This window comes from Myotis daubentonii, chromosome 2 (genome assembly GCF_963259705.1).
Source record: "Myotis daubentonii chromosome 2, mMyoDau2.1, whole genome shotgun sequence".
NCBI classification, from domain to species: domain Eukaryota; kingdom Metazoa; phylum Chordata; class Mammalia; order Chiroptera; family Vespertilionidae; genus Myotis; species Myotis daubentonii.
The window spans coordinates 50,632,262-50,703,940 of NC_081841.1; the positions used below are offsets into that span (position 1 = coordinate 50,632,262).

The 71,679-nt window shown below is 46.4% G+C and overlaps 2 protein-coding genes across 10 annotated transcripts in view; one reads left to right on the forward strand and one right to left on the reverse strand.

The window, feature by feature from the left end:
• Positions 1-8,572: 8,572 nt before the first annotated feature.
• Positions 8,573-40,651, reverse strand: RACGAP1 (Rac GTPase activating protein 1). 9 transcript variants are annotated; one of them, XM_059682818.1, is made up of 17 exons: positions 40,519-40,651; positions 32,056-32,144; positions 23,797-23,999; positions 22,444-22,580; positions 21,428-21,497; positions 18,274-18,327; positions 17,291-17,371; positions 16,787-16,904; positions 15,425-15,555; positions 14,493-14,657; positions 13,172-13,267; positions 12,887-13,085; positions 11,576-11,681; positions 11,279-11,411; positions 11,035-11,170; positions 10,245-10,353; positions 8,573-9,716 (listed from the first exon to the last, which is right to left on the reverse strand). In XM_059682818.1, exons 2-17 carry the CDS (start codon positions 32,138-32,140, stop codon positions 9,641-9,643), a joined length of 1,899 nt encoding a protein of 632 aa, XP_059538801.1. In that variant the 5' UTR covers positions 32,141-32,144; positions 40,519-40,651; the 3' UTR covers positions 8,573-9,640. The 9 variants fall into 9 exon arrangements, with proteins under 9 accessions (XP_059538801.1, XP_059538805.1, XP_059538802.1 ...); XM_059682822.1 differs by having other exon boundaries at positions 32,056-32,140; positions 40,519-40,629; XM_059682819.1 differs by having other exon boundaries at positions 40,493-40,620.
• A 25,012-nt stretch (positions 40,652-65,663) lies between these two features.
• The window catches only part of ASIC1 (acid sensing ion channel subunit 1), a 25,420-nt gene continuing 19,404 nt past the window's right edge, over positions 65,664-71,679 (forward strand). Inside the window, exons 1-3 of the mRNA XM_059682829.1 lie at positions 65,664-66,165; positions 67,019-67,396; positions 68,026-68,221. Of these exons, the coding sequence (XP_059538812.1) occupies positions 67,035-67,396; positions 68,026-68,221 (558 nt within the window). The 5' untranslated portion in view covers positions 65,664-66,165; positions 67,019-67,034. The remainder of the gene's footprint in view (positions 66,166-67,018; positions 67,397-68,025; positions 68,222-71,679) is intronic.

The window sequence follows — 71,679 nt, forward strand, 5'->3', positions numbered from 1 at the left end:
GTGGAGCTCCTGCAGCAGGCCCTTAGGCTCCTAGACAAATTATCTCCACATCCCCAGAGCCCAGCACCCACGGGTGCTCAATAAAAGTCTGATGAATGAATGACTGAGGCTGGGCAGCTGGGAGGGAGAGGAGGAGAATTCAGGAGTCACAGCTCCACATGAGCCAAGATGACAGCAGCCGGGAGCCTGCACTGCCGGCAGGGGTAGCTGGAAGAGGGTGCAGTCACACTTCAGTCCCACCCTCACTCCAGAGCCAACTGTGTAACCTCTGTCCCAGGAACTCTGGCCCAAAAGGGTAAGCAAGGGTGATTGCCGGCGGAGAACGCTGGGGGCTGCTTTCACAAACAGCTCTGTGCGGCTCCGCTAGAGCACGGAGACCAGCTTCCTGAGAAGTGAAGAACTAGGTTACAACCTGAAGAGCATCCCAAGTTAGACAGGAGTGAGTAACAAAGGTGAGCCTCTCCTTCTCAGCAGCCCTTTAATAGGACAGCCGGCCATCTGTTTGGCCGCGGGAAGGGCTGGCCTTCGGGGAGCCAAATCTCAGCGGGTCCAGCCAGGGGGAGTGGGCTCCACGGCCACAGCCCCCGGCCTCGGGTGGGAGTGGGGAGCACAGAGAGGACAGAGACCCAGCCAAGCAGACCCTTGGCGCACACTCCCTTCCTCCTGTTTGTCAGGGGAAGTTTTTAATTAATGGTGTGTAATCTGATCTGGCCCTTCTCCCTGCTGAGCACTGCTTTCAATCAGCAGAGCCATCTGCAATTGCAATTCATAATTCTCCCCAAAGGGAGGGGGACTCCGGACGGGTGCCTTGGTGATTAATACAATTAGCCTTTTATGTTGATGATTGTCTTAGCAGGAGCAGATGATGCCGGCACAGAGCCTAGGCTGTCGCTTCCCCATTGGTTGGCAGGAAGCCCCTATCCGCTTCCCACCCCACTGCTCCCTCGGGTGTAAAGAGGACAGGTCTCATCTGGAGCCACGCTGTGGACAGGGGAGGGCCCACTGAGGGGCCAGGTTCTGGGGCACATGTGGGCCCCTTGGACTGAGGGGAGAGGAGGAGCAAGGTGATGATTCAGAGACGTACTTTCCAAGGAAAATAATTTTGACCTAAGGGATTCTGTACCCCAAGGTTAAAAGAAAAGAACTACTTAAGGTGAACTATAGGTTGAAAGGGCCGAGTTTAAGTACAGGCTCAGGCACTGAGAGCTGTGTGCACGTGAGCACGTTACTTAAGGATCCTGAGCCTCACTTTCCTCGCCTGGAAAATGGAGTTTGCTCCTGAGGGGGCTGGAAGAACTACATGGGGTATGCGTGTCCCACACCGTGCCTGGTGCAATCAGTGGTAGCGGGCTTTACCCATCACAGTAGACAGCCATTCCCTCTGCCAATGAGTCTGGCTGCTTCTCCTCTGGTTTCTAACGCAGCCCAGCTATCAGTCAAGAAGGGATCCTTCCTCCCCATAATCCAGGCTTAGCCTGAGCAAAGGAGAGAGTCTGTAAGTATGAGTGTCAGGGGAGAAGGATCCAGAGGAAAGAGGAGTCAAGAATCAAACCCGAGAAAGAAACAGGACTCCTTGGAACAGAAACGTGGAGCACTGCAGTGATGGCAGCTGGGAGCTGGTTTGGGGGAGATGCAGGGAATGGGGGTAAGGAGGCGGGGGGGGGGGGGTAGAAAGGGGTGAAAAGAAGCAGAGCTTGGAGCATCTGGGATTTCATATGGCAGCTAAGTAAACAAAAAAGAAACAGTCACGAGAGCTGAGGGTTTAAGAGGCAGCACAGATCAAAATCTGTGATCTCTGATCTACAATGAGGTCAAGTGATCTGGAACAAGCTGACTGGGGTTTTTGTTTATGTTTTTTTTTTTTTTTTTTTAAAGAATAGTTTATTAATTTTTAGAGAGAAAAAGATCGATGTGAGAGCATATGGACTGGCTGCCTCCTGCACATCCCCTGCCAGGGATCAAGCAAGCAACCCAGGCATGTGCCTGACCAAGAATTGAACTGGCAACCTTTCAGCGCACAGGACAACGCCCAACCAATTGAGCCACACTGGCCAGGGCCTGACTGGGGTTTTGAAGGGAGACTCTGCTGGGTCAGGAGAGGGGATCACCCCAGTGTCCCTGAGCCCCAGCGCTGTTCTCCAAGATCTGAAGCAGCTGAGAAGAGTGCTGCTTATCACACAAGAGATTAACCTACAGCCAGTATCAGGCCCGGCAATGTCATGGAGAAGACAGAGGGAAGGAGGGAGGGGTGACCTGAGGGCTAATCAAGATGAAGCATCAGGCCAAGTTGTGGCCACTCTGGCAGCTGGGGCAGGGGGTCCACACAGCCAAGATCTGTAATCATGTCTCAGGGAGGGGCAGCTTGGTTCGTGAAGGGCAATTGAGGGTGGGGAGCTGAACAGCACTAATTAATAGGCAGCAGTCGATGGGCAGAAAAGGGGGAAATGAAAAACTGTTTCAGAGCTCCGATGAAGTCAGATAAAGGGGCAGTTGTTTCGAGAGCCAATGGAGGAGGCCAGAGAGGCAGGGACCAACAACTCCACCCGTCCTGTGTGGACAGATCAAACAAGGCCCACTCAGGCGGGCCAGAGTTGGGGAGGCCGGTTATAGAACACCGGGTTGGAGGGCCTTCCTTGGCCTGGAATATGCTCCAGGCCCTCTAGCTGCCTGTTCATCCTGAGATCCAGCTTTAACGCATGGCGTTTCAGGCTCTCAAGGCTCCAGCTCTCCCCTCCCTCTGGGCCCCCACAGCACTCGGCACCCACCTCCATCCTCGCACCAACATGTTACTTCCGTTATCTGAACACTTCTCCCTACCAACCAGGAAGACCTTCTTAAACAAAATTGTATTTTTAGTCTGCTTCTCCTCTCAGGGCAACAGTTTCCTTAACTCCTGTCCTTTTCTTGTCTTGGTCTCCAAACCATGGCCTTCCAGTGTCAAAGGAGAAAAAGCCCTCCTCTGGCGCTGTGGACGGGGAGCAAACTGGACAGAGGGTTGCAATACTCTCCCGGCTCCCTGCCCCGAGTACCTGACGCCTCTCCCCTCCTTTGTGTTGAAGCCGCTGAATAGCTCCATCCCACACTGTGATTCCAGAACGCCACCAAAATGTTCTGTTATTGTGGTCTTGGCCTCGCTGATTCATAACAGCTTTTGCCCCTTCCCTGACTCAGGGGTCACAGGGAATGGCTCTGGGGGTCATGACTGGAACAAATGTTGATCCTACCCTACACAGGCTTCGTGCCAGATGTCCTGGAGCAGAGCCTTGCTTTTCCTATACCTCAGGTTCCCTCAGAGCTGAAGGAACTCCCTGTTTTAATCTCTCCACAGCTAAGTAGCAGGTTCCTAACACATCTGGTCTAGCTAACAGCATATCTCCCACAAACAGCTAACACTTCCAACCCAAATGACATGGATAATAAGATGCACTACCACTTTATGAGCCAGTAAGAAAGAAAAACCACTGCATTATGTCTGTAAGATGCCACTGATTATAAGATAGCTCAATTCTCAGACACTAAAATATATATTTTAAGTGCACCTTATGACCAAGGAATGATCATTTCTCTCTCAAATCTTGGCTCTTTAAGTTAGATTTTAAAGAAAAGGGGAACGGAAGGCCAAATGGGAACCACACGGGGGGGGGGCGGGGGGGGGCGGCGGTCTCGAGTCTCTTTCCTCCAAGGCAGTGGTTCTCAACCTTCCTAATGCCTCGACCCTTTAATACAGTTCCTCATGTTGTCGTGACCCCCAACCATAAAATTATTTTCATTGCTACTTCATAACTGTAATTTTGCTACTGTTACGAATCGTAATGTAAATATCTGATATGCAGGATGTATTTTCATTGTTACAAATTGAACATAATTAAAGCATAGTGATTAATCACAAAAACAATATGTAATTATATGTGTGTTTTCCGATGGTCTTAGGCGACCCCTGTGAAAGGGTTGTTCGACCCCCAGGTTGAGAACCGCTGCTCTAAGGGGATGGATACCATTGCCCTTAGATGCTCTCAGCTCATCTGCTTGACTGTTGCTAGTCCAGCTTTTAAAGACACAGGCCACCCTCGCTGTGAACATCTCTCCATCAGTACCAGGGAATCGCTAAAGAGAACCCCACTTTTCTCATGGAGACAAAATGAAGCACAAGCCAGGACCACCATTTTTGAGATCATCGCCTACCACTCCACCATTTATCCAACCACTTCCCATCCTACCAGGTTATCTGCCCCAGAGCCTCCAGGCCATGCCATGAGAAGATGGCCAGATTAGTCATTTCCTCCTAATCGGGCTAAAACAGCTCTGTTAAACTGCAGGCAGTTCCCGTTAAAGCAGAGCAGCTGGAAAGGGGCTTAGCCCTTTAATGCCAGCAGCTGTACCTCCACAGTGTGGCTGCTCTGCTGAGGGGCTGGACTCTGTCCAGAAGCATCAAGCGTTTAGCCCCAGTCAATGTGCATTAACCTAGGAGGGGAGAGCAGCCAGCTCCCTGAGAGGAAGGGAGGTGGTTCATTTAAGAACCTCCACCCCCAGGCTTTGATTTCCAATGAGGAAGAAAAATTCCAGCCCCTTCATCTCCCTCGCTCTACTAAAATCTGGACAAACTGCATCATCTCGAAGGCAGGAGGAGCTTTCTCTGTGGTAGGAACAATCCCATTTCAAAAACTCACCTAGGACAGATTCACTTGTTAGTTTTGACAGCATAAAGACTTTAGGCCATTAACCATACTGACTCACTCGCCTTTAAGCTGATTTTTTCCCTCTGAGGCCTTAAATATTCTTTTGATCTCAGGTATGCACACATGTGGACACAACAGACTGATAACCTCTTCTTGGAGAGCACTGGGCCCTGGGGTTGATGAGGGAGAAAGCTGAACAGCCCTCAGAAAGCCCTGGCACAGAGCAGGCTGCTGAAGAGAGATCACTCAAAGACTTCTCACTCAAAGCCAGATGGTGAACACGAGACGGGGTGAGAGCTAATGCCACTCAGGGGAAAAGCCAGTAAGCTAATCCGCTGACACGTTTCTAGAAGCAGGCTGATGGCTTTGGTTCAGAGACTTGCCTGTTCTTGGCTCTGAGCTTCAGAGCATACAAGATGCACAGGCACTCCCACCAGGAGCAACCTCACACATCCACACCAGCTCTTCCTCCTCCTTCCACATAGAATGCAGCCCTGGATCACCAAGCACAGGTCTTCCGTTCTATCAGACAACAACCCTAACCATGAAGACATTCCCAGCCCTAATGCTTTCCCTGGGGTCTGGGCCTCCCTGCTCTTCCTGAGTCATCTGTTGAGAGTACGTGAGCAGGTCCACATACAGAGCTGAGTGAAATCATTCATGTACCTAACTAGAGGCCTAGTGCACAAATTCATGCACAGGTGGGATTCCCTCAGGGTGGCCTGCGGGGATTGGGCTGAAACTGGCTGTCCAACACTGCCTGCTACTCCTGCCTGCTTCTCCTGCTCATCCTGGCCCCGCTGGGCCTGCCACGGGCTCATGCCCAGTCAGTCCTGATCAGGAGAGGCTCATGCTGCCACAGCAGTGCTCACCAGCAGAACCCACAGGGATCAGGCCTAAACCGGCAGTCGGACATCCCCCAAGGGGTCCCAGATTGGGAGGGTGCAGGGACACCCCCCTCCTCCGTGCACGAATCTCGTGCACTGGGCTTCTAGTATATAGAGAATAACAAATCCACGATGTTAAAGAATCTGAAGTAGCAAGCACCAGAGTTGACCTCCAGAGTGGGGGCTGCAATCCTCAGGGTCTAATCCCAGCCAAGCTATAGACTTGTGGGAATTTGAGCCATCACCTCTCTGAATTTGTCAATTGGGATGATATCACCAATCCTGCCCACCATACGTGGGTGTGGAGACCAAGTAGATGATAAATGAAAGCACTTTGCACACTCTAAACCAGGGGTCCTCAAACTATGGCCCGCGGGCCACACGCAAATACAAATATTGTATTTGTTCCCGTTTTTTTTTTTTTACTTCAAAATAAGGTATGTGCAGTGTGCATAGGAATTTGTTCATAGTTTTTTTTTAAACTATAGTCCAGCCCTCCAAAGGTCTGAGGGACAGTGAACTGGCCCCCTGTTTAAAAAGTTTGAGGACCCCTGCTCTAAACCATCACATTACTTTCCCTAGAGGCTCTGTGGGGAATCAGTTCCCAAGCCCATCTTCACTGATGACCAGAGAAGGTATGAACTGGCAAGTGCTTGATTAGAAGTCTTAACTCTCCATTTACATGTGTCTGAGCCTAGCACACAGATGGTATCCAACTGTGTGAGATGTGAGAGTAATGCTATATAAAAATGATGCAACTAAATGCAGCCCGGCAAGAGTTATAGAGAAGGTAGACAAAAGGGAAAATTCTGCTTCCAACTCCGAGTCCCGGAAAAGTGGCCTCCTTTCCCAGCCCACATGACTGCAGAGGAGACGGCTCCCACACACGACAAGGTTATTCCTGGTGATGTCAAGCTGTCTTCCGCCTGACTTCGTGAATAAAAACCATCAACAAATACAGACTCAGAACCTGAGTCCAATAAATCATACTAGGACCTCCTGGACTAGGGCCTTCACTTATTTACAAAATATACCAACTACAGGGAGATTTTTAAAAATTATTAAATTCTTAGGTTAAGTGGCCATTCTCCAAACCCTGTTTATACTAGAAGCATGACGACAAACATGCCCCAAACCTGCATGCTTAAAAAGCTTTTTGCATCAGTGGCTTCAACTTCAGAGTCATGACCAAGACTATCACCGATGCGCATTGATCAAGAACCTACTGTGTGAGCTATAGCAACTTGAACACTGAACTCTGCCACCTTCACTTCTCAGATCTGGACTGCACAATGGCTCTCTCCCTGCTCATGATGAGAGTGAGAAAAGGTGATGCATGATTATGCAAACTGCTTGGTGTACTGGGCACAGCAGTGGGTCTCCCACATGCTTTCCCAATAGGAAATCACATACTGTATGCATATGCATATGTACGTGCCGGTCTATCTGAAGCTCGAGGTGGGTAGGGAGGCTCTACTGTAACAAAACACACACACAGAAAGCCTCGTAGCTGTGCTCCTTGCAATCACTCAGCACTACTTGTCATTTTGTGCTATCCAATAATTTAACCATGACTACAAGAATTCAAGACCCCTTTCAATGCCACAGGGTCAGTTTATAGCCCCCCAAATTACTATTTTTACCACATTAAATCACCTGAACACCTTATAGCCCCCTAATCAAAACCAGATGCCTTCTTGCCTTCTATTTCTGCAAGCAATGAATTCAATACCTTCTTAAGGAAGAAGTCATTAAACATCCAGTAAAAATGCAAATTGTTGCTGCTGAACCAAACTGTGTAATGCCTGACCAGTTAAATAAATATCAAACTCAGGAGACTTACACAGATTGATAACAGAACAAATTTAAAGATTCTGGTTATTAGCAAGTGGGACAGTCAAGTTCAACTGCATTAAAGAAGGAGCAACAGAGAGCAGAAAGGGTTGGGAGCAGGAGACAGAGGTGACGGCCACTCCAAAGCACTGAACCCTTTCCACAGATCTCACACAGGAAGAATAATTTAATTAAGAAAGCCCTTGAAAGTGGAAAGTCAAGCTGTTCCACATGAAGTGCTGTTAAAGAAGTTGAAGGTGGGTACCTATTTCCCTTTGCTAATATCAGAATTATTTTCATGGTTAAGGTCTTGTGGCCTAGCCCAAAACTGAGCAACTGGCTGCCAGCATCTGACACACAGGACCATTTTCTTTTTCGTTAATGGGCCAGAAGTTCCTGCATAGGGAAGCCTTGCCTTACTAACATTCTACAATCCATTTACTTCCTCTGCATTAGTGACTTAAAATGCACCTTGGGGAGATACTACAGAACAGCAAATATGGAGCCAGGCCAACACTAGGCTTGCAGAGACATAAGAAAAATTTAAAAAAACAAAACCTAACAGGCATGTGTGTGCAAAGGCAAGGAAGGGGAGAAGGGACCCATCCTCTGTCAATTTGCTGAGGCAGATGGGTCCTGCTGTGAGAGCTGCCACCTCCTGGGAAAAAAGCCAGTAGGTTGCCTCCTCTCTCCGCAGTTACATATTAAGCCTGCAACTGTTTACGTTCAATCTCAGATACATTCTGTTCACCAGCTTCAGAGTTCCCAGTGCAGGTGCCCTCAGTTAATCATCCCAGCTCACTCCAGAGTCACTTCCAGCAGTGAAGGATGTTCCTCCCAGGCAGCCTGCCAGCCAGCCAGCCAGAGTTGTGGTTTTTAAAAATCTGCACCATTATGGTCCCTAAAGACTTGTTTAAAGTTTGTTTGTTTTTTGTTTAAAGTAGTTTCTTCAAATTAGAGGGTAACAGTCAAAGGGATAAATCCAGGACTTCAATTTGGACAACAAAAGAGACAATGAGAAACAAAGAAACAAACTCCTGCTGGTGGTAAAGTTTGTGTGGAAAAGGGAATGGAGATGAACAGACTCAAAACACTTAGAGGAAAAAGTATTTTCTTAAAAAAGGTGTTAAAGGTTACCTTCCAGGACAAGACAACCAAACTCATATTCACTTTGAAAAAAAAAACGATTTACTTTTTTCCAAATATTATTTCAAATATGTATTGTACAGACAAGGGTCAATATGTGTCATAAACATTCTATAGAAGAACGCATTTTTATAGACATTGAAAATAATTTTAATAAAAGAAAACTCATATTTATCTAGATGTAGCTATGTTACATAGGAAGATTTCAGCATCCAAAGTGCAAAGACAAAATGTGGCTTTTCTTGCCACACAAAATATTGACAATCTCCCCTGTAGCCTACTCTTAATTGTTAGTGGGATGCCAAATAGACAGCATACTGACCTCTACGGCTCCAACAGACAGGCAGGGCTCAAGAATCAGAATGAATTCACTTATAAACAAACTGGCCTCGATTCCCACCAAAGCCAAAGTCCAGCCAGAGGCCCATTAGAGATAAATACAAAAAGTGTCACTTTTACAAGGTTGTGCCACTTAATACTATTAAACCTAACCAATTCAACTTAAAGCTAAGTATACACCCATCACTAGTTCTGTCCTCACCCTATCCCATTTTTCTGAAGGCTCCATGTTATAGCTCCAGTTCATCATGGAGAAAGAGGAACATCCAAGTTCTCAGGAGCCATCCTAAATCCTCTGTCCAAATCTGTTTTCACCCTGCCCTCCCACCTCCCACTCTGAGAACAAGTTAATTTTACTAAAGATGTAGGGCTTCTGTCATTGCCTCGTGGAAATAAGTTCTAAATAACACCACAGAAAGGTCATTCCACGAGCAGCATTTAGCTTTTAGCCAAAGGGATGAGGCCCTCCCCACCACAGCCCCTCCCAATCACAATGAATTTCATAATGCCCTCTACCCCTATAAAGAGCTCCCATCTAAAAGCTCCCAACGACAGCACAAGGTGTTGATGTTACATTACTTGGAGAGAAAGAGAGGAAGATATATATAGTTTTGATAAAACCCCCATGCACAATTATACTTGATTAAAAGCCTGGAGAATGCTAAAAGTAGTAACAAGTACAGGAGGCTGCGAGCAGAGAGTACAGGTGCGCCCTTCCTTTGCAGTCAGTAAATGCTGGAAGTAACAGGAGACGTGACTTCACTTGAGCATTGGCGAGGCAAAGAAGTTGCCTTGACGTCCTAGGTTTGTGGCAGACTTGCTTTTGCTTCCAAATCTGAAGAAAAAGAGAATAAGCTGGAAAAAGTATTCTATAATAAACAGTAAATGAACAACTATAACATGATGATGTAATCAACTAAAAGTAGAAACTCCTCAAAAACTACTCTGTAGCCCTTACCGGTTTGGCTCAGTGGATAGAGCGTCGGCCTGGGGACTGAAAGGTCCCAGGTTCGATTCCGGTCAAGGGCATGTACCTTGGTTGCGGGCACATCCCCAGTAGAAGGTGTGCAGGAGGCAGCTGATCGATGTTTCTCTCTCATCGATGTTTCTAACTCTTTATCCCTCTCCCTTCCTCTCTGTAAAAAATCAATAAAATATATTTTTTTAAAAAACTACTCTGTAAGCTACTCAGGCATCTGAGATGAGGGGGAAAACAGTAAAGACCTTTAGACCCTTTTAAAGAGGGATCCTTATGGCTCCAGGTTTCCCTTTAAAGTCTAGTCGCTAGCTAAGATCTAATTCAATCCTTCTTTCAATTAGCTTCAGTATGTGGGAGAGAGATCTAAGCAGGCAATCCCCATACCTGGGCGTGTTCCTGGTGAGCGTGGAGCGGACTCGCTGCGACAGGGAGCTGGAGGAAGGCGTCTTGAGAAGCTGATGCTCAGGAGTGGTCACAGGTCCCAGTAAACTCACTTCAATCACAGTTAAGCATATTTTTAAAGGGGGAGGGGGTGGAGGGAAGAGGAAAGCACCCATGGAAGTGGCCAGTTTTAAGCTGAAATCCCTGTGAAGTACTTAAGAACTAAGGCTAGAGACCGAGCAAAGCCCCAGAGATCATGTCTGTCATCGTGTAACACACCAGTGTATCTTCTGAACTATGCAGGCAACTGCTCAATGAATTGCTGACATTCACTTCCTGATTTAGGCCATCCTCAAACTCCAAACTTCACAAATCTAACATATGACCACTTGATTCTTACCTATATTACAAGAAATAATATGCTCCCTTATAATGAAAGAACATGTGAGGTTGCCAGTGCCACTGCGGCTGGAATGAAACCAGCCTCCTACAAACTGGTAAAGCTTTTAAGAAATCAAATGGTAAAACATATCAAGAAACATAAGGATAAATTATATATAAATTATTATTATATCTATATATTTTTTTACTTTCCATATGGGTAAAGAAGAACATAAAAAAGGTGAGGAAAATCAGGATAGATCTGTATAAATTCTCCTTCAATGTTAGAATTCTCAAAATGATTTTAATTTTTATTGGAGAATATGAATTTCAAATAACTCTAGCAAAGGCAGGGAGAGAGCCCATGACCAAAACTGGAGAGGTCTTTTAAAAAGCACAACTTGGGCCTTACCTTTAACATCTGGTGTCTGTGGTGTTGAAAAGGCATTTGAGTTTTCAATGACATGCATGGGGTCAATGTTCTCTTGTTCCACCATCATGAACTGACTCCAGTATTCCAGGGGCAGTGAGAGCAAGCGTTCTACCACCTAAAAGCCACCAAATACATTAGCAAGCTTCAAAATCTCAGGGCTTATCTCTCACAGTCTCTCATATTTTCATGTCACACAAGTTCATATATAAATATGATTGCCTACCTTGGGTTGACGCTTGATGTCCTGTACCATTGTCATTGGATCTGGATTGGGCACAGCGTGGGCAACTATTGTAGGGCCAAAGACTTTAGCCAGATTGGCAATATCCATTTTAGTGTTTGGGCTCTGAGCCACTCTAAGCAAAAGAACAGTAAATTAGAAGACTTGCTCCTCCACTTAAACATGGACCAAAATATACAAGTTCTACAAGAAAACAATTCACCTCCCTAACACACAAGCCACATTGTCTTCCCTTGGAAAATTCCCTAACTCCCAGAAACAACTTTCTGCTGTACTTACCTCTGCAAGTGAATCATGAGGAAAGCTAATGTGTCTCTGTTGGCCTGGGGCAGCTCACCAACAGCCTGGTACATGGCAGCTATGCTGTTGTCCTCATCTGTGATTTCTGTAAATGAAAAGAAAGTACCAAGAGGCCTAAGACTGCTTTCCCTTGACAGCAGGCGTCCAAGTTATCGACCACAAAGTCTCATCTATACAGTAAGCTTCTGAAGCTTCTGATTAGGTTCATGACTACATCAGACTCTAGGTTCATTAACAAGCAGGATACTGACCAACAGTTCAATATTAGAACTCAGAACTTTTAAAAAACCAGCTCTTGCAGTCAGGGAAAGCATGTGCAGAAAGGCAGACATACAACTGCTATGACTACAATTATCAAGAAGGTATTTGTTCATAAAACATGTTTATGGGCCTACTATGTGCCAGGTACTATTGGAGGAGTTAAAAAAGTAAATATCTACTAGGTAGTAACACATGTAATAAAATAAGAAAGGCAAGAAGCTAGAAAGTAACAGGAGCTATTATTTTAGAAATGCTGGTCAGGAAAGGGGTTTCTGAGGACAAGACATTCAAAAAGAAACCTAAAAGAAATAAAGAAGCGAACCATGCACATATTATTTCTGCAACTACTGTGAAGGCCAGGAGGGTTGGTATGTTCTAAGAACTGCAAGAACTCCATTGTAACTGGAGAGGGATAAAAGAAGGGAAGGGCATAAAAGGAAATGATATTAGATACAAAACCAGGAGCCAAATCATGTAGGGTCTTTGGGACATGCTAAGGACTGGATTTTATCCTGTGAATGAAGGGAAGCCATTGGAAGACACTGCAGACAGAAAGGACATAATGTAATTTAAAGAAGCACTCTAGCTACTTTACCACAGAGGGTTAAGAGTAGAAACAGGAAAAACAGGAGGTGCTTACATCACTCCAGAGTGAGAGATGTTCAGAGTGGTAGTAGGACTGAAAATTTTCAAATGTAGCCTATAATTTACAAGAACTTCGCAGACAAGATTTGCCAGCTAATGGATTAAATGTGAAATGTGAGGAAAAGGAATTAAAGATGGTTCTAAGTTCAAAAGGCCAACCTAAAACTTGACCAAACAAAAACAAAAACCTGTTAGAGCCCTATACTGTTTAGACAGGAAGAGAACAGGCATGGGCAACATGACATAGTTATTTATCCATCAAAGTATTTGAATATCTGCTGTTTCAGGCACTTTACTAGATGGGGATAAAACTGCAAACAAAGAAAATGCAAACATTCCTGCCCCTTGTGGGACTCACACTCAAGTATTAAGATCTGCTCTTACCTGCTGCTCCCATAAAGGTCTTGTTCAGCCGAAAGGTCAGAAGGGGTTCTTTAAGGTTTCGAAGGAAGTCTTTCAGGAAGCTACAGATAGCATGGATGTCATCCACTTTGCTGAGGAGGGGTACAGTTTTCACTCTGAGAAATTTCTCTTTTAGTTCTTTTACTGTCCGGTCACAGCCTGAGACCCGATATAGGCCTGTCTATTATGGAGATGACACTCTCAGTTAAGAAGCTCCTGAGTGTTAACACAAGTAACAAACTCACCCTCCCCCAGGTTCATGCTTACCTCAGTCAGCCCCCTCTGTTCAATCTCATTTACGCAGTGGACAATAATGGAGGGGATCATTGGAGAAGTCTGAGACACATAATCTGCCAGTATTCCCTGAAATGGGAATGTTTTAAGTTATCATTTTTACCACTTAGACCAGCAGTTCTAGACCAGTGTGCAGAACCATCTCCCAACTAGTACTCAGGCTGGGACATCATGTCTCCTTTCAATTCCTATTCCTAACACATATATTAGAACAGAGACACTCAATTATTTTTCCTACCTCCACACCAGGACTGATTTATGGTCAGAGATACCACACTCTTCATGAACAAGTAATAAAACCACTAGATACAACTGCGTCCTTGTTTTTCTTCTACACAAGGGCATCAGAAAACAAGCAATAATGAGATTACAGGTAAGGCCTTTAATATAAACTAATTTGTTGCTTTTAAAAAAGAAAACCTTTTAAATTATTCTTAGTAAGGAAAATAAACACAACTCAATTGCTTGTGATACAACCCTACCTTTAAGGGAGAACTCCATGGTACAGAATACAGAAAATTTGTTAGAAAAAAAAAACCTTTGCACAGATAAGAATTCTTAAAATTAGGAAAATAACATTTGATTTGCTGGGGGCTGGGTAGTAGCTTAGTCATTTTGCTTTGTTTCTTGCTAATGTTGCTTGTACAATAAATACTTTCTTAATGGATTGAATCAATTTTTAGAAATAAGCAACCTAATCTTAATAGCCTTGTATGGAATATCTCTAACGTAAGAAAGAGAAAAGATATTCACAGATGAATTTATATGTTGTCTGGGATTTGATTCAAAATAATTCATTGGACAGGGCCAGGAGGGAGAGATAGGAATATTGATAAAGCAAGATTGGACATGAATTAGTAATTGTGGAAGTTGAGTGATAAAAACCAGGAATTAGTTATATTAATCTCTCTACTTTTGTATGTTTCAAATTTTACAAAATAGGATAGGATGGGGAAGGGGGGGTAAGGAAGAGGAAAGAAGATGAGAAAAGAAAGGGTAGGAAGGAAAGGAGAGAATGGAAACAAGGAAGAGAGGGAGGAAGTGTGAGGAGAGAAAAAGGGAAGGAGAAAGGGGAAGGGAGGGCGAGTGGGAGGGCAGGTAAGGGAAGGAGTTTTGGTCTAGAAAGGTTATAAAACAGACTAAACCATACAGGATCGACTACAAGTTAACGTTTTATAATTTGTATTCATTACTCGTGGAAAACATACTTGGCATCATTAATTATAGAACAAAACTGACATTCAGCTGTGGAAAAGCTAAGAAGCCCTAACACAATGCTTCCCATAGGCCGTACCTCTCCAATCTTAACAGGTGTCCCTATTAGGGTAGGAATGCAGGGAAGGGGACAGCGGTCCCGACATTCTGGATGAGAGACGACACGACAGTCTCGACACTTAAGAGACAGCTTGCCAAATTTTATCCGCTTTCCACATGGAACACAAGATTCGGGTTTAATAACCTGAGGAGGATGAAATGGGGCAGAAGGAACAGAGTGGTACGAATTAGGAAATTATCAACATCATCAACCACTTTAAGCACTTAGCCTGTGCTGAACAGCTTTCTAGTCCTTTTATACACTTATCTGTTTGTGTAATTCTCACAATAATCCTATAAAATAGGTTGTGTTTTTGTTTAAGGAAACAGATGCAAAAAGAGGCTAAGTAACTTGCATAAAGTCATCCCACTGGAAGGGAACAGTGAGTGTACAACAGTGGAAAGAATCTGTTTACAAGGAGTCAGAAAACCTCCATGTTAACTATGCCACTTACTGTCATGTAGCTCAAACAAGTCAGTTAACTCCTCTGAGCCTGTCAGTTTGCTTGGGTTTTTTTTTTATGAGGAAATCATATGGGACAAAGTTAAATTGTGCTATTATTTAAAAGCATAAAACATAAATATATATCACTAAGAAGCACAAAATGCTTCTGAAAAGTTGCTTTCTTTGAATTTTGTGTTCCTCCCAGAATGGAAAGCTACACACCTTTTGTAATTCAGCAGTGACCCCTGCATAGAGGGACTGGAAGGAGGAAGGAAATTCATCATTTAACTTTATAATGTTAGAGCAGCAGTCACCAACCAGTGGTCCACGGGCCACTGGTGGTTCATGAGGTCTGAAAGGTTGGCGACCACTGTGTTAGAGTACTGAAATTTGTTCCTGGTATATATTACTCTCACAATTAAAAAATTAAGAGTGCCCCCAAAACGGAGGAGCAATCAGAGATTTACCGTCTTAGAGACAAAGTCGTGCAGACGCATCCCCCCGTTACTCTGCGGAGTGCTGGAACCGTCTGTCTCAGTTCTCGGCTCTAGCGGCCTGCTGCTCAAGGTAGAGTCACTATTCCAAGGCTGTAAAGTACCTAGAAAGCAAGCAGCTTTAACCTTAAGTATTTTGTTACTTCTGAATTTTAACCCCAATTTCAATATAATCTATAATAATAAAAGGGTAATATGCTAATTAGACCGGATGTCTTCCAGACATCATTCCGGACGTCCTTCCTGACAAAGCCGGGGCTGGATGGAAGCCAGCCTGGGTCCCGAGTGCCTGCGGGTGGCCTGAGGGAAGCCAGCCGGGGTCCCTGGTGCCTACAGGCGGCCGGAGGAGGGAAGCCAACCCGGTCCTGGGTACCAGCCGGAGGCCTGAGGAGGGAAGCAGGTGCTGGCAGTCGGGAGAAGGAAGGCCTACTCTTGCACGAATTTTCATGCATTGGGCCTCTAGTTGATAGATAACCAGTAATCTGTAACCATAATCAGAAGTGAATAGCCTTTTATTTCATTGCTGGCTGGTGTGGCTCAGCTGATTGGAGCGACATCCCATACACCAGCGGTTCTCAACCTGTGAATCGCGACCCCTTTGGCGGTCGAACAACCCTTTCACAGGGGTCACCTAAGACCATCCTGCATATCAGATATTTACATTACGATTCATAACAGTAGCAACATTACAGTTATAAAGTAGCAATGAAATTAATTTTATGGTTGGGTCACAACATGAGGAACTGTATTTAAAGGGTCAGAAGGTTGAGAACCACTGCCATACACCAAAAGATTGTGGGTTTGATTCCCAGCAGGAGACATACCTAGGTTGCAGGTTCAATTCCCCAGTCGGGAGGCAACCTAGTGATATTTCTCTCTCACATCAATGTTTCTTTTTCTTCTTCCTCTCTCTCTCTCTCTCTCCCAACTTCCTCTCTCTAAAAAAAAAAAAAAGAAAGAAAGAAAAAAAAAAGTGAGCCCTGGCTGGTGTGCTCAGTGGTTAGAGTGCTGGCCCACGAACTGAAGTACCCGGGTTGCAGGTTCCCCCATCCAGTTGGGGCACAAGCAGGAGGCAACCAATTGATGTGTCTCTCACATCAATGTTTCTCTCTCTCTCCTCTTTTCCCCTCCCAGTTGGTCCCTTTCACACTCTCTAAAAATCAATGGGAAAAATAACCTCCAGTGAGGATTAACACACAAAAAAAGAAGTGAATATAACGGCCACACACACACTATCAAGAATTAACAAGTTATGCACTAATGGCATAGGCCAGGCTAGCAATCTAAGGTAGAGCTTGATACAGTGCTCTGGCCATCACCCACAACCCAGAGGACCTGTTTTCCTTCGACTTTTTGTCCAATATGGAACAGTTTCAATAGTGGATGTAGCTTCAATGGGCCCGCCATCACTGGGAACAGTCACTGTAGTTTTTGCAACTATGGATTCATTCCCCTGAAACGAAATTGTAATGAGGGAAGGACGAACATTTAAATTTAATTTCCCCTCCACTATAGGGTTTTGGAATGCTTGAAAAATTCCTGAGTCTTTGTCAGGACTTAAGGCCCAAATCACTATTAAGTCAAAATCTCATCCTTTAGGACAGAAATATAGGCCACGAGGGTATACATACAAGCAACTAAGAATCAAGCATAAAACTGACAGCTGTTTATTTAATCAGACTGATTCCATTCATATGGATAAGGATCCTATTACATAAAAATACCCTCATCAACATCTCAAAATAACACTTGCAATGTTGACTCAGAATTTTTAATGTTTGGGGCTACTAATCTTTGATGTGTTCAAGACCACAATTGTCTTGGCCTGACTATTCTTACCTGGTCTGCTGTAGAGCCAATGGAACGAGTTTTCTTTATAGGTCCCGGGGGGCCATCAACGAACTGTCGGCTATTGGAGCGCTAGAGAGGGGGCAAACACTATTAACTTTAGTGCCAAGCAGATCTGAAGCACAGAAGATAAACTTATTCCATTAGACAACTTGGATCCAAGTCCTAGGATCCAAGGCTATGGTAAATAACAAACAATGTGCTTTCTCTCACTGCCTATTTCCACATGAAGCTTAAGTTGTACCAACACAAAAATGTCTTCCCTTGAAGAAACAAGCAAGCTTTGGAAAAATTTAGATGACAGCACCAGACAAAGTAGAGCTGTAATCCTATCTAAGGACACGAAGTCTTTGGAAACCTATTAAGCACCCTAAATAAGCACGCACAGACAGATCTCTGCTTATCCCATTATACACACATTTCATCTGAAGCTTTTATTAGAGTACAAAAGTCCTGCATAAAAAGTCATATGACAACTCAAAACAAACTTAAGCATATCCTTTACCACATGATGAATGAAGTGAGAGCAGTCCAGAATAGTAACATGGGACAGGATTCTATCCTGAGTTATATACAACCCCCAGCAAGGATTAGAAGGTGTTTAACAATGGCTAGAGCAACATATCAGAAATGCAGTTATGTGACAGAACTTCCAAGGAAATTCTTTTATTGTTACTTTATTTAAAAAAGAAAAAAAAAAACAAAAAAAAAGAAAGAAAGATAAGGATCAAAAGAAACTGACAAACAAAACAGATCCAGTGACATGGAAGCATGCAACAGACTGAGGACTCTCAGAGGGAAAGGGCTGGGGGAGGGAAGAGATCAACCAAAGAACGTATTTGCATGTATGCATAACCCATGGACACAGACAATAGTGGGGTGAAGGCCTGGGGAGGGGTCAATAGGGAAAAAAGGGGGACATCTGTAATACTTTCAACAATAAAGATAAATTTTTTAAAAAAGAAAAAACATACCCTCTTTTCTCTCTTCTTCAGTTTGAAAGTCTTTATTACAGAAGAATCCCAATCCTGTTGACAATTACACTGTATTAATTTCTTTCTTTGGTTAGGCCTCCCCTAAACCCTGTACAAATAAATTTACAGTGAACTTTAAAGGCTTCTTGAGTCAGACTCCCTTAATTTACAATTTGAGGAAATTGGGGGGAGAACTCAAGTATTGTAGTTACAGAGCCGTAGTAAGTTAACATGTTTTCTTTCCAAAATTGAAGCTATTACAATAGAATCAGGAATCAATACCACAGAGGCAAGAAAAGGTTAAAGAATCAACTTCTGTTGTGATCATCTCCAGTGCCTGGTCCTTTGTTTCTGATTCTGTTTGTAATTGGTTTTAGAACTTAGAGAATGTTAGGCACTACACACTGATTGTGTTAGATCTGATTCTTCCTCTTAAGGGACTGCTATTGTCTAATCATATGTTCTGTACAATACAGTCACTTAAAAAGTTCTAGTTTAGGTTTTACTTCTCTCAATCATCTCTCTTTCCTGGGCCCTAAAAGATATTCGCCACTGAAGATTTATTTGTCTTTTACTGTGGTCTAGCTTTCCTTTACTTATTTTAACCATATGTATTTTTAGTAGCTACCTGTGACTTCCTTACTCCTGATAATCCCTGAAAACACAAAATCCAGAAACAGTTGTATACAGCAAATTGTAGCTTAGCTACATAAATTTAATCTTTCCAATTCATGGTCAAATAATTTAGCTACTGCTTGTTTGATTTAGCTTCAGTTACAACAGATAACATAGCAGAGGTCTAGCTTCAAAGTCAGCAAATAGTATGTTTTAGTTTTATTATATATCCCAGACCTATTCTATATCATTCCTTATTCCAAAAAGGTAATACCAAATATTGATATCTATAAAGTGGCAATTATTTCCCTAGTCCATTCGTTGGCAAACTCATTAATCAACAGAGCCAAATATCAACAGTACGACGACTGAAATTTCTTTTGAGAGCCAAATTTTTTAAACTTAAACTATATAGGTAGGTACAGTGTTATTAACTTAATTAGGGTACTCCTAAGGTTTAGAAAGAGCCACACTCAAGGGGCCAAAGAGCCACATGTGGCTCGCGAGCCACAGTTTGCCGACCACGGCCCTAGTCAAACACTGAATTTGGACAGAAAACTCATAGCCCATGTAACAAGTACTTGTCACTTGTTTGGCTATCATCCGAAAACAAATCTCCAATAACCTCCTGATTTATTGTTTTGTTTGTTAAGCTTTCAGTCAGTAGAACAGGTTCCGGTTTTTGAACATCAAAGATTGAAATATCAGGAGATGACCTTTCATGCAGAAACACCATCAGAAGTTAAGAGAAGGGTGCTGCCCTACAAAAGCAGGGTAACAAAGTGTTTAGACATGCTAACCATTGTTGATCAAAGCATTATATAGTACCTGGAAACTCTCCAGTCTTCTAGCTGAAGTTCCAGAGCACTGGTTTTCCCTCTAATTGTGAAGTAAAACTAAGTTTCCCTTTAGAACCAAACTAATTCAGAAATAAGGCACAAATCTATTCTCCCTAAGAGCAACAAATAAGCCCTGACCAAACAGCTTTGCTAAAAAAAATTTTTATTGCTAGGTAAGGTTTTAATAAGTCAAGATATAATCAATTAATACATGCAGCTCACAAATCCATTAAACAAATTTAACCTCATGTCAAATCCTGAATTCTATATTCCCACTTCCAGCAACAAAAAATATGTAAGCAAGTCTCTTATAGTTTGTGTGGATTTATATTTTTAAATGCTACCTCAGTATCTACAACACATCTACACTAATAGAAGAGAAAAATGGTAATTGGCGTACGACGATACCCTTTTCATTGGCTAATCAGGGCTATATGCAAATTAACTGCCAACTATGATTGGCAGTTAACTGCCAACAAGATGGTGGTTAATTTGCATATGTAGGCACAATGCAGGGAGGCTAAAGGGAAAGCAGGAAGAAGCCCCCTGCCACTGACAGTGATCAGAAACCCAGGGGGGGAGCTAAGAGCTGGGGGACAGGACAAAGGCGGCCCTGGGGCCGCCTTTGCCCTGCCCCCCAGCCATGATCAGAGAATCAGGCGCCTTTGCCGCCCTGGCCAGTGATAGCAGGAAGTAGGGGTGGAGCCAGCGATGGGAGCTGGGCACGGTCGAAGCTGGCAGTCCCAGGAGCTAGGGGTCCCTTACCTGGGCCTAAAGCGAAGCCCACGATCGCGGGGCCACTGCAGCTGCGGGTCCCCGCTGCCCGGGCCGGACGCCTAGGCCAGAGGCGTTAGGCTGGGCAGGGGCGGAGCCTGCAACCGCGGGGAGCTGGGGGTCCCCTGCCCAGGCCTGACACCTCTGCCGGAGGCCTCAGGCCTGGTCAAGGGGCCGATCTGGTGATTGGTGATCGGAGGGTGATGAGGGTCAACTCCTCTGGCCGAGGCATCAGGCCTGGGTGGGGGGGCGGAGCCGGGGATTGGGGGGATATGATGGTCCCCTTGCCCAGGCCTGAAGCCTGGGTCAGAGGTGTCAGGCTTGGGCGGGGGGTGGAGCAAGCGATCAGAGGGAGATGGGGGTCCCCTGCCCAGGCATGATTACTGGGCCAGAGGCCTCAGGCCTGTGCGGGGGCCAGAGCCAGTGATCGGGGGGAGATGGGGGTCCCCTTTCCAAGCCTGACACATCTGGCGGAGGCATCAGGCCTGGGCAAGGGGCCAATCAGGCAATCAGAGGGTGATGGGAGTCTATGCCTCTGGCTGAGGCATCAGGCCCGGGCAAGGGGCAGAGCCAGCAATCGGAGGGGGCTGGGGGCAGAACCAGTGATGGGGGGAAATGAGGGTCCCCTTCCCAGGCCTGACACCTCTGTCAGAGGCGTCAGACCTGGGCAAGGAGCCGATCCTGCGATTGGAGGGTGATGGGGGTCAACGCCTGAGGGCTCCCAGTATGTGAGAGGGGGCAGGCTGGGCTGAGGGACACTCCCCCCCACACACACCCAGTGCACGAATTTCGTGCACCGGGCCCCTAGTCAATTAATAACACAGTAATAAAGGAATTCCAAAAAAAAAGGAATTCCAGAAGGACAGCAGAGATATTCCTGAGGGAGCGGAAATATAAATAATACTCAGAGGGCAAATGTTCATTACCAGTGATTCATCAGTCTTGTCAAAGCTGATATCTGATAAAATGGAACCAGATTCGTCAATGGTTGACAGTCTGAGTGAAACAATACAAATACAAAGTTAGACAAAGAAGACTATGAAAAGTAAAATCCACCAACACCCAGAACAAGTTACCTAGCAGATCAGATAATGTCAGCAATTTCACAGCAATCCCTTCCCTTTAAAGATAACTCCAAGCATAGACCCTAGCTGTGGTGGGTTGCTTTTTATGGTTTCATGAGGAGTGTGAGCATGCAATAACAGTTGCTTTTTCAGCAAAGGCCTTATAACTACAGCTGAAAATTACAGTTAGGGGTATGGGTTCTATTCCCTACTGAGTCTGTACTACAGGCTCCTAAAAATTTACAAGGCAGAAGAGTGAAGTTTAATTTGATCCCAATTGTGGTTGCTTTCTGCAAGAGAGAGTATTAGCCAGCCTTAGCTTTTTAAGAAATTAAGCCCATACATCTTCTTAGTTATCAAGATTCCCCATAAAACAATCAGGCAACAAAATAAATACCTCTAAGAGTGCTGACCTCTCCCTACATATCGTATTGGGGGTGTTAAATTCAAAGCCTAGTTGAGACTTTTTAAAGAGAGATGCAGTGGAACCAAAATTACTATCTGGTCTTGGCTCACAGAAGACCTTTCTAAACCAGAGGAGCTACAAGAGCTCTCTGGAGAGTAAACACTAAAAGTATTGCTGAACTGCCACTTTCACCTTTTGGTTCCTTAGCAATCTTAGGATTAGTTATTGGTGTGCAATTCAGCACCAACATCAAAATTTTACCCTTGGTGAAACAACATCTTAAGGGAAGATTTAAAAAACAAAAGAAAGAGAGAGGCCCCTGTGCCTTTATTTCCCACCCACCCTTCCTCTAAGTCTTTTCTGCTTTATTCAGCACACATTCCAGAACCAGTTTATTTAAGAGTTCAGATAACAAGAACTTCTGACAGCTGTGTTGCTCGTGATCAGATAACAACAGATGCAGTTCCCCCACCTTTTGTTCCCAGCGTTGCCAATGGATGGTTGGCCTCTGTTGAGAAAAGCCAGAGCTGATTTTTGCTCCTCACTTAGTTGAATGCTGCCAGATGTGTCACACATGAGCATCTCTCGGATCAGCTGAATCTGTCTTTCCTACAGACCAAAGCAGAATAAAACATCCTAACCAACCAGGGGAGAAAGCTTCACCTCAAATTTATGGGATGGGCAGACCAGAAGACATTGAAATACAGCATTATGCAAATGAGCCTTCAGGAAAGCTGTTACACCAATAGCATATTAATTCACATCAAGTCCAGATTGTGTCTCTGATTTCTGACTGGTAAAATAAACTCCATCTAGCAAATTGGGGTTTCTGCTACAAGACTTTTGGAACCAACTGCTAATCCAAGAGGACGGAGTATTGCAAAATGAGAGTCCCAAAATAAATTTTGCATAGCACAAACACTTTATTGTCATTTTATCAGGACAATTATTGGCTTCTTCCACAGATCAAAACAGCCACCCACCTTTCTAAATGGTGAAGCAAAATGTTATTAAATGGATACAAAGCTATGACACACTAGAACCAGGTAATTTGAGCTCACTGAGGCATCTAACACTGTGCCAGGGTAGATTAGTGCCTCCTAGTAAAGGCTTTCCTTTGTACCATGACCCACCTTGGTACACCAAAATGAAAGTGTTCTATGTTAGCCACACTGCTCAACTTGTTGAATATATCTAGCCCTTTATCTTGAATCAGGAGCAGTTGTGAAGGAAAGGCTTAGAGTTGTCTTACGTGTATCAAAGTACTAGCTATCGATATAAGGCTGAGGATATTCTGGGTGGCATGAGAGATGGCCAATTGTCTTGTGACAGACCAAGTATGCTAGGATTTCCCTGCCCTTCCCCCTAATTATAATTCTTTAAATTCTCACTTGAAATCTATTAAGTAGTAGTTTCGAGTCGAAAAATGGAAAAAAATTTAAATTTCAACCTATGGAGAACAGGATTCCTAAGCTGCAGTTTCAGTTCCAATCACAGGCAAATTGTCAATGGACAGGTTGCTTTAGTTCTTTAATACGGACTAAGAAGTTGGGTATATCTGGCAAGTGGAAGCATTATCAGGCCCTGACAGTGCTCAGTTGGTCAGAGCATCATTCTGATATGCCAAGGTTGTGCATTCAATCCTGGTCAGGGCACATATTAAGAACCAACCAATGAATGCACAAGTGGAACATCAAATCAATGCTTCTCCACCTCACCTCCACTTCTCTCTCTCTAAAATATAAATTTTAAAAAAAATCAAAACATTATCAGATGCTTCCCCCTCCCCCAGTGTCACAGCACTAGCATAGAAAACAATACACACCAGCTTTTCACAGTCAGCCTCAGCTCGCTGCCTCCGTTTGATCTCTACATCCACCTGATTGCGTGCATGCTTCAGCTTAACATCCAGAGCACTACGCTCAGTCTCTGCTTTCATCAGAAGATCCTTATATTTCCCCAGCTCTTGGTCTGTTCTCTGCCACTTTTTACGGAAATCCTCGAAGTCCTTTGCCAACTGGATGAATTCTAAAGAAAGGAGGGAAACTTTAATAATTCAAACACCAAACGCTTGAATTACAAATGCTCTTATAAATGAGTCCTCTGGTTAGTTTTACTCCAAGTACATAATTAAGGGCCCCGCTAAACTATGGACAGCTGAAAACAACCAAGAGCAGATTCTGAATATATGTTCATCACTCTAGATGAGAGCTTTGTGGGGAGCAATTCCTATTTCAGCAGGCCACTTACTCTGGCTTAGCCAGTGGCATCTGCTATGGAATAAGTAACTCATTAGTCACCTGGCTCCAGATGTAACACCAACACTGAAAGCTCCTGAACAGAAGGCAATCAAAGGGGGATACCTTTGGGGCAGCTGTCACGCACCAGGACAGTTACAGCTATAAAACAAAAGCAGCCTCCTTTAGAGTCACTCATTGCTGTGCCAGAGAGATGCTAAACAGCAAATTCAAATGTAACTGTTGTAGTATGCTCCAGTAGATGTAGATTAATATTACGGCTGTCTAGGCCTGCAATTCCATTCAGCTATATAATTATACAAATATTGATTTGAAAGTAAAGAGCCAATTTGCTGTTTAACACTGCCCTGAAGGGTATATAAACATTCCAGTTAGAAAGATACAGGAAGAGAAGACCTACTAGATTGGGGTGGGTCACTGATAGCAGAATGCGTATTCTCTTCAAATGTCTGCAAAGACAGCACCACTTCCAAGGCAGCACTTCCAAGCATGAAAACCCTAGTGGCATTCATTCTCATCATCTCTATTGGCAAAGACTTTTTTTCCACAATGCCTTACTATTTCCAGTTAACCTCAATCTATCTATAAGCATCACTTTTCACCAGTATCAATGGAGGAAGTTTCAAAGGTGTACATCTGTTGGTCAAACTAACCCAGTTTACAGCTGAAACTAGGCCAAATTTACACAAGGAGAGCAGATTTTTAGATAGTAGGAGCACTTTTCCTATTTGAATTTAACTTAAGAGCATAGAAACAATATAGTCTCCTTTTAAAACAATTTTAATAATTTGACTAAATTTCAAACTTACAAATTAAAATTAGGCTACCAATTCAATCTATAGAAATCAAGTCTTACATATAAGGAAACTATAGTTTTTAGCCAACAAAAGATTTTAGCAAAACAAGATAGTATGACCTAGTTACCTTAGACAATGCAAATAACAAAGACCAAATATATATATGTATATATGCATGCATGTATTATTATTATTATTATTACATATAATAATATATATTATTACAATTTAAATAGTTTTAAAAGATGCTGGTTTAGTAAATAGTTTGGAACATTATTAAGGGCTAATTTTCCACCTTAAAGAAAACAACAATATATCCTTTTGTAAATTTAACAATTTCAACACTATAGATTCACAAGGAAGAAAATTAAAAAAGAGCCCAGCCTGTATGGCTCAATAGTTGATCACTGACACAGGAACCAAGAGGTCAATGATTCCCAGGTCAGGGCACATGCCCGAGCTGTGCGCTCGATTCCAAGTAGGAGTGTGTGCAGGAGGCAACTGATCGATGATGTTCCTCTCTCATCAATGTTTCTATCTCTCTAAAAATCAATAAAAACATATTTTAAAAAAACACACACACACAAAAAAAACCCCAAAGCTGGTTCTTAGCCATGTTCACTCTGGTAATCATTAAGTCATACACTTATGATTTGTGTATTTTCCTGATGTATGTAATACTTCAATTTCAAAAAATAAAGAATAAGAAACACACTTTTCAACTATACAGTCTAAAAACTTTCTACCTCCACACTGTGGTCAACTAAATGTTTCTAAATGTAGCTCTACATACACACACAAATATTTAAGAAATTGAAAAACAAATTGAGAACGAAAAGATTTCCATTTGACCTAATTGTGCTGGTTTGTTTATTCTTTGGGATATTCCTTTTTTTTCTTTCTATAATTCTTTATTGTTGAAAGTATTACATACGTCCCCTTTTTTGAGATATTCCTTAATAAGTCTTATTAAATTTAGGTTTTTAGCCCTGGCCAGTGTGGCTCTGTTGTTTGGGTGCTGGTTCAATTCTGGTCGGGACACATGCCCAGGTTGCAAGCTTGATCCCAGGTATGAGGCGTGTGGGAGGCAGCCATGTCAGTGTTTCACTCTCAACATTGATGTTCCTTTCTCCCTCTCCCTATCGCTCTCTCTAAAATCAATTAAAATATTTTTAAAAATAAAAACAATGAAGTGATCAACCAAAGAACTTGTATGCATATATGCGTAACCCATGGACACAGACAACAAGGTGGTAAAGGCCTGGGGTGGGAGGCAGAGCAGACTAGAAGGGATCAATAGGGGAAAAACAGGGGACATATGTAATATTTCCAACAATAAAGATTTAAAAAATTAATAAAAATTAATAAAATAATAAGTAATAAATTCATAAAATTTAGGTCTTAATTCTTGTTCATTGTTAACTGACATACATTGCAGGTCTCATTGCAATGGAACTCCAAATAAAGTATCGATTAATTTCAAGGAAAAAGTTCCAATTTTAATAGTACAAATTATTAAATTACTACTGGGTCAACTTAGTTTGTTAGACCAAAACCATAACATGTGCATACATGACTGATTACTTTTTTTTTAAATCCTCCCCTGAGGACAAGCATAGAGAGAGGAAGGGGTTAGGGGGAGGGGAGGGAGAGAGAGAGAAACATCGATGTGAGAGAAACATCAGCTGCCTTCCCTATACACCCCAAATAAGGGATCAAACCCGCAACCCAGGTATGTGCCCGACCAGGAATCGAACCAGCAACCTTTCCATGCACAGAGCAGTCAACCAACTGAGTCACTCCAGCCAGGCCAAGTTAGGTACAATTCTGTTATAAACTAAGTTTGTTATAAAGGGTCAAAAAGGCCCTTTAGACCACAGACCAGGAAAAATTCTGATGTTGTGAGGAGATCAACAAACATGGCCTTTTCTCCCCCAGTATGTGAATCACAATTCGACTTCATACCAGCCTGTCATGAAGTACACATTCAAATGATTTATGAAATTCAAACTATCTCCTTAAAAAAAACAAGGACATATTAAATTCAATTAACAAAAAGGAGAAAGGAAAAGAGAAATTTCCTTAAAACAAATTGAGGATAATCTTTGATTAATTAAAAAAAAAAAATTAGGGTTTGGTTCATAATTCAGCGAACGGATTAAAGCAATTCAGAAATCTCTTCTCAGTTCACTCTTCTTGGGACCTTCGTTATTGGGCCCTTTATCTTACCTACTGTCCTCAAAGCTGCTGCTTCTTTTTTTAAAAAAAAATATATATATATAGATATATATATTTATTGATTTCAGAGAGGAAGGGAGAGGGAAAAAGAGATAGAAACATCAATGATGAGAAAGAATCAATGATTGGCTGCCTCCGGCATCCCCCCCCCCCCCTTACTGGGGAGAGCCCGCAACCCGGGCATGTGCCCTTTACCGGAATTGAACCCGGGACCCTTTCAGTCCACAGGCCAATGCTCTATCCACTGAGCCAAAGCAATGAGGGCCCTTGAAGCTTCTTAAGGGCAATGACCCCGTGTCTCTTTTGCTCTTTTATCACTAGTGCCTAGCAGTTTGCCTAACACATAGTAGGCATTTAAATATTTATTGAATGAATGAATAAATGAAGAGTTGCTGTTCAGATCAAATTTAAAGTTCAGGGATCCAAGCCCACCTTACCAACCTAATAATAAAGTAATAAATTAATAAGTAATAAATTAATTAAAAAAAACTAAGTTTTTAGAACACACAACACCCTCTTTCCAACTAACCCAGTTTATCCCTGCCCTCAGAACAGACCCATGCTCATTTCTGCCTTCTCACTTGTGGTCAAGCTATGCACTCCAAATGAAATGCCCTACCTATTCTTCTTTATGTACCCATTTTTCTAGTCCCATCTGCTCTTTCGTAATTTGTTTGCTCCACATTAAATTTTTCTCTACTTCCCACAAGCATATTTTCTGATACTTGTATTGTCTTTGTTTCATGAGAAAGAATCCTATCTCTGAAACTTAAATACCATAATCTTCTTGAAGATAGGTACCATATCACATACACTTCAGTATCGCCTACTATACAGAATAGCACAAACCTAGTATAGTATTGGAATACAATAGGCACCTAATAAATACTGTTATATTTATTCCTAATTTACACACCAACAACATCAAAAAATTCAGGCAGCCCTGCTGGTGTGGCTCAGTGGTTGAGCGTCAACCTATGAACTAGGGGGTAACCGTTCGATTCCCCGTCAGAGCACATGCCCGGATTGCACTGCTCAAACCCCAGTGTGGGGCATGCTGGAGGCAGCCAATCAGTGATTCTCTCTCATCATTGATGTTTCTCACTCTCCTTCTCCCGTCTTCTCTGAAATCAATAAACATATTTAAAAAAAAAAAAAAAAAAGAATTCAGACAGTTCATAATAAAATAAAGATAAAAATCATGGTGACTGGGGAAAACAAAGATAACAAAATACCTAGGCCAGTGGCCGGCAAACTCATTAGTCAACAGAGCCAAATATCAACAGTACAACGATTGAAATTTCTTTTGAGAGCCAAATTTTTTAAACTTAAACTATATAGGTAGGTACACTGTTATTAACTTAATTAGGGTACTCCTAAGGCTTAGGAAGAGCCACACTCAAGGGGCCAAAGAGCCGCATGTGGCTCGCGAGCCACAGTTTGTTGTCCATGGACCTAGGCCATTAAAGTAATTTTATTTGAATATTAACCTTCACTCTGATCTTTCAATAACCTTGGACTTAGCTTTAAAAAAAAAAAAGGTGCCGAAAACGGTTTGGCTCAGTGGATAGAGCGTCGGCCTGCGGACTGAAAGGTCCCAGGTTCGATTCCGGTCAAGGGCATGTACCTGGGTTGCGGGCACATCCCCAGTAGGAGATGTGCAGGAGGCGGCTGATTGATGTTTCTCTCCCATCGATGTTTCTAACTCTCTATCTCTCTCCCTTCCTCTCTGTAAAAAATCAATAAAATATATTTTTTAAAAAAAAGGCTACACAAAAAGGAGAAAGAAGAATGAAGTTATGATGAAACTCAAGAATAAAGAGTTGGGATACCTGGGCATGGGAGGAATTCCTAGTGTCAAAAAAAGGACAGAGACTAGGGTGGTTGGAGAAAAGAGATTCTAGAGTCTAGAAAACACTGATCCACTTTAGTTCCTCAAGAGCCAACATTCCAAGTTAGGGATTTAAGAGGGAGACAAAACATACCTCTATTTTATAACAGAAATCAATGGAAGGTATAAATTTGCTTATAAAATAAGGGTATCTGTAAAAATAAATACCTTGTATATTCTTGGTATAACTACTTCCAAAATATTTTCACAACTAGTATCTCATTTTATCCCCAATCTTCACAGAACTCCCACAAAGACAGACATTTAAATTCATATCTTACAGATAAAGAGACACAGAAATAACTATTAAAAGTCAGCATAGTTATTGAGACTTCAAACCTCAGATTCCTCTCTCTGCCCCCACATCTACCAGCTGCCTCCTCCTAGAGATCTTATTCTCACAATCTCTTCTACCCATTTCCCCTTATTTCCATCTTCACACCATCCCAGTTAGGACTCCCGTTGCCTTTCCTGAGCAATGGCAACCATGTCTTATCATTCTCCCAGCCTCCACCTCTGCCAGGGTAATCTCCCAAAAGTACAGCTCTGAATATGTCACTGCTCCTTACTCCTATTCCCCCTAACCCCACACCCTCTTGCCTCTATTCAGGCTGTTCCCCTGACCCTAAATGCCCTATTTCATCTCTGCCTGTTGGGATCCTACCATACATCTAAGGCTCAACTCAAACCCTACTTTTCTTCATTAAGCCATTTAGTCACCCCTTTCCCTCAACTCAACATGTGCTAGAGGTTGTGATAGGTTCTCGTTAAATATTTGCTGAATGAACCTGAATTTTAAGATCTATTCAATACTCCTCCCCACTAGACTCCAAAGTTATCCATCTTCTGAGATGATGTGATCTCAAAAAGAAGCCTAATTAGTATGCCATCATGGTTACTGAGCTGGTACCAGATGATAGGGTCATGTAACAGCTATTAGAGAGAGAAAATAGATTATTGTTTTGAAAGGCCTGTAAGTGGATAAGAGCTATTAAAAACATCAATCAGCCCTAACCGGTTTGGCTCAGTGTATAGAACGTTGGCCTGCGGACTGGGGGTCCCAGGTTCGATTCTGGTCAAGGGCATGTACCTTGGTTGCAGGCACATCCCCAGTGGGGGGTGTGCAGGAGGCAGCTGATTGATGTTTCTCTCTCATTGATATTTCTAACTCTCTATCCCTCTCTCTTCCTCTCTGTAAAAAAATCAATAAAATATACTTTTAAAAAAACAACATCAATCAAATTGAAGGAAATATTGAGTGGCATAAGCAAGATGCCATTACTAAATACAGTAGGGATTTTTTTTTAAGTTTAAGACATAGTTCTTACATTACTATACACACACACACACACACACACACACACACATACACTAGAGGCCCGGTGCACGGATTCGTGCACTGGTTGGGGCCGTAGCCTGTGGGGATCTGCTCACTGTGGGAGCACTGCTCATCCTGGTCAGCTGAGTGGCTGTAGACCCGCCCTCTGTGCAGCTGCTGAATGAGGAAATTAGTCTGAGCTGATATTTTGGGGTAATGTCTTGGGTAAAGGCATGTTCTGTGTCCTGGAGGAACCTGGAAGAGATCTTTGCACCTGAAAGCCACCCGGTGAATGTCCGTGATGTGTGATGCCAGGTCAGTGACACCAATGGGGATATTCAGAGTTGCCGTGCTTCAGGATCCTCAGCTATCAGGACAGCCTCCCTTGGGGGTCCAAGTCAAGTCCCCTCTTGCCATCCACCTATACCAGCTCCCTGCGCACTTTCTACACCTTAGAGGGCCTGCATGGGAGGTCAGGACAGAATCTGGATTCTCAGATATTTGATAGGTTCACAGACTTGGCCTCACCCAGGGCCTGCTAGTGGCTGCTTCCACTGTGGGAGCACAGCGACCACCAGGGAGTAGCTCCTGTGCTGACCATCTGCCCCCTGCTGGACAGTGCACATTATAGCAACTAGTCAACCGGTTGCTCTGGTTGTTCCACCATTCAGTCGCTGGGTATATATTTTTTTCTTTTTTTTCTTTTTTTTACAGAGAGGAAGGGAGAGGGATAGAGAGTTAGAAACATCAATGAGAGAAACATCGATCAGCTGCCTCCTGCACACCCCCTACTGGGGACATGCCTGCAACCAAGGTACATGCCCTTGACCAGAATCAAACCCAGGGCCCTTCAGTCCGCAGGCCGACGCTCTATCCACTGAGCCAAACCGGTCAGGGCTACATTACTTTTTAGCAATGAGGCTGACTTAAGAGCAACACTTACTAAATTAAGTATCAATAAAAATCTGAAATAGGAGAGGATGGCAACACAAAGAGAACCTGGTATAGCATATTTCCAGATCACTTAAGTCTGTGCTACCAGCCTCACCTTCCTTTCTCACTAATCTGCTTCACAGATGACTGTTTTATTACCACCTCCTTTTTCCCCCTAGCTCTCTACCCAATCTCAATCCTTTATTACTAAACATCAAATACATGAAGTAGGTAAAAGCAGATGAATAATTACTCCAAAAAGGTTATAACATTTTTCTCCTCTTCAATTGAAAATGTTCTTTAGAACACAGGGAAAGCCCAGGATAAAAAATGTAGACAACTACTCTCTAAAGAAAAAAAGCAACATCCTTGAAAATTCAGATTTTGCCCAGTTCATGGTACAAAAATGAAACTGGCAACTACTTAGTGGGAAAAAGGTCTGGATAAAACCCATTAAGAACTACAGAAAAAGTGACCATTTAGAATAAGTGTCCATTAAGCTTTAACTATGGATAAGTGACCATCACTTTCTTTTTAGGAAGCCCAAATAAAAACCAAGTTTCAGATTGGAATGTTCTGTTCAGCTCTGTAGAAAACCCAAGTCTGAAATGCTTTCTCTCTTCACACAGGCCAGCTCAGAATGACTTACGGAGTTCATTTCCTTCACTGAGAATCTCCACCCGGCGTACAAGCTGCTCAAACAGATTCCGCAAATTCAGCATCGTAGTATCCATCTTTCTGCCAAGAAATCAAATATACATTAGGGGTCCTGCCTTCTCCCCCAGACAAAAGATTCAGTCGCAATCCAGTACAGTCATCAGTGACTAACATCTGGTCTCTTCCATTTGTAACTACCATTATAAGAATCACAAGTCAACAATTTGTGTAATCCTTATTATAAAAACAAAGTTGGAATGTTTAATACTCATTTGAAAATTAGAACAGCATTTCAGACCTCTGATTATAATACCCTCTTCCTGCCTACTGCTTTTCCTCCACTCTGCAATCACCACAGAGCTGAGAGGAAAGCAATTAGGGACAAGCATGTCCGTTGATTACTAGGTGACCAAATACAAAATGTGGTTCTTAGTCAAGCATATTGATTAATAACACTTCTACCACTTTAATCCTTCTGGACACTTAAGACCCTCAAGATAACTTAAAGGTTTATTTTTAATTTCATTTTTAGCTAGTACCCCTGTTGCATCTGCCTTTTAAAACGCAGGACATGGTCAGCACATTTCCTACCAACAGCACAGATGACGTCACACAAGTGATTAAGTGGGGAAACCGCCAGCTCAGCAGCACAAGAATTATTTCTGTAATGCAGGGCTCTCTGCTAGACTGCGTGCAGGGACTATGTCTAATAAATTTATACTAAGTATAGGCAAAGGCTTATGTTATACCACATTCTGGCATCAAGGAGACAATACACCACCTTCACAGTTAGAAGGGCAAAGGAAAAATCATTTGCTACTGTGTTCAGTATAGTGAATTTCAGGCTTGGTATTTCCCCCAAAGACCTGCTGATATTACATTAGAAATGGTGTCCTTACTAGCAGTTCTGCTCCAAATAGACTTTAACTGGGAACACTTTGAGAAAATAAGCTCTTCATTTAACAGTCCAGAAAGACATCAACTAGATATTACATAAACTATCAAGAAAATTTTAAAAAATCAAAATTCATATAAAAGCTGAACATCTTAAGAAATACCATTATAGGATTATTCTTATTTTTCATCTAATTACCCCTTCAACATTCTAGTCCAGGTCCTTATTTCATACTCGAAATAAAATTTGAAGAACTCTTTTATGAAGGTTTAGTGATTTTATAATGTTTATAAGATTATGCCATATGCTATGAGGGCAAGAAAGAAAAAGAAAACCACAAAGAACAAAAAAATATATGAAGATATTTTCTATTAAATGCTACAGAATTATTCATTTGTACTTTGTATGATGATTGCGCTAATAGCAAAAAAGCTTTCAATTCCAAGCTTGGATGCAGTATCTACCTGAACTAGGGCTGGAAACCAAGATTTTCAAATGGCAATGTATCTGTTCCAAGCTACATGATCACAACTAGCTGCTAAGCAACCAGACCAACAAATTTATTACAAAGATCTTTCTCTAAACTAAGAACAAAACTAAAATAATAGCATTGAAACTGGCAGGAAGATAACGGAAGTCATGAAGAAGCCCATGGATTTAACAATATGACAAAACAGGCAAATACATTCAAATGCTACGGGAAAGAAGCAAGAATAGGGCATTCAGGACCCTACTCAAATGATTTCCTTTGGCTCCCTGTAAAAATGGAAGATACTGGTCACTTTTAATATGGGATATTGATTTCTATCATTTCAGCATTCATCTGTATATTCTGGGACTATAAGCTCAGCACCTAGGAAAACTGACCAAAAATGCAAAAAAGGCATATTTCACAGTTCAACTAGGGTACTAAAAACTGATTGTTAAAAAAAAATTTTTTCAGTAAGTTTTTATGTCTTAAATGACAATACAATAACCTGATCTTTTGCTCCTTTATAAGAAATCCTCACATTTTCTCAAGTTCCTCTAGTCCATTATTCTTCTTTCCTATTTTTTTATGCATATCACTTCCTAGAGCAAGGGTTTAGAGGAGGTACTCTCTTGAAAACACAAGCTAATTCCTGAAAAGTCTAAGGACACAGAGAACCTACCTGGGGACATCTCCTCATCATGAGTAACTGTTATCTCATAAAACTACCTCAGCCTACTGTTCTCCTAATACGATGCCTAGTGCCTAGGTACAGTGGTTGGCAAACCGCGGCTCGCAAGTCACATGCAGCTCTTTGGCCCCTTGAGTGTGGCTCTTCCACAAAATACCACGTGCGGGCGCACACGTAGAGTGCAATTGAAACTTCGTGGCCCAGGCGCAGAAGTCGGTTTTCGGCCTGGGCGAGTCTATTTTGAAGAAGTGGTGTTAGAAGAAGTGGGGGGTGTTGGTCGTTCGGGCAACGGGAGACGGAGACACGGCGCAAGCTGCCGGGGATGGGGGGGGGGGGGGGGGGGAGGCGCGCCCGATTCATGCACGAGCTGAGGATGGGAGAGTCGGAAGGGGTCGACCTAAGCTAACGTACCTCAATCAGACTGAGGACGTTTTTAGCAAAGGCCAGCTTAGGAGTACCCTAATTAAGTTAATAACAATGTACCTACCTATATAGTTTAAGTTTAAAAAATTAGGCTCTCAAAAGAAATTTCAATTGTTGTACTGTTGATATTTGGCTCTGCTGACTAATGAGTTTGCCGACCACTGGCCTAGGAAATAGTTGTTTAACCGTACTTCCAGTGCTGTATTGTAAAACAGCAGAGGTAACCCTAACTCTGTCGGACCATCATAGTCTCTAGATTTAGAATTTTAGTTTTACAAATAGTTTGATTATGGATTTTTCTCTATTCTTCCCTCTCAACACCAGACGTTCCTTTAGTTCAATCCTCCAACCTCTCAAAAAATGTATCGAACTATTCCACTTTAATCATTACATCTCTACAGGCTACTCATTCATTTATCTCACCAGCCCTACCCTCTCTCCTAATGCCAACTCAGCTACTCTCAATTTGTTTGGGATGCCCCAGATGCTGGGCTTGATTCTGAGATATTATTCAATCTTATCCCCTCATATACATAAAGTAAAAAAAGTTACATTACAGTAAGCTAAGATTATTGAAGAAAAAAATGTATAAATTTACTGTAGCCCCATGCTTATAAAGTCTACAGTAGTGTATAGTAATGTCCTAAGCCCTCACATTCACCCACTCACTGACTCACCCAGAGCAACTTCCAGTTTTGCGAGCTCCATTCATGGTAAGTGCCCTATGTGGGTGTACCATTTTTATCTTTTACACCACACTTTTTTTTTTTAATATATTTTTATTGATTTTTTACAGAGAGGAAGGGAGAGAGATAGAGAGTTAGAAACATCGATGAGAGAGAAACATCGATCAGCTGCCTCCTGCACATCTCCTATTGGGGATGTGCCTGCAACCCAAGTACATGCCCTTGACCGGAATCGAACCTGGGACCTTTCAGTCTGCAGGTCGACGCTCTATCCACTGAGCCAAACTGGCTTTGGCATTACACCACACTTTTACTGTAACTTTTCTGTTTAGATATACAAATATTTACCATTGTGTTACAACTGCCTATAGTATTCAGTACAGTACCATGAGATATAGGCTTGACTTTATTATCAATTACCCTATCCACTGACCTACCCTATCCTATTGACTCCCAATTTTGATTCCTTATTTTCATCATTCTCCCAGTCACTCAGTTCCAAATCTCAGAATCACCTAAAGTTAGTTCATTCCTTATAAGTATAATCACCAAATCTGTGCATTCTTCTCTCCTGTGTATTATAACCGTCCCATCACATGCTGGTCATCATCACTCACTTCACCTGATCTTTCCCCCGCTGCTTTACTTAATTGGCACGCAGACACATATACCTTGCACTTTAGCATGTATGTCCCGTCCCAGGTAAACTGTAAATTCAAGAACAGAAACCTTACATTTGGCACTATTGTACATACACTCAGTATTTAAAAATATTTGACAAAAGTCAGAGAACACACACACACATACATATACATCCAGTCATCACTCTATTGTCAAAAGAATTTCCATTCCACGTGAACATCAAAGTAGAACATCCATTCTACGTATAATATAGATTTTTTTTTTTAATGTTAAAAGTGGGCAGGGCAGAGCCCTGGAATAAAGTTGTAGTTCTTCTATTTACCAGTAGTATAACTTTGGGTGAGTCACTTAATTTCTGAGACATATCTATAAATAGGAACAATAATACTTGTCCTAGTTACCTCACAGAATATTATCAATTAATGTTGTTAAAAGTTTTATAATGTATAGCCCAGGCAGTGTGGCTCAATGGTTGAGCCTCAACCTATGAACCAGGAGGTCAGGGCACATGCCCAGGTTACGGGCTGGATCCCCAGTGGGAGGCCTGCAGGAGGCAGCTGATCAATGATTCTCTTTCATTATTGATGTTTCTATCTCCTCTCCCTCTCCCTTTCTCTCTGAAATCAATAAAAAATAAAAGTTAAAAATACAGGGTATTATTATCGTACATATGAAATTTTTGTTTTTGCTTTGGTCTGACAGTTATTTACACTATAGAACAGTGATTACAAAATCATAGCTGGACCCCAGACCAAGAAGTATGGGAGATAGCAAAATCTGACCAGTTCTAGGCTCGTTTTTAAACAAGCTGTTCTAAATGAGGCTTATAGTGTACAAGAGTTTTTCCTCTAACATAGGTTTATTTAGGATAATAAAAAAAAAAACAGCACTAGGAAAATCTAATTCTCTTTTCTTTAGACACTAGGGGACCATCATTCATTTTTACTAAGTTCTATAGAAGTGACTCTCAGGAATTAAAAACTTTTATAGAGGACTAAATATCTTTTTGCATCAGTTCTACGTAACTATGATATCGTAGCCAAATTGTAACTCAAAAAGTTAAAAATTACTCATCCTATTCAATGTCCATTGAAAATGGCTTTAATTTTCCTCCCGGGTCACATTTTTACCCTTATGAGTACTTCTTTATTTCTCCCCTTTTATTATGTAGTTCCATAGCTAGGAGATACACGAATGTGAAAGGAAACAAAAACAATGTCATATTGTAGTACATTGCTTTGCAGCTGTAAAACAGCTGTCACTTTTCACTACAGAGGCAGCTGCCTTTTGGGAAAGCCGAAATGATCCCTGTGTGGAGCAAGGAAATCAGTGTGTAGAGCACTTTAAGCAAAAAGGTGCTAGAAAATCTCAGCTGTTATTGATGAGAAGCCCCAGAGGTGGAGAAGTCACTGCTACAGATTCCCAATCTGTGAGTATCCCTAAGGGAGCAATTGTGCATCACCGGGAAAGAGTCTCAGCTTGATGTGATTGCTCTGAGTCCCCAATTTAATTTCAATCACCCAGCCAAGAGACAGACATCGTCTGTCCTTCAGAATAACAGACTACTACAGATCTTTACTGCAGCGTATCCTGGGGAAAGGCTCTGTCCTCTTCTTCCTCCCCCTACAAATAACATTATTAAGAGACCTATACATCATGTGTTTTAGATGCATCAAGGGTGTTAAATATTGTAAGACAAAGCAATGGAAGATTGCCTGAATTTTTCAGGAAGAGTTTTAATGAAAAACATTCTCACAAACATTACTAAATCTGGAGATCCAAGAAATCAACAATATAGGTTCTCTGCTGCCAAGGAAAACCATTCCCCCAGAGTCTCAATACTATAGAATCCTTTTATATGAAAGCATTTCTTTTCCCCAAATATCCAGTATCTGCTTCACCACATCAAAAGCCTCTATACAGCCCGGCCCGTGTGGCTCAGTGGTTGAGCGTCAACCTATGAACCAGGAGGTCACGGTTCGATTCCCAGTCAGGGCACATGCCCAGGTTGCAGGCTCGATCCCCAGTGGGGGGCCTGCAGGAGGCAGCCCATCAGTGATTTTCTCTCATCACTGATATTTCTCTCCCCCCCCCCCCTTTCTCTCTGAAATCAATTAAAAAAAATATTTTCAAAAACCCTCTATACAACTGGCAGGCAGAAGGAATATCTTGAAAACAAATGTTTTTATGAGCAAATCAATTGCACAAAGAGTAAATAGACCATCCTCAGGCCAACATGAATGAAAACCAAAGAAAGGGACAAGCTGAATTATTTTTCAGAAAATTATTACCAGTTCAATACATTAAGTTCTCCTTTTTTCTTCTGTGAATTCCCTTTATGAAGTGCTCCATTCTTCAACATCTAGTATAAGTCTTATCAATCCACCAAAGCATTCCCTAACCATTTCAGTCCAAAATGATCTCTTCTTTATCTACAATATTTATTTAGCAAATATAAAACTCTGCCTCATATTGATTTTCTATGTTCAAAAAAATTTTAATTTTTAATAGTGAAACTAAAGCCTCACCACCCTAAGTAACTATATGTACCTCCTTATCTAATCTTTGCCCATTATGCTCAAATTTATTTCATAAAAATTACAATCACAGATTGTACATAATTTTGTGTTTTGCTTTTTTTCTATCATGTTCCAAAAAGTTGATGAACAATTATTTGTTTAGCCGTTCTCTTCTTTGGACATTTAGGTAATTTCCAGTTTTCAGTTACATCTGCCTGGAACTTCTTGCAGTCACTCCCTTACCTCCTTCAAGTGTTTATTCAAACATCATTTTCTCAGTGAGGTCTTTCCTAGCCACCCTATTTTATTCCTCACCCAAAGATATGTTTTCTTAACTGATTTTTTTAAAAAATATGTTTTTTATTGATTTCAGAGAGAGGAAGGGAGAGAGAGAATCATCAATGATGAGTGAGAATTATTGACCGGCTGCCTCCTGCATCCCCCCCTACTAGGGATCGCCCGCAATCCTGGCATGTGCCCTGCCCAGGAATCTGATGGTGAGTTCCTGGTTCATAGGTCAACACTCAGTTAAGCAGCTGGGCTTAATTGATTTTGATCGGTTGCCTCCTGTATGCACAACTAGGGATGGAACCCGCAATCTAGGTATGTGCCCTGACCGGGAATCAAACCCACAACCTTCTGGTGTTTGGAAGACACTCCAACCAATTAAACCACACGGCCAGGCTAGCCACCCTATTTTAAACTGCAGGCTTTTAAACTCCAACACTTTTCTGCTTTATTTTGCTCCAAAGCACTTACCTCCATCTAACAACATACATATTAACTTATTTATCTGGTTTATTGTCTGTCTCCCCAATAGTTTAAGTTCCAAGAAAGCAGAGATTTTTGTCTGTTTTGTTCATGGTGGAGCCCCTGGTGTCCAGAACAGTACCTGACACTTGGCAAATGATTAATAAATATTCATTGAAGGAATGACTTGACTATCCCATGGACAGTGCTTTTCTCCAGGTGGCCGTGTTGCTTAGATTTCCAAGGATGGGATTACTATAACAGAGTAAAAACCTCTTGTGGCTCTTGATAATGTTGCCAAAATGTTTTCTAAAAGGGCTGTACCAATTAATGTACCTTCAACAGTGTACCAGCCTACTAGATCCACCACTCAGTTATCTGTTTAGGTTCTATCACCCCCAAGTAAACTGCAAGCCCTTTAAAACCAAGTAAGATTGTCTTGTACTTATTGCACTTCATATTGTTAAGCTATAGGAAAGGCGCCTTCTCAGTAAAGAGAACGATAATGACATTTCTTTTAAAAAAAAAAAAAAAAAGGCTTATCTTCCCACCCACCCCACCTTCCTTCCACCTACGAATGAAATCCTATAGAGCAGTGTTTCTCAACCTTCCTAATGCCGCGACCCTTTAATACAGTTCCTCATGTGGTGGTGACCCCCAACCATACAATTATTTTCGTTGCTACTTCGTAACTGTAATTCTGCTACTATTATGAATCGTAATGTAAATATCTGATATGCAGGATGTATTTTCATTGTTACACATTGAACATAATTAAAGCATAGTGATTAATCACAAAAACAATATGTAATTATATATGTGTTTTCTGATGGTCTTAGGCGACCCCTGTGAAAGGGTCCTTCGACCCCCAGGTTGAGAACCGCTGCTCTAGAGAGAAAGGCCCGGCCTCCTGGTTACTGAGCCTAAGAGGCAGGGTGGGCAGGGCCGGCAGTCACTGCGCGGCCGGCTCACCTAGGCCGCCCTCGGGAAGGCTCTCCCCGCTCAGCGCCGCGGCCTCTCACACACCAGGGTCTCTCCCTCGGAAAGGATGGGGGTGCCACCCCCAAAACTCCCAAACTCTTATCTAAGGGACAGCCACACCCTCGAGGTGGCCCTTGCCTGGTTCAAGCCACCGCCTGGACAAAAAGACGCCTCGGCTGTCTACAGAGCGCGGCGCAGGAGCGAAGTCTACCGCGCCTCCCAGCCGCCACCCCTTCAGGCCGCTCCTGCTCCCGCCCGGCCGGAGTCCCAGTGCAGGGGCTGTGGGTGCCGGCCTCTCACCGGCACCGGCGGGGGCCACGGCTCGCCACTTCCGACGCCCTCCCTCCTACCGCAAATCCAGCGCCACACCGACCTCTCCTCGCAGCCCCCAGAGCCCACCTGGCCGGGTCTCTGGGCCGCACCAGGGTCGCCTTCCGCTTCCCTCTGCGCCGCACCCAACGGCAGAGCAGCTCCGCGCCGCCGGCTCTAGTTTGAAATGCCCCACCAACCAATCACAGAGAAATTCATTCCTCCCGCGCTGGCTCGCTACGCTGCGACGCATGCGCAGCAGGGCCGCGGAGGGGGCGGGGACAGATGTAAGCATGCGCATTCTCATAGAGAGAAGCCAACGGCAGCCATTTTTACTAAGGTCAACAGTTTTAGTTTTCTCCCTTCTGCACCCCATGCCCCGCCGCTCCCCTCCCCCGCCCAAGCCTCTCCTGAAGCCATTTAGGACACCATGTTGACTAAGGGCAAGTGATAGTTACTGAGTACAAATTTTTTTAAATAATTTTTTTATTGATTTCAGAGAGGAAGGGAAAAGGAGAGAGCAACAGAAACATCAATGATGAGAAAGAATCATTGATCGGCTGCCCCCACCCTGGGGGTTGAGCCCGTAACCCGGGCATGTGCCCTGACTGGGAACCAAACCGTGACCTCCTGGTTCACAGGTGGAAGCTCAACCACTGAGCATGCCGGTGGGGCTACAAAAAAGAATTTTTTAATCTTTATTGTTGAAAGTATTACATATGTCCCCTCCCCCCCATTGACCCCTTCTAGCCCACCTCTGCTCCCCACCCTCCCACCCCCCGCCCCCCTTGAGTACAAATTCTTGGCCTCACTGTTTACTCCAGGCAGGGACAGGGTTTTTAGAAACTAGCAATTTAGTGTTGGGTCTGGCTGTTGAAGAGGAAGAAATCTGGAAGGCAATAGAACAGCAGTCATTAGCAACCATATTTATTGATCTGTATAATGCCTTCATTTCTTGATATATTTATACAGGTTTTAATTTGACACCCATTTATTAAGTGTACCAAGTTCATAATGAGCACTCTACTAGCAAGGAATTGGGAAAATAAAGATGATATGATCACTGCTTTCCAGTAACCACCAATGAAGGAGACAGCTCAGGTAAACATAAATATATACAAAGTGAAAGTGCTATAATTCCATTTAATAAATGTTCATTTTGAAATTGGCATTGGGCTAGTATGGGGCTCTCATACTTTCTTTACTTCCATGACCCATGGTAAGAAATACATTTTTACATTGCCACCAAGTATCACAGAACTCTGCTTATCCTGTACTCTGAACTTTTCTATTCTCTTTTCCCCTCCCATTTTAGTTGTCCCTACTTCATTGAATTTATTAGTCAATATGATTGGCTACCCACAATTTGAAAAAATACTGGTTACAGCTTAGAAAAAGCAGTGTGCTTTAATGGAAAGATTATAGATTTTATAACCAGAAAGCTTGATTCCATTTAAACAAATACTGATGGAGCACTTTTGTGTGGCAAGCATGCCACTGAACCATCTACATTATCACTCTTTCCCCCTTCTGTACTTCACTTTCTGCAACTATAAAACAGAAATAATAGTACCATCCCTATCTCACAGGTGTATTCCCAGATAAAACAAGAGACTATATAAAACATAACTGAAGCCTTATTTGGTTTGGCTCAGTGGATAGAGCATCAGCCTGCAGACTGAAGCGTCCCAGGTTCAATTCCGGTCAAGGGCACATGCCTGGGTTTCAGGCTCGATCCCCAGTAGGAGGCGTGCAGGAAGCAGCTGATCAATGACTCCCTCTCATCATTGATGTTTCTATTTCTCTCTCCTTCTCCTTTTCTCTCTGAAATCAATAAAAATACATTTAAAAAACATAAAGTTTATACTTTGTAAATTGCAATACAGATTGTTATTGCTATTATTAGGAATGAGATGAAGAAAAGAAAATATTAACTGTACATATATTATCCCATTTAAACTTCCCAACAACCCTTTCAGGTCAGAAGCACTCAATTGCATTAGCCTGTGTCTCCTTAGATACCTATAGTAATGCAATGAAATAAGCACTCGGATTGAATTGTGTAAAGTGCTTTAGAAGCACAGATGAGGAAGCATTTAATCCTATCTTGGAAGTGGGAGTGTTAGAAAAGCCTACAGAGACTTGATATCTGAGCTGGTCCTGATGTGTGGATAGGAATTTACCAGATAGAAAGAGGTGGCAAATTCCTGGCAACAGGGAAGATCGTGTCACCTCTCAGGAATAAGTCACGTGTATATTTAATAAATACACAAGCAGCCCTGGCCTGTTTTCTCAGTGGTTAGAGCATTTGCCAGAGGACCAAAGGGTCTGGGGTTCGATTCCCGGTTAAGGGCACATACCTGGGTTACAGGTTTGATCGCCAGCCCCAGTCAGGGAAACCAACTGATGTGTGTGTCTCTCTCTCACATCAATGTTTCTCCCCACCCCCCCCCCACCCCACGCCCCCTTCCACTCTCTCTAAAAATCAATGGAGCCCTAGCTGGTTTGGCTCAGTGGATAGTGCATCAGCCTGTGGACTCGCAGGTTCGATTCTTGTCAAGGGCACATGCCTGGGTTGCGGGCTCAATCCCAGGTAGGGGTTGTGCAGGAGGTAGCCGATCAATGGTTCTCTCTCATCATTGATGTTTCTATCTCTCTATCCCTCTCCCTTCCTCTCTGAAATCAATAAAATACATTTTTAAAAATATCCTCGGGTAAGGATTAACAAATAAATGAAACAATTATACAAGCAAACAATTTATGAAGGTTTAGGGCTATGAAGGGACATTTAGCTCAATATGCAGGTGACAAGCAAAATAAGCCAATCAGAGAAAGATAAGTATCACATGATCTTACTCATATATGGATTTTAATGAACAAAATAAACTGATGGACAAAATAGATCCAGAGACATAGAAGCATGAAACAGACTGACGAATTTCAGAGGGAAGTTGGGTGTGGGGGGTGTGAGAGGGAGTGATTAACTGGGGAACTTATATGCTTATATGCATAGCCCATGAACACAGACAATAGAGTGGTGAAGGACTGGGAGGGGCAGGTCCAGGGTGGAGGAGATCAATGGGAAAAACAACAACCACAAACAAACAAAGGGGACATCTAGCATCAATATGGAATAAACCCAAGTGCTCATCAATAGATTAGTGGATTAAAAAAAGTTGTGATACATAGTGGACCGAGGGTAGTTGCATATGTTGAAGGATGCAGCCTGCTGAATTCATGTTTTTTGCAAGATTGAAGTCATGACAAGTTTAGAAACTGTCACCCAATTCCATTTCACTGGTATCAAAAAAATATTTCAACTCTTATACTCTCACAGATAGAACGAATTGTATGCTGGCCACACATAGAGGCATTGCTTTGCCGGTTTTATCTTCAAGTTAAGGTCTAAATTAACTCCAGCTATGAAAATAGCGTAACCAGATTCTAAACTGCACCTCATCTGTTAATTTTCCCATGCTAATGGCAACTCATGTGATATTCAATTTGTATAATAAATTATGAACATGGTAAAAAAAAAAGTTGTGGTACATATATACAATGGAATATTACTTGACCATAAAAAGAATGAAATCTTACCATTTGCAATAGCCTGGATGGACCCTAGAGGGTATTATGCTAATTAAATACATCAGTCAGAGAAAGACAAACACCATATGATTTCACTTATATGTACAATTTAAAGAACAATATAAACTGACAAACAAAATAGAACCAGAGGCATGGATACATGGTACAGACTGACAGTTGTCACAGGGGAGGGTTGAGTGGGGGACTGAATGAAAGAAGGTGAAGAAAATAGCCAAAGAACATATATGCATAGCCTATGGACACAGACAACGGAGTGGTGAAGGCCAGAGGGAGGGGAGGGGGTCTGAGTTGAGGTGGGCAAAGTGGGAAAGTGGAGGGCATCTGTAATAGTGTCAATAATTAAAACAAATAGAGGAGAGCCTTGCCCAGTATGGCTTAGTTGGTTGGGGATAGTCCAGTGTACCAAAAGGCTGCCAGTTCAATTCCCATTCAGGGCACATGCCCAGGTTGTGGGCTTGATCCCTGATAGCGGGTGTGCAGGAGGCAGCCTGTCGATGTTTTGCTCTCACATCAATGTTTCTCTCTCTTTCTCTCTCTCTCCCCCCTTCCCTCTCCCTCTGAAAAAAAATCAATAAAAACAAAGTTTTTAAAAAAATCAATTTAAAAAAAGAGGGAGGAATCTAAAGAACCAAAAAGAACAAAGGAACAAACAAAATAGAAACAAACTCCTAGATACAGAGAACAGACTGACAGTTGCCAGCGGGGAGGGAGGTTGGAGGACTGGGTGGAGGAGGTGAAAGGATTAAGAAGTACAAAGTGGTGGTTACAAAGTAGTCACGGGGATGTAAAGGATAAGGTAAGGAATACAGTCAGTGATGTGTATCAGCTGTGTACGGTGCCAGGTGAGTACTGGAAGTGTCAGCAGGGGGTCGCTTTGTAAAGTGTAGGGTCTAACCACTATATTGTACACCTGAAACTGCGGTAGGCGGTTAGACAGACATGAGCAGAACAAGGGCAATAAGCCAAGTACAGAAAGTCACCAGAATGAAAAGTCCTGGGTGCCTAGCAACAGGCAGAACTGGGAAAACAAGGACCTCGATCCCCAGGTAACCTTTCCTCTGCTAGCATATCGCTGGTCATGAGATTTAGAAGCCCCTGGCCTTTCATATCGCTGGTCTTGTCCTTTGGATCCTCCCCTGACCTTTCCTCCCCTGGCAATGCAGTAGAACCCTTGGAGGATAAACAAGAGGCCGAAGACTGTCCTCAAGGGATTCCCATGCTGGCCCTTGCACAACTGCTCCCTTAAGCTCTTACCCCGAGGGATAACATCAGGGCCTCAGTTGTGTTTCAGCTCCAAGCCCAGAAAAGCAACAAAACCAGAAAAGCTGCTTCCAGGCTGACCTCAGGATCAGCTGCATTGTCTAATGAACGCCCTGCCCTGGCGCCAACCAGTCAGTGGAGACCACCATCCTGAAAGGACACACCTGGAAGGCTGACGATATCCTATTGAGATCCTCCCCTGAAACTCACCCTAAAATTCCCACCCTAGGAAGCCCTTAGGATGAAGACCCAGCAGGCTCTCCCTCTCCAGTGCCTTTTCTATCCCCACCTTCTTCCCCTCCCCTCCACCCTCTGCAATACCTTTACCTTTCTCTCTTTTTCCTAAGCTCCAAGGGCCCTTCTTTTACCTCGGTAACTTGTTTCCTGAGCCCATTTCTTTTACGGCTCACTTCTACCTCTGTGGCTTCCTAAATAAACTTTTGCTTGTATTTGAGTCTTGGCTCTGAAGTCTTTCTTAGGGAGAACTCAAGTATGGAGGTTGCTGAACTGAGGTCCAGTCTGAGTCCGCCTAACACAGCCGTGGGCAAACTACAGCCCGCGGGCCGGATCCGGCCCGTTTGAAATGAATAAAACTAAAAAAATAAAAGACCGTACCCTTTTCTGTAATGATGCTTACTTTGAATTTATATTAGTTCACACAAACACTCCACCCATGCTTTTGTTCCGGCCCTCCGGTCCAGTTTAAGAACCCATTGTGGCCCTCGAGTCAAAAAGTTTGCCCACCCCTGGACCTGGTGCCATTTTTGCTGCCTACAAAATAATATTGAATGTGAACTGTAATTGAAAGTAAAATTTAAATTTAAAAAAAGATTCTCGCTTTATTAGGCGGAGAGGATGCAAGCTGAATTAGGCCAGTGGCAGTAGGGATGAAAGGAGGATAGGTGGGAAAAATATTAATGAAATCAAATGGACTTATTAAATGATTGCACCTGGGGGTGAGGGAGAGCAGGAAGTGTGAAAGGGCTCAGCTTTCTCCCCTTCCTGTCACTCCTTATCCAATTACTGAGTGCAACTTCTACGTGTTTCTTGGTTGTGCCTATTTTTCTCCTTCCTGGTGGCACCACCCTGTCCAATTCCGTAATCCAAACCACCAATGAAACTGTTTCCCCTCACTAGCATTTACACCTTGCATTTTTAAAAATCCAATTTTAATCTCAAGCCGCTCTTGTTTTAAAACCATTCCTCCTCCATAAAGACCAAAATCCTTAACAATGCTTCCCTAACCTGGCCCTTGCTTGCACTGGAGTTGCACTTCCAGACCCTCTAGCACAGTGGTTCTTAACCTTGGCTGCACATTAGAATCACCTGGGAATCTTTTTAAAATCCTGACTTCTGGGCCTCATCCTCCGGAAATTCTGTTTATTTGTTACTAATGTTGTTCCCCCCCCCCCCCCCCATAACAAAGAAACAGAATTCTCAGAGGATGAGGCCCAGAAATCAGGATTTTAAAAAGATTCCCAGGTGATTCTAATGTGCAGCCAAGGTTCAGAACCACTGCTCTAGCATTTGCAGTTACCGACCCCCACTGCCTCTTCACCTGGCTAAATTCTACTCACCCTTCTAGGCAGCTTAACTGTTTTCTGCCTTTTCCAGGGTGGTCTCTGAGGCCTGGAGCCATGCCTTTGCAATAAGCTCCCCTAGCACGATGTTCTATTCCTTTCATATATGTTGAAACAAAAGTATTTGCTTCGTCTTCCTGGTTCTTACAGTTACCAGTTATATGGCCTTTCACAAGTCATCAGTGCCTCTGCTCACTCGCCTATGCAGGGAAATCATAATCACACCTATTTCACTGAGTTGATGAGAGGAAGAAATAAGATATTCATGTAAAGAACTTAGCACAGCCTTAGCCGGTTTGACTCGGTGGATAGAGCGTCAGTCTGAGGACTGAAGGGACCCAGTTTCAATTCTGGTCAAGGGCACATGCTGGGTTGCGGGCATCCCCAGTGGGTACAGGAAGCAGCCAATAGGTGATTCTCTCTCTCCTTCTCCCTTCCTCTCTGAAGTCAATAAAAAAAATTTTTTTTTTTTAAAAGAACTTAGCACAGTTCCTGGCACACAGTAAGTGCTCAGTAAATATTCATGGTTTTCCTTACTGAACTATAAACTCCCCAAGAACAAAAGTGGGTACTTGTCTTAGTTTCTGCTATATTCCCTTGCTTTTGCAGCTCCAATGAATAGCCATTAGAGTAAGCAGAAGAGAGTTCAGTGTCATGGTGGTAGCATTCCACCCCACCACCAACCCCTGCGTCCCAAACGATGAATAGGGGGTTGAGAACACTGTTCCCCCTACACTTCCCTCCAGCCAAAGCGCCACCACACCCCTCCCATTCCACTCAGCCCTCTTCCCTGCTGCACCAGGCCAGTGAGAAATGCGTACTGAGAAGGGGGGGGGGGGGTGTCCTAACACCCCTGCTTCCCAAACTATAGTTCTCTGGGAAGGAGGCATCCTGGGGCTGCACCTGAAATGGGAAAAGCATGACTTCCGGTGCCAGGAAGCACGGGTTCGATTCCCGGCTGCTGCTATTCGAGGCGCGCTCTTGGCCTGGTTATTGAATCTCCCGCGTCTGGAGAGCCCCACTCCCTGGTGGTTCCGAGGCGCCAGCGAGGTAATGGCTGCGAAAGGGCTTCTCTCTGCTGGAACGCGCCGTCGGAGGGTGCGAGAGTCACCTCACCCAGCGCGCGGGGAGGAACAGCCGCTGACCCCGCGCCCCGGCCGCCGCCTTTGCCGCAGGAGCCACTAATGGGATTTATGCTAATGGGGAGCCCGCCGGAGCCCGCCGCGCCCGCCGCGCCCGCCGCGCCCCCGCGCCCCCCTCTCCAGGGACCCGCCGCCTGCGCAGAAGTCGTGACAGTCTGATTCAGCGTCGGTCCTGGAGCCGAGGGGGAGCGGCAGCCTCAGTCCCTGGCTGTGGTCCGCCTGGTCGCCGCCTCATGTCTGTGACTTCATCCTCTCTCCACTCCCCCTTGGTTCCTGCCTCCCAGGTCCTTCTCATTTATCTCCGTCTCCGGAGATCTCACTCGCTACCTCCATAGGAGAATTCAACCAAGACGTTTGGGGCACTTCTGCCTTCCAGGCAGGGTGCTGAGCACGAAGGGGGTGGGTGGGGACACACAGCCGTGTGCGGAGGTGGGATTGTGTTCTGGGGGTCCAGGGGGAGGAGCCTATTTCTGCCTGGGAATCTGGAGCGTCTCCCTGGAAGAAGAGGCATTTGAGCTGAGCTTTGAAGGATGGAGAGGGTCCCAGTGGGGAGGGAAGTGGGAAGTGAAGTAGGCAGGAAGTAAAACGGAGAAAATCCAGTGTGGCTGCCGTGCAAAATCCTGCCGATTAGGGGGGAGGGGTAGGACTGGAAAGGATTTTGAGGCCACAGTGTGAGAAACCTTGAATACCATATAATTCTGGAGACACTAGTGAGCCACTGAAGGTTTCTGAGCAAATGACAGGCCTGTACGTCCTATTTTTCTAAGAGAAGCAGCAAAGCATAGTGGTTAAATGCTTGGGCTCTGGAGTTATATGGGCCCTGGTTCAAGACCTACTTCCATCACTTAGGACCTTCGTGATGGAACCTTGAATTCTTTGTGCCTGTATTTCCCTACCTATGAAGTGAGGGTGATAATTATGGTGTGAAGGGCTGTTGGGAAGATTAAATGAGGCAATGCCTGGCACATAGTAAGTACTCCATAATAGTAGCTATTATTATGTTGTGTCTCTGCCTTCCTGTCTATTCTTTTCCTTTCTTCTTTAAAATTCATTAGAGAGAGAGAAAGAGAGAGAGAAATATCGATTTGTTGTTTCACTTATTTATGCATTCACTGGTTGATTCTATGTGCCCCGACTAGAAATCGAACTCCCAAACTCATCATATCGGGATGACACGCTAACCAACTGAGCCAGGGCCCGCTCTTTCTTCTGATGATCCTTTTCTCTCTCCTAAAAACAAACAAACAAACAAAAAACAAAAACCACACACACACAAACAAAAAAACTTCCCAAATCCATGATTTCCCTGCTTCATGCCTAGAAACCACCCTCTTACACTGAATAAAGTATTGAAATAAATCAGACTCTAACAGAACCAAGTCCCTTCAGAAACACCTGTGCCTCTCCCAGGTGCCCACGCTCCGAGGAGCCCTTCTTGGGGGAGAGGGTATAGTTCCTGAGGCTCTAAGCTCATCTCCACCAGATTCTGGTCTCTTTCAAAAGAGGCCACAGCTCATTCACCCCACCTCGAACCATCTCTACCAACATGCCTGGCCTTCAGTGGGTCCCTGCTCTATACCAGAGGTTCTCAGATGTTAGCATGCACTAGAATCCCCTCAGGGCTCTTGCTAGAACACGGATTGGTGGGCCCCAATTTTAGAGTTCCTAATTCAGTAGGTCTTTGGTGTGGCCTGAGAATTTGCATTTCTAACACATTTCTAGGTGATGCTGATGCTACTCTCTGGGTGGGTAGGGCCAATGCTCCATACCAATGATTGAAAGGCTATATCCAAGAAGGTAACGCAGTCTCGCCATCCCCTGCCCAAGCCCTGCTGGTCATGCACATCCAACATCCAAAATATGGATCCAAGGTTTAGACTCATGCAGAGTGAGACTCAGACTTTCTGAAAACTTCCCAGGTGATTCTGAGGTGCAAACAGGCTTAGGATCCACTGGCCTTCTATTGCCCCCCGCCCCCCCCCCCCCCCCCGCCGCCCCCATCCTGCATTCCCTCCTCATTGTGTCCACCCCGGCTAACCCTGCTCCAAGCAAAGGCCACCGCCTGCCTGCCTGCATTTTACTCAGAGGACACTTGGCTACTCTGGGTTCAAGGTGGCTGGAACCGTAGGGAGACAGGCTGAGAGGAGGGAGAGGTAAGTAGCTGGTTCTTTAAAAAGACAGGAGATTTATGTAATTTGTAACAAGTAACACTTCTACTAATTGTTAATCCTAAAAGTCAGACCAAGAGCCAGTTCTCAGAGGAGTCAGACCTGGAGTCAAATCTGGGCTCTCCCCGTCTCTGATCAACATCTCTTACTCCCCGTGTTAAATGAGAACAAGGGAATCTACTTCCCAGGGCTGATCTGAGGATTAATAAGGAGATTATGGATGCAAAATCCCCTTCCTCAGTCACTTCCCAATTTACCCAGAACTTCCGCACACGTTTTATTAGATTCTCCTAATAGTCCCGTGGGGTAAGAAAGGCATTATTCCCACAGGGAGGGGAGTACTCAACTGCTCATTTCCTCCCGTTTCACAGAGGAGAACGCTGAGTCTCAGGGGAGTTCAGTGACTTCCTTAGAGTCTGTGTAGCCTGGACATAGGTGGGAGTGGGCTCGAAGCAGAGCTGGCTGTTCTCCTCTATTCTTTTGCCATTTCCTCCCCTCAGCTCCCTTTTGCTAAGGGAGCTCCTCTAAGCATGTTTTACTCGAATCTGAATGATAAGAAGACAGAGTGGGGGCCCCCTGCACCTCTCACAGATGGCCCTGCTCTCCTGCCCCTCCAGCCAACACTGCCTGCAACTTCTTCCCTACGTAGGCTCCTATAGGATTGGTGGCAGTCCTGTGGCACATATCCATCTAGAATTCATATTCTGGTCCTGGTGGTGTGGCTCCGTTGGTTGGGAGTGCCCGGAAGTTGGATTTCAGATCGGGTGCCTGGGTTGTGGGCTCAATCCCTTATCCCAGGAAGGGTGCAGGAGGCAGCCAATCCAGGACTGTCCCCTCCTCTGTGATATGAGTGCTTTAAATCTATAGTTCCCAAATTGTAGCAGCCTTGGAGTGATCACAGGAGATTCAGCCCCTGGCTCCATAAAGACTATGTGTAGCTGGGATTGCTGGGGGGATGAGTAAAATACAAATGAATGTTAATGATGTTATCCAGCTCAGTCATTATGTATTTTCTCAATCAACAGCTATCAATTTTTTTTTAATTTAAAAGGTTAGAAATCTGTGGTCTAAATGTCTTCTAAAGCCTCTTACCCTTGCCATCCTACACAGCTACACCAGAGAAAGGATGTTAGGCTACCAGGGGGTGCTGCATTGTGGAAACTGAGTCCCCCCTTCACCCCCCACCACACCCCCACCCCACCCCACCCGGGGCAGAAGGCTGCTCCTCATTGGGAGCGGGTGGGGCCAAGGTTCCAGTCCTGGGTCTTTTGAGCACAACGGAGACCTGTGACACATAAGGCTCTGTAAGGGAGATGTATCTCCAGAGCTGGGGGCGGTGAGGGACTGAGAGGGGACAGGGCCCTGCCCCAGGTCACTCCGCACTGTGCATACACCTGTGTGCGTGTGGTAGTGAGTGATAGTTCCTTCTGGTTGGTGCTGAGCTCTATTCCTGGCCTGCCATGTAGAAAGTTTCTCACACCTCACCTCAGCTGTCCTCCGGCAAGGCTTGCTGGCCACCCCAAGTGAGCGGCTTTGGCACGAACCTCGGGAGGTCAGAGAAGGAGTGGAGACCGGTGGAAGAGGGGAAGGCTTTCTGAGGGTGGAGATGGTGACAGTCAGGAAGGAGCAGGAAGGTCCGTCCAGGCAGGGGGTTCTGTCTAGAAAGGGAATGGCTGTGAGAAGATCTATGCTAAGATGCGGCCTGCCTTGCCTGGCAGTAGGAGGCAGCAGCTGTTGGCCAGAGGGGAGGCAGGAGCAGCCACACCCTCTCCACACTGTCTCACCTCCTCACACGCCCACTCTAACCCTGCCTGCGGGACCCGGGGCGGAGCTCTGGCCCAGCTCAGCCTCTTCAGTCCTGAGTTTCTCCCTGGCAAGAGCCAGAGAACCTCAAGGAGAGAGAAGTGGGCTCCCACACATACTCCAGAGGCTGAGGCCCTATCACCTTCCCATTCACAAACTGTCAGGGTCCCCAAAACTTTCCAGCCCAACCTGAAGGTGCATACAGACAGACAGGTGCTCACCACAACGGGACACAGGGATCCTACGACAGGTAGACAACCACACACACACACACACACACACACACACACACACACACACACACACACACACACGTCCCTCCAGCCTCCTCAGGCCAGAGCCCTGGACACCCGCTCCCCCGCCTGCCTCACTGTTGCTCTAGATGTGCCACGCCCTGCTCCTCCCTGGCCAAGATCCACTCATCTGCTGTGCCCTTCTCATGGACCGCCAGCTGACCCCGAGCATTGCATTCCTTCCCACAATCACCCTCTGCCTGGGGTTCTGGGCACCAGCCCTGACTCCCAAAATGAGTGCCTCCCAAGCCCTGCTCCTCCCACACCCCCACACCTCTCTGGCCCTTCCGTGATGCCTTTCAGAGGTTTGCCAAGCCTGAGGGCTCATCTAATCAGGAAGACCAGAAGGAGGGCAGCCAGAGCAGCAGGGGCATCATATCAGCCAGGCTCCTCTAGGCAGCAGCGTGGACAGCAGGACAGGGGGCCAGGTCAGTCACTCTGGAGAGGGTGGGAACACCCCCCCTCCCCCCCATCTCAACAGGACCATCTCCCAAACTTAAAATTTCGGCTCTAACACACACACACACACACACACACACACACACACACACACACACACACACCCAGGTCTGTCTGCTCTGCAGAAGTCTGTCTCCCTGTGGCCCTGGGCCGGCTTCCTCATTGCTCACCAAGCCTTTTCCATCTGCTTTCTCAGTCATGGGTTCCCCCAGAGATCACCAAACGCTCCAGTCTCTGTCAGCCTTCTAGAGACCAGGCCATATCAAATCCGGGATCACCGAAGCTACCCCAGTTACAGCCCAACCCCTGCACTTCCCTCCCACCTTGGTGCATCCCTCCCACCCCTGTGAAGCCTTCGAGGCTGGGAGGGAGGTCAGAATGGAGCCCATTCTGGCAAAATGAGAAAAGATTAGAGCAATACATTTGCTGTCAGAGGCAATAAGGCTGCCTGAGCAGGGGAGGAGGAATATTTGATTTCAGGCTCTTGGGGGTCTTGATGGAGGAGCATAGCAGCCTGCAGCCCCAGGCCGTACAGAGCGGGGAGGGCTGTTCCCAGCCCCAGCCAACCAGGGACCCTGGCATCCCAGCCCTCCCATCTCCTTATCGACCCCATCCTCCACAGTCACCGCAGGGTTCCAGCTCCCTCCCCCCTCCCCTGCCATCGTTTCATTTCTCCCTTTCCACTGCCAAACTTGTTTCCCAGAAGCAGTTTTTCTCCCTGGTGCAGGGTGATGGAGCAGAAAGAACACTGCTCTAGGGGCTGGAGATGAGGCTGGGGTTGTAACCCCCCTACTGCGTCCAAGCCTGCAAGCCGAGGGACTTCATGCAAGTCACTGAGCCTCTCCGAGCCTTAGGGCAGCGTGGGCTGGGGAGAAACACAGCATTTAGCATCCTGAGGCCTGGGGTCAGCTCAGCCACTCACCACTTCAGTGGTCTTGGGGAACATCACTTACCCTCTCTGAGTTCCCATTTATTTATCCATAAAGTGGGGTGAAGCAATATCGAGGCCTATGTCCTAGGGTATTGGTGACTATCACACAGCTGCGGACAAGAAAGCCGTAAACAATTGTCAGGTAGCGTTGTCTTGTTGTCATGTGGGATTCGTGGCAGGTTCCCTGGCTGGAGGATGAGCCTAAGGTTCATCTAGAGCAGTGGTTCTCAACCTTCCTAATGCCGCGACCCTTTAATACAGTTCCTCATGTTGTAGTGACCCCCAAGCCATAAAATTATTTTCGTTGCTACTTCATAACTGTAATTTTGCTACTGTTATGAATCGTAATGTAAATATCTGATATGCAGGATATATTTTCATTGTTACAAACTGAACATAATTAAAGCATAGTGATTAATCACAAAAACAATATGTAATTATATATGTGTTTTCCGATGGTCTTAGGCGACGCCTGTGAAAAGGTCGTTCGACCCCCCCAAAGGGGTCGCGACCCACAGGTTGAGAACCGCTGTCTAGACGCTTCAGAGGGTCCCTTCTGGCCCTGGGATCCTGGCTCTGGGCTCTGCCCTCCTTGATGGGTGGGGGACTCTGAGAAAGGCGGATGGGAGGATTTCTTGGTCACAGGGGCCTGAACTGAGGAGTCAGCTCTCCTGGACCAATCCTGATTGATCAACAGGGTCTCCTTCCTAATTCCTCCTACCCTCATCTCCACATGTGAATGGGGCCCAGGAGTCAGGCAGTGTGGCTGGTCTGTCTGCCTGGATGAACTTCTGCCCAGCCTCCAGGTGAATGACAGGTGCTGGGTGGGAGCGGGTGCAGGGGGTCGGGGGGCTAGAAGATAGAATTACCATTTGTTTCCAAACTGCCATGTGCCTGGAAACACATGCAATGTTTCTCCCATGATACCTGGTCTATACAACAGCCTGAGAGGTAGGTATGGTAGACAGGGAGGTTGAATAACTTACCTGTTGTTAGCAGTTGGAAAGAATTGTGACTCAGGTTGGCTGGGACCCATCACCCCACACTGGCTCCCACTGGAGCAGAAGGTAAAACCTTCAGTGCTAGACCTGGCTTCCTACAGCTGAGCTGGAAAACCGGGCAGATCTTTAGGAGGGTGGTGCTGCTTAACCAATGCAGCACAGAGAACGCTTTGGAAAGTGTAGAGCCCTGAACAAATGCATTAACCCTCCATGTGTTGGTTTTTCGTGTAGTTTTTCTTTTCTGGTTCCAACCTAATTTCCCACCACTCCCCTGCATGGTCCTCCCCTCCGGCCAGATCTCCGCACTTCAGTGTTCACCTGACACATCAAGCTGTTTCATATCTTCCCCTCCCCCTCTGCCTATCCAGATCTCACGGATCCTCTGAGGCCTAGATTGGGGCCCCTTTCCCATGAAGTCTTCCTTACTCCCAAGTGGCAATAGCATAGACTTCCTGGACTGCCTTTCACTTTTATGGTCCTGTCCTGATTCCCCAAGAGGGTTCCCAATGGATTCTTGAGGGCACAGCTGTGTCTCCTACCTGTTTGTAATCTTGCATGGAGCCTGGTACAGATTGGGTGTTAGAAAGCTGGGGGTGATGATTGTGGTGCTGGTGCTCCTGAGAGCATTTATATTTGAGTTTAAAGTAGAGGTGGGGATGGTGGTGACGGTGGTGATGGCTGTGATAGCAGTTACGGTGGGAGTTTGGGAGCATGGTGGTGTTGGTTGTGATGGTGGTAATGACAGTGATGGTGGCTGTAGTAATTACCTGTTGCTGCCTAACAAATTACCCCCAAAACTTAATGGCTCAAAACAACACACATTTATTACCTCATGTTTCTGTGGGCCAGGGATCTAGGCACGGCTTAGCTGGCTGCCTCTGGCTCAATGTCTCTTACATGGTTGCAACCAAGGTGTCAGCTGGGGGTGCAATCTCCCCTGTAATCTCCACAGGATGAGGATCTGCTTCCAAGCTCACATACATAGTTGTTGGCAGAATTCAGTCCTCCTGGGCTCTTGGGCCTTGCTGGGTATTGTTCCTTGCCATGTGGGCCTCTCCATAGGGTGCTGGTGACATGGCAGCTGGCTTTCCTCAGTGCAGCCGAGAGACTATCCAAGATGGAAGCCACGGTCTTTTTGCAGTTTAATCCTGAATAACATCCCATCCCCTCCACTGAATTATACTCACTAGAGCCATTAAATACAGCCCATACTTGAAGGGACAGGCAGTGGTTCTCAACCTTGGCTGCACATTAGAATCACTTGGGAATCTTTTTAAAATCCTGATTTCTGGGCCTCATCCTCTGGAAATTCTGTTTCTTTGTTACTAATGTTGTGGCCCCACCCCATAACAAAGAAACAGAATTTCCGGAGGATGAGGCCCGGAAATCAGGATTTTAAAAAGATTCCAGGTGATTCTAATGTGCAGCCAAGGTTGAGAACCACTGGGATAGGGTTTCTCCAGGGCATGAATATTAGGAGTCAGGCGTCACTGGGAGTCACCTTAAAGTCTACCTACCCCAAAAGTGATGGTGGTGGTGATGATGATAGAGGTAGAGAGTTGGAGAGTACGATTGGATCCGATATGGTAGGGTATCTGAGAATGAAAATATTGGTGTCCATATTAGATTTGAAAAGTGATTCCTCCAAACTAGGCCTGAGCAGAGCAATCCAGCTGACTAGGTCCAGACACACAGGACCACCCTCCTCACCACACTCCAGCGCCCCATTTCAGGTCCAGGTCCATCTCCATTCCCCTGGAGTCCGCCCTCCCCGTTGCTTTCTTTGCCAGTCACCCCCACCCTAGGCTGATACTCTCCTTTAGGCAATCAATGAGCTAAGTAATCGCCAAATGGAGAGCAATTACCACCAGCAATCAAAGGGAGGAGGGAGAAGAGAGTGGTCCGAGGCCCAGGGGAGATAGAGAGGTGCTGCCAGTTTGGAGGCTGGGCTCTGCTTCTTTCAAGTTGGGTAAAGACACCCACCCATCCTATGCTGAGTCCTCATGTCCGTGGTCTCCAGTTACCCATCCCCAGAGGACACTGCCACTTTATGCTCCCTCTGCCAATTATTCCATTCACATGGGCTTTAGGCCAGAGCTTCGTTGAGCCCAAGGGATCCCATTCTCTAGTGTCCCCCTACCTCCATCTCCTGCCCCTAATCTCTTCCCTTTTTTAAGATAAATTTTTTAATTAATCCTCACCCATATTTTTCCATTGATTTTTTAGAAAGAGTAGAGGGGAGTGGGGAGAGACACAGAGAGAGAGAGAAACATAGATGTGAGAGAAAGACATCCATTGGTTGCCTCTCACACGCGCCCCAACCAGGCTGATTTGCAACTGAGGTACGTGCCCCTGACCAGAATCAAACCCGGGGCTCTTCAGGCCACAGGCCGATGCTCTATCCACTGAGCCAAACTGGCTAGGGCTCTTCCCACTTCTGACAACCTGTTCTTCCTTTAAATCTCCCAAGTAGCATCCCTGTTCTTTTAAACCACAGATAGGACTCATCTTTTCTGATGTCTCATACTTTCAATGACCATCACCAAGCCCCCCAACCCTACCCCAATGCCAGGGCTTTGGGGTCTGGCAGGCCAAAAGAAAGCCAACTTATCTGGAAAAGTCTCTTTAGACGGCCAGGTGAGATTGGACGTCATGGTCCAAGTCCTCTGGCAGTAGGCTCACCAGGTTCAGCGACAGGGGAAAAGTAAATTAGATTGGGTATCAGGACACCGGGACTCTAATCCCAGCTTTGTCACTCACTCGTCATCCACTTCTGCTCTCTAGCCTCATCTGTTCAGTGGTGGTAGTTGAAGGTGGAGGGTGGATTAGAGGACCTGTAGAGTCCCTGCCAGTTCTAAACTTCTCTGATTCTGTTTTCCGTGAGAAGAGTGGAGGTTGAGTGGACGGTTATAGCTGTGCTAGAAGGCTGAGGACCACATGGAGCGAATAGTTTTTCTTTGCAAAGGATAGTCAAACCCGCTCACAGTGGGAAGCCTCTGTTCTGTCACTTGTAGGAATCTAGAACCAGCCAGCCTTCCTTACCTGCACCTGCCCAGGCCCTCCACCCCCAGGTACATGACCTTAGAATCACCAGTGCCCCCCCTGGCCTTCATCAGCACACCCGGCAGTTACCATGTGCCACTTCTATCTAAGATATCACTCACCTCCTTTATTTCCTGTCTCCCTCGCAACACACCCATACTGTCCCTACCCTAATTTGGACCTTTACCTCCTCTCTCTTGGACCTCCGTAAAACTCACCTAACTGTCCTCATGCCTTCCACCCCCTTGGTCTACATGGTACCTCTCTCCTGGTTCTTGTTGTCGGCCAATCTTTCTCAGTTCCCTTTGTCTTTCAGCCTCCTTTCCTGCCTCCTCTCCTTTGGGTGAACTCCCTGGATTTTGTCCTTGGCCGTCTCATAATCGTAACCTAATAACAAAAGCAAAACAACCAGGATTTAATGGTGCTTATATGGTATAAAGGACCTTCACATGTATTTCCATTTGATTCTATAAGGCAAACTATTCTCTCCTATTTAATACAAGTCCATTTTGCCTTTGTGGAGTCTCAGAAAACTGTCCTCTCCTTTTTTATTTCCATCGCCACTGCCCTAATTCAGCTCTTAATGCCTCATCTTAGACACTTGCTCCGGCGCCTCAGCAGACAATAGTGTAGGTCTTAGCAGCCGATGAGAAGGAGGGGATGGACGTAGTTCCAGTTAACCAATTGACCAAGGGCTTTAGATTTAACTGAACCAGACCAGGCCCCACTCGGAACACAGGGAGCTGTTCTGTAAAGATAAGGTGCTCAGAACTAGAATCATTTGGGGGAAAAGATTAGGGTCACACTCAAAAATTCAGAATCTATGATTGGTCCAAATATGAAGAGGAGAGTTCCTGATGAATAGGTGAAGGGCTGCAAAATGAAGTCAGGAGACTCTCCCTGGAAGCCCCACCCTGCCAGGACCTGTGCACCCTATCACCCCAGGCTGCAGCCTCAGCCTGCTGGGGCAGGTACACTCAACTCTTGAGTTTAAGTCAGAAAAATACTATCCTAGGAAGAAAAGAGAGTAAGAATAAAGATAATAGTATTGGAAATATGAATCAAAGACATTTAAATGCATGATGCTGCTTTTTATAATGGGCATTGTTTGGGCAGTCATTGTAATATTGTTTGTCTGCTTTTTAGAATGTTTAAAGCTTTTAAGAAAACCTGATTTCTGAGGCTTAATTCAATGAAATCAATGTTTAAATATTTGGGGAAATATAATTTGCTAAATTCATAAGCTTTTGATTTATTGGCTGTATAAGTAGTATAAGAATATTTAGGGAAATGTTAATAATTAAATAAAGATTGATAAATTGGACATCAAAGTAGAAAAAATGAGTATTCCTTTCTCTCCATGCCCAAAAGTACCTGAGACATTAAAGAATTTATTATCCTAAACTTCCCATCTGTGGTTTCTGCTCTTTAATTAATCCCCCTTCTATTTCCAACACCTCTGTGACCCCATTTCCCCATCTGTAAAATGGGATGATCTTATCACCTTCTAGGAGTGTGGTTGTGAGGATTTAATGAGAGGATTCCTTCCATAGCACTTACACAATACCCAGCACACAAATGCTTGATAACGCTGGCTGTCGTTATCCTCCCCCAATAATTTGATCATGCCACCTCCTGCACAAAGTCCTTCAGTTGCTTCCCAATAATCCAAGACAAATGCAAGCTCAACCACACAATGTCAGGGACCTTTATGTCCTCACCTCTGCCTGCTGCCCAGCCTTGACCCTCACTATTCCCCCTTCACCCGCCAGACAGACAAAGTTACTATCTCCTTGTTTCACACTGGGTTCATATCATCATTTCTTCTGTACAATTCCTCCTCTTGGAATGCCTTGCCTCTCTCCCATGCCATTACAAGTCAATTCAAACTCCTACGTGTCCTTCAAAACCCATCTCAGATGCTACATCCTCCGAGATACTTTCCTGGTCATCACCAACTCTCTCCTTCCCGGGAGAACTTTATTAGCAGCTCTTCCCTGCCACCCATGACGCTCTGTCATGCATCAGTCAATTACCTAAGAGTCTGGTTACCCCAATTGGGCCATAAGCTCTCGGAAGGCAAGGCTCACTTCTAATTGATCTTGAGGAACACAGCGGCGGCCCTGCCCACGCCCTGTTGCATAACAGGTGCTCAGCTAACAGGTGGCGGTTCCTCCAGCTCTAGGCAGTTGTGTCATCTCAGCAGAAGCATCAGGGGCCTGCAGGCTCCCCAGGCCAGTGTCCCTACCCTCGCTGGCCCAGGAAGCCAAGGGAGCCAGCAGTGTGCCTGTGCCAGGGCCCACGGAGCAGATGGGAAGATGGCAGCGCCAGATTCCGGGAGCATGTGGAGCTGTCTGCTCAGCTCATCAGCCCCCTCCCCGCCCCCCACCCCTCCTCCGACATCCAGCCCACAGTCAGGCCACATTTTTTTAGACCTTTCTGTGCCAGGCCCTGTGTGAGGTGTGGCAGACACCAAGGCTGGTCCACTTCCCTGCGAGGTGAGCCCTGTGCGCGGAGCTCCTGTGTTCACCCCGCGCGGCCCCAGCTGCTGACAAGCCGAGCAGACGACTGTGCGCCCGGGCGGAGAGGGCCGCCTTCACCCTGTTTCCAAACAACTCCCCTTTCGGCGCCAGCGCCGCTGCTTCTGCCGTCTGTTTGCCCCTCGCCGCCTCCGCCCTCTGTTGAGGCTGCCGCGATGATGAAATTTGGCTTGCAACACCCCCTCCTCCCCTTTCTGCAGGCCCGGAGAGGATTAAGCCGCTGGAGTCTGAAATCGGAAAGATCCCCGCTTCTGCTCCCCAGCACCTCCCCACGCCCCCTCCCCTCCCGCCCATGCAAAACCAGAAAATTAATCTCCCCTTCTGCGTGTGATATGGCGGGCTGCATTACAAGCTGGGCGCCGAGATAAAGCGGGCAGCCGCGGGACAGCAGCCCGGCGCAGGGGCCCCGGGTGGGGCCGGCCTGGCAGATAAGGGCCTCCCAGCCCCATGAATTATTCACCGGCGCTGCCTCCTCCGGCTCAGAGGCCGCTGAGATTGTGCCTTCCAGAGGGGCCGGGGTACCCGGGAGGAGGGTCCATGGGGAAGGCTGTGGAGGGGTGCATGGAGGGAGAGGTGGGAAAGGGGGGGACTGTGCCTTTAGCTGGGGGACAGCGCAGAGGCACAGGCGCCCTGCAGGGTACAGAGGAAGGACAGTGTCTCCAAGCCTAGGGAACTCCAGGCCCAACCACGCCCCCAGGGTGCTTCTCATTGAGGCAACTCACCCAACACTGTTGAGCAGCTGTCCCTGCCCTCAACGTGCCCAGGATCCAATGCACTGAGTGTGGGAGGAGCACAGTCTGGGGGAGCAGGGGAGTCCTTGTCCACAGCCCTGCCCCTCTCCTCTCCTCCAGAGGTCAAGACCGCTGCTTCCCACTCAGGGGGAGCACCCCGCCCCACCTCCCGCCGTGGGGAGGGTGTGCGAGGGGAGGGCAGAGGACACACCTACTCCCAGGGCAGCTAGAGCCCACAAAACAGAGAGGCCAGGGCGGCTGGTCCAGGAGGGACAGGAGGCCAGTGCCAGGTAAGGGGTTCACCAGGGAAGTTCCTGGGAACGGAAAAGCACCAGACACTCTGTGGGCCTTTAGTTCCTTCTTTGTTCACTCTTCTTTTCAAAGGCCCAGGATTTTAAAGCAGGGAGGGACCTGACTCTCTTCCCTATCTCTATTTCTACCTCTCTCTGTACCCTCTCTCCCCATCCTCCCCCTCTCCACTTCCTCCTCCCTCCCAGACGTCTGCCCTTCTGATCTCTGCCTTGGCCCCAATTTCTCCGCCTCGCTCTTGCTCCGTGCCTTTCTGCCTCTCGGTCTCCCTGTGTTTCCTCTTTAAGCATGTGGCATGATGGCACAGATTGGGGTGTGTGATGGAAGAAAGTGGTCATCTGCGGGTCCCGGACAGGAAGAGAGGAAAAGAAGGCCAGACCCCGAGAGAGGAGCAGTCGTGGTCCGTGGTAGGGGTGGGACCCCCTGGGAGGCACGGGCAGAGGAGACACCAGAGAGCCAGGAGTGGGAGGTGCTGGGAGAGGGTGAGCAGAGATGGGGACCCAGTCTGGCAGGCAACCTGGGTCCTGCTGCCTCCTGTAGCAAATGGTGAACCCCATACTCATGAACCAGCAAACAAGGCACACTTTCTGAGACCCCCATTCAAGTTGGAGAAGGATGGGTGATTGGGGGGAAAGGGAGAAAGAGTGGGGAGTGAAGAGGGGCCAGAATGAGAAGAGAACATGGGGAGGAGGAAAGGGTTAGCCCCTGAAAGATGGAGAAGGCAGTGACTTGGGTGGAAAGCTGGCGGGGGCGGGGGGGGGGGGGGGGGGCGGGCTAGCTAAATGAGGAAGGAGAGAAACTAGAGAGAGAAATGGGGAAGAGAAGGCGGCCAGCACGAGGTTGGGGGAAAGGACAAGTGTAGCAAAGAAATTAGGAAAGAGGGTAAGAGGAGCATTTGGGCCAGAAAAGAAACAGGGAGAGAAGATGAGGGTCACAGTTTCAACACGAAGCCTGGAGGGGGGGGGGGGGGGACGGGTCCCATCAGCCTCGGGTCCACAGCCCTTCCCACCCGCCTGCTAATTAACTCCTTAATTGTCTCTGCATTTGCTGAGCTAGCAGATGAAGTGGATACAGACAGATTGGGGCGCCTGTGATTTCACGCATGGGGGAGCGGAGAAGAGCTGCCTGGGAGTCCCAGGGGGCCTCGCCCCCCTCTTTGCCCTCCTTCCTCCTCCCTGTCTCTGGGAGGCTGCAGGGTGCTTCTGAACCTAGAGCAGATGGGGCCATCTGCAAGGGAAGTGTCCACGGGGAATTGGCCCCCATAAGCCTTTCAGAGATGAAAATAATATTTGCCACTATTATGGAGCACCTACTGTTTACTTGGCATACATGTTTCATCACTGTGGGCATTAGCCAGATTTTGCAGTGTGCGGAGAAAGTGAGGCTCAGACAGGTTAAGTAACTTGCCCAGGATCACACAGCGGTGGTGTGACAGAGATGGAATTTGAATCCGGGTCAGCAGGATGCCAAAGCCCTGGGTGGGTCCTGGCCTCATGCCAGTGGCAGGAGGAATAGCTCCAGGCCTGTTTCTCTCTCAGCCCCAGGCGAGAAAGGGGACGGAGGTGTAGGAACTGCAGGGGCCAGAGAGGAGGAAGTGTGGACAAGAGGCTGAGGGGAGGCTGAAGGAGCTAGAATCTGTCACAGTCTGAACAAGAGGTAAGTGGAGCCAGAGAAGCAGAAAGGAACAGTGGGACACTAATCACAGTCCTTGGGTCTCTCAAGTGTTATCTTTCAGAAGCCAATTCCCCCTTTCTTCATCTCCGCTCCACAAACCCCAGTCAGCCTGGCTTGCCCCTCTGCTACTCTACGCTGGCAGCCCTCTCCCATTCCTCATTTCACTCTTGGCCTTTGCACTAGAGTCAGTTGTCAACATGTTCATCTCTCCTTTGACACTAGGAAATTTTGAAGGCAGGGATAATGCCACTCCTTACCATGTCCCCAGGGCCAATCCTGGGGCTTGACACAGGCAATGCCTCAGTGGAGGTTTGCTGAAATGTACAGGGCAAGGATGGGGAATGTGTTCAGGGGTTCAGCTCACCTCAAATGAAGAGGAAACAGCAGGAGGGACTTAGGTTTTCCGTAAGAAAGAACTTTGAGCCCTGCCCAGGTAGCTCAGTTGGTGAGACAGTCATCCCAATACACCAAGGCTCCGGGTTTGGTCTGATCAGGGTACATACAAGAATCAACCAATGAATGGATAAACAAATCTACCTCTCTCTCTCAAATTAAAAAGAAGAAAGAACCTTGAAGGCTGGAGAATCATGCTGAAGCCTTGATTCAGACCCACAGATTCTGAAGATCAAGGTTTCTGCAGGCTGGCTGCTTATATTAAAGGTCTTGAACAGTTGAGAAATCTGGGCCCCACCCCCAGATTCTGACTTAATTGGTCTCAAATGGGGCCACAGCATCAGCATTTTAAAAAGCTCTCCAGTTGATTCAAATGTGCAGCCTGGGTTGAACCATTGTCAGATTCTGCCCTGATTTAGCTGCACTGGTGGTTTTACCACTGGACCCAAACATCAAGGCTACTATTACTTTTTGAGGATTTACTAAGTACAAGAGAATGTGCCAAGCCCTTTCTATGCATTATCTCATGTAATCCTCAGTAACTCCTGTGAAATAAATATTACTCCCATCTTATAGATGAGGAAACTGAGTCAGAGAGGTCAAGGGACCTGCCCATGCTAATGAGTGGCAGGACCAGGTCTGGAAACTGAAATTCCCTGAGTCACATCTTTTATCTTCCCCCAGATTCCTCCTGAGGCTGCTCATTGGCCTGGATCAGTCCTTGCCTGCCTCCACCTCACCTCATCACCTTCCTTCCACCCACGCTGCTCCCTCAGTTAACATCCCAGGTGACTGAAGCAATCTGCAGCCATTTCAAGAAGCTCCATATGTCAGTCACTCAGCCTGCGAGGGTGGGGAACTAAGGGAATTGCAGATGCTTCAAGATAGTCCTCTCATCCCCCCGAGGACACTAGGAATTCAGGAATCGGACTGTCCAATTCTTCCTTGGTTCCCTGTTTGGGACACTCCCAAGCGGAATTCCCACTCCCAGAAGCCTCACTGGGTTGATTCTAAGTATCTGTGAGAGTGCTGCCACCCAGTGGTTGCCCAGGGACATGGCAGCCCTCTGGGGCCGCCTGGTGCTGCTGGACAGCTCCCCAACTCAAGACCAGAACCCCAAATCCTCCCTTCCTTTGGGCAACGCCAAATCCAGGCCCCTAGTAAACGAATCCCATTCTTCCGCCTCCACAGTCCTAAGCCCACAGCTCCTCTTGGGATCTCCAGCTCTCCCCCTGACTTCCCATGTGTCCCCTGCCCCCAGCCCCTCACAACTTCTCATCCATTGTGCCAGCCCTTTCTCCGTTCTCAAAGCCCCGAGAACACACCTCTCACCTCCCTCCTCCCAGAGCTGTGCCAGCCTACAAGTGGAGTGAAGGAGCTGCTAGAGAGAGAATTCTGGTCCCCACACCCCTCTCCTCATCATCTGACACCATCAGACCTCAACAGTCTCTGTGCTAAGAGCCCCTAATGAGCATCAGCAAATTAACAACTTCCCTTTGATTGCTCCTTCTCTGTTAATTGGATAGGAGCCCCCCCCCACCCCCCAAGGCCTCTCAGAGAGGAAGAGGGAGGGAGAGAAGGAAAGATGTGAGAGCTACAGTAGGAGCAGCCCTGAGGCCTGGGCTCGGTGCCCCAGAATTCTGCTCTGTCCCCTGAGTACAGCACCCCCTTCCATCCCTTCCTTGCCCTGTCCACCTCCACCCATCTAACCCTCCCCCCTCCCCAACCCCCCCTCTATTCTTTTTCCTTGTTTCTTGAATTCTGTCCAAATTCCCTTGACCTCTGGCTGTTTCTCCTTCCTTCTCTCTGCTCCTTCTTTAGCGGTGGCATTGAGGGGTTGCAAGCATGCTCCCCAAAGCTAGAAGGATGGGGCTTGGGTGGCCAAAGCTGTGTTTGTTTATATATGTGTATGTTGTGTACATGTCACATGTACATGGGGAGCAGGGATAGGCACAGATGAATACGTGTAAGCTCCTGAGTACCTGCCCTGTGGGTCAGGCCTGAGATGAGTGGGTGTGAGTGGTGTGGTGTGACTCTGGTCTGTATGTGTGCCTGTGTCTCCACACGGCCAAGTGCTTGAATCAGTCAAGTGTGACTCCGGGTGTGTGTGTGTGTGTGTGTGTGTGTGTGTGTGTGTGTGTATGCGCGTGTGTGCCACCAGAGGAGGCAGCAGCAAGAGGCAGGAGCATCGATCCGAAGGAGACAGAGCGGGGAGGGGGACGCCGGGGGCAGACACCCTCCCTCCCGCGCGCGCGCGCGCACACACACACACACACCCCACACCACACACAGTCATGCACAAGCCATAGGGCCTCGCAGGAAGGGACCCGGCTCCGGGACCGGAGGCGCCGAGAGTGGCCGGGAGGAGGGGGCGAGGCAGCCGGGAGCCCTGGGTCTCGGTCCCAGGTCCGGGGGCCTGGCGCGCACACCAGCCTGGAGACACCCTCGCAGACACTCGTAGGCGCGCACGCGCACCCTCTCCCCTCCCCCTCGCCTCTCCTCCCGCCGCCTCCCGGCCGGACGATGGATCCCTGCAGATCCCGGGGCTGAGAGCACCGCGCAGCGCGCACCGCGCCGAGCCGGGCGGACAGAGCCAAGGCGAGCGAGCGAGCGAGTGCGCGCGGGCGGGCGGACCGAGCCGAGCCGGGCCGGGCCGAGCGGGCCGCTCCCTGCAGGGCTCTGCGCGGCGTGCCGCGGCGGCCGCCGGCTCCCGCTCCGGGCCATGCGCCCCTCCGCGGCTCGGCGCTGAGCCCGCGGCCGGCCCCGTGCCCCAGGATTGCCGGGTTCCCGAAGCCCCTCAAGGTGGGTCTCTGATCCCCCTGCCTTTGGCTCACGAAGCCAGGACTTCGCTCCCTTCTCGCTTTCCCCAGCTCCTGGGGCGGCTTGGTGGATGGGGAGGGGGGCGGGGGCCGAATAGGGGATCTGGCTGCGTCGAGAAGCTGGACTGGAGGAGTGGGGGTGTTGCGTCCGGGGCGGGGATAGCTCGCTGTCACAGGGAACCCCCCATGTATCCGCCACGGGTGGCCCTCACCCCCCTCCCCAACCACACACACATACAGCCTGCGGGTTATGAGAACTAGAGGCGTCCGCAGGTGAGCACTCAGCCTGGGCCCCTACCCACCTCCCTGGGGGGTTTCTGGCCCAGGTTTAGCTCAGAAAGAAGGGGGGAGCCCAGCCCTGGGGACACCCTTGACCAGGAGCTCCTGACCCCGGGTTCAGCCCATCTGAGGGAGTCTTCATCTGAGGATGGGGTGGACATTCCTGTCCCAGAGTGACCCCACATCTGGAGGGAAGTCCTGTGTCTGCCTGTGGGAACATTGGGACTTCCCTCTCGCCCTCGGATGACTATGTCTGCTGCCTCCCCTGGCCTGGGAAGCTTCTCTGGGAGAACATTCTCCTGGCCTGAGCTGACCTCCCACTCCCCCCCCTACTCCCCCCCACCCCCACCCTGGCCCCAGCCCCTGCATTTGGAGGAACCCTCTGCTGGGAGTGTGTCCCTGGGCCAGCCCACCGCTGGGCTGGCACACCAGGGAGTCTACCGCCCCAGAGGCAGTGACCTCAGGCGACGGGAACTTCAGATGCACACATTTGGAGCGACCCTATATGTACTTTCATCCCAGGATAATGACAGATTCCCTCCCTGCCCTTCCCTCAGGATCCCCTTGGCCAGGATGGAACTGAAGGCTGAGGAGGAAGAGGTGGGTGGAGTCCAGCCCGTGAGCATCCAGGCCTTCGCCAGCAGCTCCACGCTGCACGGCCTGGCCCACATCTTCTCCTACGAGCGGCTGTCACTAAAGCGGGCGCTCTGGGCCCTGTGCTTCCTGGGCTCACTGGCTGTGCTGCTGTGTGTGTGCACGGAGCGTGTGCAGTACTACTTCAACTACCACCACGTCACCAAGCTCGACGAGGTGGCTGCCTCCCAGCTCACCTTTCCTGCCATCACGCTGTGCAACCTCAACGAGTTCCGGTTTAGCCAAGTCTCCAAGAATGACCTGTACCACGCTGGGGAGCTACTGGCCCTGCTCAACAACAGGTGGGTGGCTCCCACCCATCCCCCAGCCGGGCTCCTAGAGTTGCATGCATCCCAGCTCCCAGGCACCCATTCCCTAACTCCATAAAACCCAGACAACCTCTCCCTCCCATCCCCCTCAAACTTGCCACTCACTGCAAAGGAATTGGGGTACTGCTGAGCACTCAATGAAGGGCACCCAGTCTTGGATCCCAGCGTAGCCCAGCCCAGCCCTGCCCCTACCCAGCCGGAGCTGTGAGACATCAGCACCCTCTTTGGAGTGACCTTTCCCCACCTTTTTGCCACTACTTCTTGATCTGCTCACGTAGGGGCTGGCGACAGACCATCTTTAACAGGTCGAGACTATAAAAGTCATAGCTCCAGCTTTGATCTCTCTGTTCCCCCACCCTGACCACTGTGCCAAGATGCCCAGCCCCCCAGCAGCCACTACAGATCCTTCTGCCTTCTCAGATCCTACAGGGCAGGTCCTCCGGACACGCCCTGCTCTATTCTATGCCTGTGCCCAGACCTACCCACAGGGCTGGATGCTGCCCTCCCCGCATTCCCTGGAGGGGGGGGTATGGGACACTGGAGGCCAAACAGAGGCAGGAATCGAAAATCATGCCGATCCATGCGCGGACCCCCGGCTGCAGGTATGAGATACCGGACACGCAGATGGCAGATGAAAAGCAGCTGGAGATCCTGCAGGACAAGGCCAACTTCCGCAGCTTCAAGCCCAAGCCCTTCAACATGCGCGAGTTCTACGACCGCGCGGGGCACGACATTCGAGACATGCTGCTCTCCTGCCAGTTCCGGGGCGAGGTCTGCAGCGCAGAAGACTTCAAGGTGGTGAGTGAGTCCCCTGGTGCGGAGCGTGAGGCCTGTGAGTCAGCGGGTCCCCAGAGGAGGAGGAGGCTAGGAGCAGGCAGTCTTCTCATCCTGCTGGCTCCGCTGGGAGAGGAAGCTATGTGTCCCTGGGGCTCGCAGGGGCTTTTGTTCAGCGTGGAGGTGCATTTGTTCTGTGGGAGGGCTGGAGCCTCCGCCTTGTGCCACGCTATGGCAACAAAGAGAACCCCCAGTGCACAACACACGCAGGCACACACACAGCCTGGCATGGCCTTGGCCCCATCAAGCTTACCTGCTGCGCCACAGGTGTCAGAGCTGGGGGTGGGGGCTGAGGACCCTCCCCTGGGAGCTGGACAGAAATGCAGACTTTACCCCCCGCCTCCGAATCAGAATCTGCCTTTTAACAAGATCCCTCAGTGATTTGAATTCAAGTTTGAGAAGCGCTGTGAGACATGAAACGTGAGGGAAGCTTTCTCTTAAATAGCCAGACGGGTGATTCTCTCCGCGCCGCCACACACGCACACACACACACACCACACACCACATACACACCACACACACACACACACACACACCACATACACACACACACACACCACATACACACACACACACCACATACACACACACCATACACACACACACACACCACACACACCACACACACACACACAACCACACACACCACACACACATACCACATACACACACACCACATACACCATACACGCACACACCACACACACACACACCACACATACCACATACACACGCACACCACACACCACACACACCACACACACACCACATACACACATACCACACACACACACCACACACACACACACCACATACACACACACACACACCACACACACACACACACACCACATACACGTACACTGTCCAATTGGGTTACCCCCTTGCCATCAAGAGCCACCAGTGCTACTCGGTCTGAGGAAGGAGAGATGATTTGGGCTACACAGTCATGGCTGAACAGCAAGCTCCCTTTGCTTCTTAAAATGGAGATGCCCCACAGGTGGGGCTGCCTCAAAGCCAGCACCCCAGAGCGGGTTCGGGGCACTCTCTGTACTGGGTGATCCTAAGCAAGTCATACAGGTTCCTGAGGGCATAGAATCAGAAAGAGGCTGGAAAGGGACCAGAGGACCTGGAGCCGTGCATGGAAAATAACACTGAATGAGAGGACGATGCTGGTAATTCTTCAGAATGCTTCCTAGACTCCTGCAATCCCCTAGATAAACAGTCATATTATCTCTATTTTATGAGTGCACAAACTGAGAGGGAGAATGAGCTGCCCCGAGCTCACGTAGCTGGTTAGTTACAGATCCAGGATTAGAACGTGTCTCCTTAAGTCCCAATGCAGTGTGCTGTTTTTGTTAACACTGCTGACCCTGGAGTCGGCGAATCTACTTCCAATTCTGGCCACTGGTCTTTGAAAACCCAGCCTCCCCTAGGAGCCCCTTGCTCTCCCTGCCTGCCCCCAATTCTCCACTCTCAGAACCTCCCCTTTCTCCCTGCCCGTTTTCTTCCCTACTTGCTTGCTTCCTCCTAGCATTATAGGAGCATGAACTGCATTTGTTTGAGTAGAAAGGTTGAGCCTGTAGAAAGGTCATGCTTGTTTTTTCTTGCTGAGGTTACACAAGACTTTCCAATTTTTTAAATGAAATTAAGTTTTTTTAAAAATATATATGTTTTTATTTATTTTAGAGAGAGAGAGAAAGGGAGAGAGAGAGAGAGAACATCGATTGATTGATTGATCGGCTGCCTCTGCACGTCCCCTACCCGGGATAGGGCAATTGGCTCCCGAAACTCAGGCATTTGTCCTAACCCAGATTCCTGTCGGAGTCCTCTTGGTGCATGGGTCGATGCTCAACTACTGAGCCACACCCACCAAGCAGACTTCCCAATCATTTAAAGCCCTGCTCTACAGACTGGTTTTATGAGCCTTTGTCAATCCTACCAGACAAAAGTTACATGATCATACAACTTGCTGAGCCAAGCTGATGGGGCGCTTAATGCGATGCAAGAACCACTTTCTTCCCTTTTTTCCTTCCTCAAACCAGGAGAGTCCTGTATTCCCCAGAGCCCTTGCCCTAAGGGTTCCCTGGCTCACCAACTATGCTTCCAAGAGAATAGAACTGTTGGTGAAGGTGAAAGTGAAAGCCAAGGCCTTCCTCCCAACACACAAGCAGAAGGGACCACCCAAGAAAGAGAAAAACCATCCCTCTGTGGATGGTTTGTAGTGTTGGAGGAGGGAGGGAATTGCTTGACTCAACCTGGAAAGATGCTAAGGTGTAACATGAGGGTAATTAGTCCATAAAGAGTGTTCCGTTGCTCCATTACATCTCTCATGTCCAGAGAGATTCCAAGTGGTGATGCTAAGACATGTTTGGTTTATGGAAATGAAATACTGGAATGTGATCATTCCATTGTGTCTGAGAGGACAATTCTGAGCTGTCAGATGGAGAGATGATCTGTTCAGAAAGTTCTGGAGTAATCTGAGTTCTTCCTTTTGCTGGGAAGAGAGATACAGGCCAGGAGCTTGCAGGCACTTCTTGGTCTGGGTTGTCAGGCAAGACGAGGTTTTTGCTGTTTCTGAGCCCTTAGCAAAGACCTGACCCTTAATCTGGCTGAACCCAAACCACTCAGGCCCTTCTTCTACCCTCTCTGGTTGACCTCGCTGCCGGATCCTTTCCATGTCAGGAACTCTACCACTTTTGCCCATTGGGATGCTCCTAATGGATGGGACCCATGTTGTGAGTCCATGTCTGACATCTCCCTGGTGGAGAAGGGTCTGGCACTCCTCCCTGGTTCTAAGGGGTGCAGAAACTCCTTGCCTGATGCTCTGCTCTTCTCTCTCTCTCTCTCTCTCTCTCTCTCTCTGTTAATCCTCATTAGAGAAAGTGGAAGGGAGAGAGGGAGGGGGAGAAAGAGAAACATCTATGTGAGAGAGACACATAGATTGGTTGCTTCCTACATGTGCTCCTACTGGTGCCAGGGATCAAACCTGCAACCCAGGTATGCGCCTATGACAGGGAATCGAACCCTTGACTCCTCTGTGGGTGTGCAGGCTGATGTTTTAACCACTGAACAACACCAGCCAGGACTCTACCTTCTCTCTTCTCTCCTGGTCTCATAGTGAACAGCTGCCTTTTCATCCTTGCCAGTCTCTGCTAGACCAAAAGGCGTGTATCTACCCATTAGGCAGATGTGACACTGACAGAAAACATCTGTATCGGGTTGAGCTTAGGGGAGACATCTTGGCACCTCTACCACCTCAAGAGCAGAGGTTCTTAACCGGGGGGTCCAAGCCCTGGCTCACAGTGTTTGCAAAATATAGTGTCCATGGACACCAGGTGAACTCCTTTGCAGGTTTCAAAGGGAAACCCTCATCCAATCTATAAGAGCTTGTATGTGAGGGTATGTGTGTGTGAGGGTCT

Bases quoted from the DNA above. Each gene is read 5' to 3' on its own strand.
- RACGAP1 (XM_059682818.1), bottom strand. From the start codon at position 32,140: ATGGATACTACGATGCTGAATTTGCGGAATCTGTTTGAGCAGCTTGTA. The intron at 14,658-15,424 runs GTAAATCTCTGA...CATCCTCCTCAG, and splicing joins ACGACTTTGTCTCTAAGACG to GTTATTAAACCCGAATCTTG. The intron at 9,717-10,244 runs GTATGGGGATTG...CTTTTTCTTCAG, and splicing joins CTCACCAGGAACACGCCCAG to ATTTGGAAGCAAAAGCAAGT.